Below are 59,484 nucleotides of genomic sequence, written 5' to 3'. Positions count from 1 at the left end.
GAAACTGAGAAAGAGAGACAATTATGGACTTAGGAAGTAAGATAGTTTTCGATTGTTTCCAGATAGAGTTTCAATTGGGCACCAGATCTTCAGAACAAAGTTGAGCCTCCTTCTGCAGGGGGACTGCAGTCTGTAGGTTAAGAGTACCTCAGGTACAGTGCAGATTCAGCAGCTAGTAGTGGAAACTTGAAGTTGCACTCTGGCTCACATTGGACTCCCTGAGTTAGCTTCAGCTGCAGCCATCCTGAGGCAGAATGAGTGATGGCAGAACCTGCCCCCTTTCACATTCCGCCACTCCAATTTAGGTTGGGGGTGGGACTGCTTGTCTGGAGGGAGGAACTAATGTAGTTCTTAGCACCACTTCCTATTTGATCCTATTTGTGACCAATATTTTATTTGAAATTCTTACGGTTTTCTCAAAACAGGTAAACACTGGACTTCTGTGATAATAAATATAATTGTAGGGATGGGATGGATTTTGTCAGGTCTTGCTTGTTTGCCAAGTGACTTTGATTCTAATCCTGTGGGTGAACACTCCAAATTAACTTAAAGTAAAATGTTGTGACACAGCTGATTAATGACATCCAACCAACAAACCCTGGAAAGGAAAGCGTGAACACACACACACAAAGGTCTTCCCCTCTGGAGAAATGTGCCATAATTCACTTGTTTGAAGGTACAGTATGAGGTGCAGGGAAGCCAGTTTCTACTGTAAGAGTGCATTCCCTGCAGCCAAAGTATAATAAAAAACTTTAGAAGTTCATGTTGGCAATCTGACACCACACAGATCAATTTCAACTACTTTGATATTGAAATGTGTTTTTCTTATATCTGCTTTTATAGAAGACAGTAAGTCTGTAGAATGACATGCTTGTTTTGCTTGGGATCAGGGTGACAGGTAACATTATCTTAAGATTAATTTATTTTCGCTCTTTTAACCATTTCTTGCCTTGACTCCTTTCACCAGAGCTCCAGCTTTCGGATAGATGAACCCACAACCCAGATATGCCCATGGTTTATCTAACAGTTCTAAAAGGAAACCCTGCAGCTATGCTCTAAGGGTGACACTGCATGTTTTTATGGCCCACTGTGTTCTGAACCTAGAAGCAGAAAGCAATCAGGGGTGAGCTGCCATTCAAGAATGCCGCCCTGAGAAATGGACCTGTTTAAATCTGGTGCAGCTTCCGCCCTCCTTCACGGTGAACCAAATAAAACAAGGTGAGAATCTGTCTTTTAGGGATTTCTCCTTCAATTTCTGTCTTTTGGTACCAGAAGAATGATCCTGAATGGCCCCACTGCTATTTCTCCCCCATAATGTATATATTCACAATGCACAATCACTGTCCTGGGTGACTGACTCAACAATAATAATCAATAATTCAAACAATGATCTTGACATCCTTGCTCAATATCTAAAAAAAGGACCCCAATGTAGCTTTAACACACCCATGTTCCAACATGTTCTTACCCCAGATTTATTTGAGGAAAACTGACAAATTACACAATATGTCTTTAAAATACAACCCATCCATATCCTGTGTGACACAACCCCATCTCTGAACTTTGTGTCTTCATTAGCTTTGAAGTGCTTGGTGAGACATGCTGGAAAACAGGAGACATATGTTTTCCAAAAAAGAGATCCAGGTAAAATGTCTGTCAAAATGCAGGGGTCACCACCAGAGTGAGTTCCGTGATGAGGTCAAATCACAGACTGCCCTGAAGCAGAAGAAGATGACCAAATGATCAATTAGAAAGGTGTCTGTTCAAACAGATTTAGAGCATGTGCAAAGCAGACGCTCACACAAAACATTGCTGAGTCATTTCCATTGGAATGGTGAACATAAGAAGATATATATTTGTGGCTGTCTGAAAGCAGTGGATGGTTGTGGGATCCAGATTAGAGCACTCTCTACACATCCCATCATCCTGCTTCTGAACAGTGCAATCTTAGATATGTTTCAAACATCTCTATTAATTCAAAATAATTACTCAACTTGCCTGTGTATGACCATGATTGCTGGTGATGTATAGCAAAATATAATAGCAATTGAAATAGCATTGCTACAATCATCGTCTCCTCTAGTCTGAAGGAGCAGGGGCATGGAAATCATAAAAGACTGAAGGTTTCATAAATGTTCTTAAGAATTGAAAAAGCCTTGTAGACAAATCTCAATTAGCTACCCTATTATTTATGCTACAAAATTATCAGTACCATTGTTCTCCCGTCTGCGAGACGGGTGTTGCACAAGGTGCACAAGGTGCAACACTACACTCTAGTGGACAAAAAGTGTCAAGATAGCAAATTCAATAGTTTGAGCACTTCGCATTCAATGTCTCCATGGTGGTGATGACCTGTCTGGTGTGTGTGTGTGGGGTAGAGTGATCTAGCGAGACAGACAGATAGACACAGAGAGAGAGAAGTAATGTAGATGAGCAGTGGCCCCTTTCCTTCACATTCTGGAAGGACTGTGATGGAATATCCTGTACAACCGCTTGTTACTTCAGGCCCTGATGTGTGCCTGTCCTACCTGCATGTTGGGCACAGAGAAAGAGCGAGTGTATGCCATGCACCAAGAAGATCGAAGGTGTCAGCATGGGGGGACAATCAGACCGATCCCTTAAGTCAACACTCTTCGTATTTATGTCCGACATTACAATATGTAGGCCTACACAACTTTCACCATAGAAATAATTCAACTATTTTCTCTTAGTTATGTCAGTTTGACCTTGAGTTTGATGTTAGAGCTATGGGAGTTTCTTATAATTTCTCTGACACATGCTATACAAACGCACTTCACAAAGTAGTGTGTCTGGGTGAACTTTGTTAACTGTTGAACATTAATGTACAAGATGTACAGTCCAGAGGAATGCCAACAGCGCCATTGATAAGTGCGCCTGCTCCGTATAGCCTCTGACGTTTCGCGCACGCTCAGTTCAGTTTCCCGGTCCTTCATTATAAAGCCACAAGTTCTTCTGTCTCTTTCCACCTTCAGCCATTTTGACAATGTTAGGAGCTGTGGGACGTTGCTGCACCGGGGCTCTGCAGGCTCTGAAGCCTGGAGTTCATCCACTGAAGGCCCTCGTTGGATCCCCAGCGGTTCTCTCACGTATGTCCAACATGCATGAATGTTTTTGGTGCGAAAATGCATAAGGAAATAATTATTTGTGCAGAGTTCGAGGACAGGGATTATGCTAACTTCGCTAACTCGCGAGGAACACGCCTGCTGTCAATTGAGAAGGCCCCATATTTTTTAAACGATAACGTCATGAAACGCGTCGTGTTTTGAAACTCTTAACATTTGCCATTGATGCAGTTTATGTAAACTATATTAGTATTGCCATGTTGTAGATGGCTTTAAGTCCTGACTTTCATCCAAACAGGAATGACCTTTGTTGCGACATGTGAATGGTGGCTCGCGCTAGCATAGCTAGCTTATTAGCAACTGCTTGCGAAGTTCTTAGATGGTGCTGCTTGACAGACAATAACCAATAAACGTTGTCAATGTGAAATGGTAAATGTGTAGTATTTTGGTGATAATGATAAATAATAATATACCATGTAATTGGGTAGCAATTTAACTAGGCTATGTAGCTACATGGTGATCTTGACAACGTTCGACCTCCCAAATAAAGCTAGTGCGTTTGGGTTAGCTACAGTAGCTAGTACGTCTTGGTAGCAGAATGTGTGACATTTAGTTAAGTTAAATGTGATTCATGGGCCAAGGGGGTCCAGTGGAAATGCCATTTATAATTTAGATACAAATTATGTAATGTATTCCCTAACGGAGTGGATAAGCTTGCCTGCGTAACATGGCCGAGAATACTTGACATTGAGACGGCCTGCGTAGCGCAACTTTATTTCAATCGTCTGCAGCAATGATGGAGCGTCACGTTGTGCTCTGCAGTTAATTTAATTGACTAATGTCAATATGGCAAAGTCATTGTAATTTGTTTGGTTTCTGATTGTACTTCTTACCTTCCACACTGGTTTAACTTTAACAGGGAGAGACTATGCAGCTCCAGCTGTCGCCGCCGCCGCCGCTAGTGGGCAAATCGTAGCGGTCATCGGTGCCGTTGTCGACGTCCAGTTCGACGACGACCTCCCTCCCATCCTCAATGCTCTCGAGGTCGCTGGCCGCGAGTCCAGACTCGTTCTGGAAGTGGCACAGCATCTTGGTGAGTAACTATCTCCTCAACCATTACTCTACTTCTTGGTTATGATTGCTGTCACTTCCAACCATGCAGCGCATTGTAGCATTATTAACTACTATGTCTATCCACAGGGGAGAACACCGTGCGCACTATTGCTATGGATGGTACCGAAGGTTTAGTCCGTGGGCAGAAGGTTCTGGACACTGGTGCCCCCATCAGAATCCCAGTTGGGCCTGAGACTCTGGGAAGAATCATGAATGTTATTGGAGAGCCCATTGATGAGAGGGGTCCAATTTCCACCAAGCAGTACGTTTTGTTAACAGATATTCAACTCCAGTATTCTTAATTAAGGGTAGAATTCAAAATAAATGACGATGGTGATCTGATGGGATGGACTTGACTTTGTTCCTTCTCAGCACTGCCCCAATCCACGCTGAGGCCCCAGAGTTCACCGACATGAGTGTGGAGCAGGAGATCCTGGTTACTGGCATCAAGGTGGTGGACCTTCTGGCTCCCTATGCCAAGGGAGGCAAGATTGGTACGTTCAACAACAACCTTTCACACACTCCAGTGAAACAAGCAGAAGGCATGTCATGGTAGTAATGAATCTAACTTGTAATAAACTGACTGCTTGCCTTAGGTCTGTTCGGTGGTGCTGGTGTGGGCAAGACTGTGCTGATCATGGAGCTGATTAACAACGTGGCCAAGGCCCATGGTGGTTACTCTGTGTTTGCCGGAGTGGGAGAGCGTACCCGTGAAGGAAATGACTTGTACCATGAAATGATTGAGTCTGGTGTCATCAACCTGAAAGACACCACCTCCAAGGTGAAGACCAGGCCTTGTATTTTTGTTTGACTACTTTTCAACCAGTGTTTTAAGTAATCGTTTTACACTGGAAACTTTTCATTAACTTGAACCCCTTCTCCTCCCTCCAGGTAGCGCTGGTGTACGGACAGATGAACGAGCCCCCAGGTGCCCGCGCCAGAGTGGCCCTGACTGGCCTGACTGTGGCTGAGTACTTCCGTGACCAGGAGGGTCAGGATGTGCTGCTCTTCATTGACAACATCTTCCGCTTCACCCAGGCTGGCTCCGAGGTCAGCTAGGGGTCAAACCTTTGTCTAACTTCAGCACAGGCTGACTAAGCAAGCAATTTGCATTCAAATCATTGATTTCTCCAATCTCAATTGTTGAACTTTTTATTTTATTTTTATGAATGCTTTGTTTAAACAATACAGATGGGCACAAACGATATGTAGACACATGAAATGGCCCTTATATCTTATCATGTCACCTCTAGGTGTCTGCCCTGCTGGGTCGTATCCCCTCTGCTGTGGGTTACCAGCCCACCCTGGCCACTGACATGGGTACCATGCAGGAGAGAATCACCACCACCAAGAAGGGTTCCATCACCTCTGTGCAGGTAAAACAGTATTCCTGCAACGTACCAACTATTCCTTATCAGCACCTATTAGGGATTGTCTGCGTACAACCTGTGTACTTAACCAAGCCTTTCCCCTCCTAAAAGGCCATCTACGTGCCCGCTGATGACTTGACTGACCCCGCCCCAGCCACCACCTTCGCTCACTTGGACGCCACCACTGTGCTGTCCCGTGCCATCGCTGAGCTGGGAATCTACCCCGCCGTGGACCCTCTGGATTCCACCTCCCGTATCATGGACCCCAACATTGTCGGAGCTGAGCACTATGACGTCGCCCGTGGCGTGCAGAAGATCCTCCAGGTTTGTTAGGTTGCTTTCTATCCACCCATGGGCCCGTTTTTTGGTTGGTGCAGGATGATGCCGACCAATGTGCTTACGATTCTCTCCCTTCAGGACTACAAGTCCCTGCAGGATATCATTGCCATCCTGGGTATGGATGAGTTGTCTGAGGAGGACAAGCTGATCGTGTCACGTGCCCGCAAGATCCAGCGTTTCTTGTCCCAGCCCTTCCAGGTGGCTGAGGTGTTCACTGGTCACATGGGCAAACTGGTGCCCCTGAAGGAAACCATTGCTGGTTTCCAGAGCATTCTGAATGGTATGTACCAGTTAGGGGTCCTTCAGTTGTGTAGTTACCTGACTATTTCATGTGCCTATGAGGCCATTCCGATTGTCTGTTTAACTATGGCAACTTTCTCCAGGTGAGTACGATCCCCTCCCAGAGCAGGCCTTCTACATGGTGGGCGCCATCGAGGAGGTGGTCGAGAAGGCTGCGAAACTGGCTGAAGAGCACTCATAAACTCATCAGTCTTTTACTGTTGTGCAGGGGAGGGAGAAATTATGGTCCTGTGGTAGGAGCACTTGCTTTGTAAAACATTCACATACAAAAATTGTACCTGTCTCGTCATTCTGAAAAGTTATATTTAATGTTTCCAATGAAATGAGATGGAATAAAGATCTGTCTGACATATGACAACCTGGGTTTGACTCTCCTGTATATTTAAGTGTTGTAGAAAAAAAGGTTAAATCTAAAGGGTGTTGTCATGTTTTACCCTAAAGGAACACTAGGTTGTGCTCATTGGCCATTGTAAGCTTTCTGTACCATGTTGCTTGATAGTCGAAAGCAAATGGGGAAATAAAATGTGTTCAAGGATGCAGTCATTCCTTTGCCTATTTTTATGAAACCCTTAATTGTGTGTATTGAATCTGTCTTCAAGAGCCAGGTGCAGTGTTTGGCAAGGCCGTTATCATAATGCATATTAGGGGTGACATGTTCCCCCCCCCCCCCCCAATATTCAAATCTGGTTATAATGTCCCCCTCAATATATTGATATAAAAATATAAACTTGCTACGACAGGCAACCATGCACGCTGTCCAAAATTATAACATTTAATTTGTCTCCCCCCCCACCCCCCCCCATGTTGACTCCATGGCTACAGCCTTGGTGTTTGGTACCAATGGTTGATTTGCAATTGCTTGGTTGCCTGACATGGCTTTGATCATTACTGGAACCCTAAAGTGATGACTGAAATATTTTCATAAAAATTGGTGTACCCATTGCAGTTCTGTAAACTTCAGGATGTGGTGTAGAACACCAGGACAATTCCAAAGGCTATTCATTGCTAAATTATTTTATTGTTACATCTAGATCACAACCATCTGAGATTGGCAAAGTTTAACATGTATCAATCTTTATTTCACAGTCCCATCACCTAACGAAGGCTCTTTTTCCTTGGAGTCATAGCGGAGCGAAGGGGCATCTCTCCCTCCACCCAGCTGGTTGGACTGGCTAGCATCTTCTCCCACAGCCCAATCTCTTGGTCCCATGAGTCCATCCAGTCCACCTTTTTGCCATAGCTTTGCCCTGTAGTCACAATGTGTTACTAAAGACTTGGAGGAACCATTCATTAAAACTGCATAATGCCTTGCAAGTCAGAAACTAGCATTGAGCTAGATCAAAAGCTCATGGTACACACTTAGTTATTTATGACTCAGAATTGGAACATCAACTATTAGTGTTGATCAGTTCACTAACTTACCGGTGCCCAAGCTAAGTCTGACCCCTCCCAGGAACTGATTGGACAGTTTGTTTTGATCCCAGACAGTCAGCTCGCAGCACGCCTCTCTGACCTCGTCGTCACGGAAGCCATCGTACACCATGGCGTGGTTATACACTGGCTCCTGACTCTTCTTCATCACGCGGGTCTTCTGGCGGCTCTTCTTGCTTGTGTCTGGCAGCATGTAACTACAGAGATGGTGTATGTGTTGAACGGACCAAGGCAGACTGAGACATCACCAATGAAAGTAGTGGCACAAAGGTTTGAGTTCTTACTATATCGAGGCAATGTTTAGCCCTGAATATGTGTCTCTCCCTCACTCACCACTTGACAAAGGAATCCACGCCCTGAGCCTTGAGCTTCCGCAACTCCCTGGCCTCCTTCAGCCACACGTGGATCTCCCCTGAGTCTGGCCTGGCAATGCCTGAGGGACAGGATAGGACCGGTCAGCATGACTAGGCAGAGATATATATATATATATACCCAGACCAGGTGAAAGTGATAAATGTCCTTTCAACAATTTACTAAATGAATTATTGCACTAGTCCTTATCAGATGACCAGCCCTACCTGCTGATCCAGGGGGAAGATATTTCAGAGCAACCGTCAACACTCCATGGTTCTCAGAGACCTCTTGACCCTCAGAACTCTACAACAAACAACATTGGTGATCCTTTTTTCACAATATTTGAACATTAACCTTGATTTCAATAGGGAAGCCCTTCTATCCTTACATCACTGAGCAGTAATGTTGTCTTATTGATCATCAAGGTCTTTGTATTTCCCCTTTCACTCTTAAGAAATAACAATTGGTGTGTACGGTACCTTTGGTTGCATGTTGTACCAGGTTAGGGCCTCATGGCCCCAGTCCCAGGTCTTAAGGTTGATCTCCACCTGACCCAGAAACACATTTCTACCTCGGGAATCGTTGTGCCAGACAGACAGGTTGAGGGTCCTGCCTTTCAGCTCCTCCATCTTTATTTTATACTGAGGAACACAAAATAAATGTAGAATTGTTTTGATCTGTTCCTATAGGGCAAATGTCGTTCCGTGTTTTTGTATCAGCAATGCGCCTACTTTGAGTGTTTCTCCACCATAGACTGGGTTGGTAGTTCGTTTTTTGATCGAGGTCTTCTTCTTGCTGCTGTGCGATTTGTCAGGATGGAGGTAGGTCTTTACATATCTGAATATTAGACACATAATACACACACACAACATACTTGTTAAGGCCTCAGTGTGTGTGTGCGCACATTTGTGTAGCTAGAGGTTGGGTTTGTTTGTGTATGGGAAAAACAGCTCATATATTTTATTTGCATGTCTGTGTTTGTGTATCAAGCTTACGGGTCTGTCCGTTTTTTGCGGGCATTAGCGAACGCCAGATCCAGACATTGTTCCACAGTGACAATGAACTCTCCTTCCTTGCTGTACCTCAGGGCAAACTCCACAGCCCCCTGGACTGTCACATTCCCAAAATCCCCGGCATCGCTGTACACACTTAGCATACTGCCAGTGCGCTGAAGGGCAGAGAGCACAGTCAAAAAAGCCATCTTGTCAATACAACCTGTCTTTATGAATACAAAACTTCAACACCTGGTAGACAAAAATGAAACTTTTATAAATACAAGATGACCTTACCCCAGAGTGTGATAAGGACAAGGTACTGCCATACCCTTGTCTGTCAGAGAAGTCTGAGCCTTGGCTAGAAACTGAGGTGTGGTCGTCATCTGAGTCCACAGTCTCATTCTGAGGGGAACACAGCAGGAACACGGTGAGCGGTTAATGGGCTACTTTGTTCATTGCCTCAAGTTTCCTGATTGGAAAAGGAGAAATGTGAATGTTTTTCTGCATATGGATGTCTAACCTCCAAGTTTCCCAGTGATGAGCCACTCACTGAAGAAACTTCCAGAACTTTTCTCCGATGTCCTAAACCTGTGTTGAGGGAGAATGTGAATATTTATTTGTCCAAAATTTGATCCAAGTCCTTAATATTGCAAAGCTTGGAGTATTAAATAATAGCTGTGTACTAAGGGTTACCATGGGCTTGCATCTGCTCAAGCATAGGCCAATGAATGAAAGCTGTGACAATCTCACTGACTCGCAACATTTACAAATAACTAGGGGTGACCTTGCCTACCTTTAACTTCCTCTGTTATTGGAGACTGAGATGAATTGAGCAGTATGGTGGGGATGGGATATTTCCCAGCTTCCTGATTGGCTTGTTGTGTGGAAACCTCAGCAGGGACTTTTGATGACTTGGTGACAACAGAATCTGCAATTAAAAACATTTCGGTTTCTGATGTGGCTTCTTCTTTAGGCCTTTCCATCTCTTTTACATTTACTGCAATTGGTGCTTTAACTATTGCTTCACTCTGTGATTCTGTAGACTCTTCTCTTTCCACCTTTACAGGGATCTGAACATGCTCCAACTTTCCCACATCCAAGACTTCTGGAAATACTCTTTGATCCTTTTCTGTGTCATGACTCTTGTCCCCAACCACCTCAGTGTCAGGGTAAAGATCCTTTTTCAAATTGTTGACGGCCTCATCATTTTCCATGTCACTGTCTTCTGCTGGTGTGATGGCTAATTCAACCTCTTCATTTACAGAAGCAACAACAACAGGAGGATTTACAGGTGAGGACAATGTTGTCATCTTATATTTAACTTCCCCTATGGCATGGGAATCATCCTTGAGAAATGGCTGGTCTATTGGTTTTATGCTTTGTGATTTCTCTCCGGCTGACTGTTGGGGGCTTCTTACAGACATAGATTGATCTGTTGTAGAGAATGGGTTATAGCCAGGTGTTGACTGAAGCAGGCTAAAGGGCAGTTCACTGTGGCTCCGAGCCTCTTCTGGTTTGGGTTGCCTGAGAATGTAAGGCTCAGATGGAACCTTTTCGAAGTGGGGTTGACCTGCCTGCTTACCACCCTCTACTGGTGGGGTTCTAGAAGACGACTTACGTTCAACATCCCTTTCAGCATTTAGTTTCTCCACTGACCTGTTCTGTGTGTCACCAACAAATGGAATCTTAGTAGAAACGGTCTCTCCTATTGTGAGATTCTCCTGTTTTGACTCAGGCTCAATTCGGCCGCCTCCCTCCCACAACCCAATAGATGGAGTTGGCACAAACTGGAACTCTGTATTCTTAACAACTAACATATGCTCCTCTGACATACCTTGTGAAATGTCACTGGTTAATTTTACCTCCTTAGGGGTTTTTTCATGAGTCTGGCCTGTAAATCGACTTTGATCCTTTTCTGTGTGATGAGTGTCACCACCAACCACCTTAGTGTCAGGGTAAAGATCCTTGCTTAAATTCCTGATAACATCTTTGTCCATGCTCCTGTTTTCTGCTGGGGTAATGGATAATTCAACCTTGTCATTCATAGAAGGATTTACAAATGAGGACAATATTGTAATCTCAGATTTGGCGTCCCTTATATCAAGGGAATTGTCTGTGTCAACTGATTTGCCCACTGGTTTTATGCTTTGTGATTTATCCTGGGGTGACTGTTGAGTGCTTCCTACTGATATAGGTACCTCTGATGTTGAGAAAGGGTTATATCCAGGGGTTGACTGGAGAGGTCTGAACGGTAGGTCACTGTGACTCTTAATTTCTGTTGGTTTGGGTTCTTGGATTTCTTTACCTTTCCTTGAAGCAGGCTTAGTTTGCTTAAATATGTAAGGCTCAGATGGAACTTCTATGAGGTGAGGAGGACCTGCCTGCTTACCGCCCTCTATAGGTGGGGTTCTAGAAGACGACTTGGTCAGACTATGGTCAGAACATTCATCATCACTTCTTGAATGTAGCCTCTCCTCTGACCTGTTCTCCATGTCACCACCAGGTGGACTCTTAGCAGTAACTGTCTCTCCTATTGCGAAATTCTCCTGTTTTGACTGAGGCTTAATTCGGCTGCTTCGCACCAACGTCCCAACAGATGGAGTCGGGACAAACTGGAGCTCTGAACGCTCCACATCAAATCTATGCTCCTCTGACATACCTTGTGTATTGTTGCTGGGTGATGTTACACCTTTAGGAGTCTTTTCAGGGGACTGCCCCTCGTCTGCCAAGTTGACCTGTATAAAGTCTCCATCCACTTCCGGCTGTTTCCATGTGTTCGGCTCCACAGAAATCTGGGCTTTCTTTTGGGGCGACTGTTGGGGGCCTTCTACAGATACAGGTACCTCTGTTGTACAGAAGGGGTTATATTCAGAGGTTGACTGGAGAGATCTGAACGATGGTTCAGTGTGGCTCTGAGCCTCTTCTGGTTTGGGGTCTTTATTTGGCTTCTTTGAAACATGCTTCATATTGTAAGGCTCAAATGAAACCTCTTCAAGGTGAGGTGGACCAGCTTGCATAGCGCCCTCCACAGACTTGCTGTGGTCAGCACATTCAACACCTCTTCCTGCATTTGGTCTCTCCTCCGACCTGTTCTCTGTGTCACCACCAGATGGACTCTCAGTAGTAACTCTCTCTCCCATTGTAGCACCAAATCTATGCGCTGACCTACCCTGTATGCTGTCGCTGGGTAATGTTACCACTGTAGGAGTCTTTTCAGGGCTCTTGTCTGTTATGTTGACTTCTATGAAGTGGTCCTCGACCGCAGGCTGTGTCCATGTGTTTGGGTCCACAGACACGGTGGGGCTTCTCTGCTCTGGGTCATCCTTTATCTCTGGGGGCAGGACCAATTTTCGGGTGGACTGCAGGTATGTGATGTCATCCTGTGGTTCTGGTCCTGGTTCGGGTGGAGGGCTGGGATCAGACTCTGTGGTAAGGGTGGACTGAGACTTAGGGGCTACTTCCTCGACAGGGAAGGAGGACGTCTTGAGGGTTCTGGGTTTTGGTGATGGATGGTCTGGGTTGGCAGTGCTAAAGTAGTCTATATCCTGGTGCTTTGTTAATAGAAGAGGGTTGGGGCTGATTCCCTTTCTACTGGTTTGCTCACAAGACTTCTGAGAGGGTGGGGTCTTCCATTCAGGAATGTCAACAGTGGTGACGTCTGTATAAAACAAAGGTGTTAACTTGGGTTCTATTTGTGTACACAGAGTACAAAGGTCAGAGAAATAAATGGATCCCTAGTCAGTTTATTAAATGCTTTGCACTCACCTTCATTTGCAGCACTTTCCTCTTCAGAGAGTTCCAACTTAACCTGAGGAATTGATTAGTATGAAACAATAGAATCAATGAATGTACTGTAGATATATTGTGAGGGCTTTCGATAAGGTTTGGAAAAAAAGCAGTAAGACACACCTTTTCTTCACGAAACGCAGGATTTAGAAAACTAGTATTCAGTGTTTTGCTATGTTGTGTGACAAAAGAAAGAAAGCAAGTTCATACATTAAGAGCAGCATGAGAAACAAGTGCTAAAGTTAAACAACTATATGGCCTCTACGGATCTTTTACTGTATCTTACAACTCAGATGTCTTAGTTTGAGAGTCGGTTTTCATGTCTTCTCCTTTGGAGTCGGTTTTTCTGGTGTCACGATAGGGACTACCCCTAGGTACTGCAGAGATCACAATAGTCAAACCATAACGCCCAAGCCTCTATTGATTATATAACTGCAGTACATTCGCTATCGACTATACTTCCTGGGTTAAAAATAGGGGTGACAGAGCCTTGTTATTATCAGTGGGGTTATGGAAGCATACAGTACCTGTTGTCTTCTTTCTCCTCATTGAAGACCGAACCACCTCAGTCACATCAGACTGCCGCCCATAGCGACAAGTCCTGAGTTCTTCAAACCACTCTCCTGTCATGACTTTGAGCTTCTTAGGATCAGGGATGGACAGACGCAGTCGCCTGATAACAATAAACAGTTAAAAACTGACAAGAAAAGGAAATAGTACACTTTGAAACTACTGAATAATGGCGGACATTCATTGCAATATATTTCAAACCCTATAATCCAACAACAAACCACCTTCAACAATTACAACACAACTGCACCTTGACCAAAATGTAATTATTTTACCGTATGCGCCCAGTTTCTCGTCTCTTTAGATTCTCATCTCTCTGAAGCACTTGCCGAATTGCCATCTCCTCATCAGTGGAGAGGAAGCTCAGGTCCAGATCCTCTGATAAATCTCTGTTGGACTTCATCATGATATCAACCTGGAAGCAAAACCTTGAATGTTTTGTGGTTCACAGAAAAAAAGTCACAAATAGAAAGGCAGACCGAAGGACACAGCTTGACAACGTACAACACATGTGTACATCAACAAAGAACATACAAAACTGGTTAAACTAGCTGTAGAAGGAAATGGAAAAGATACCCTGACTGGTGAAAGACAAGCTCTGCGGACACTTAATATTGCATGTGTTAAATGGCTAATATCAGGATATACTTGAATCTCTCACATCTCGTACATATGACTAACTCTTTGGCTGGGGAATGTGTGTCTGGATGGCTGTCAAACTTAGCAAATATACAGTTAATGATTCACAGGAAGTTAAAGCTGAAGTTAACACACCCTTCCACATACTATTTAAGCTTGTATAAAGTGCACGCTTTTAGACTTGCATTTTAAAATAAAAAAGTCTTAAATACAGGACACTGTATTCATCACCTAACTGCTTTTCTAAAATCAAATGATACATGGTAAATGGATGAAAGTTATTTACTTACAACTGATGTCAGCTGTTCCTTTAGTTGACTGAGGAGGGATTCACCACAGTAAACGCCCTCCTGAATCTTTGTCCTTGATAAAAACTCCCTGAAATTCTACCTCAAGGCATAATAGTTATGCACTGACAGACACACCCAAGACCTGTGAAAACATGCAAGGCACAAATCCTGATACACCCTGAGAATGTTTGTAGTGTCATTTTAACCATATTATTTTTCTAAGATTGAATGACTTTAAGGCATAGGATATAACAGTGGAGTCGGTGAATGTATGCTCTCAACATTGAGTGCTGTCATCACCAACAGATAGGCTACTGAATGCATTTTTTGGAAGTAAAGGATACACTTTCCGTTCACAAAAAGTAGCGCAATACCTAAGGCTCGAGTCTGTTTCTAACAACCAATCCAATACCGGATTTTTGAACGGTACCCTGTAACATTATGCTGCATTACAAAAGTTAAATCAAAGTTCAGTTAAAATCCGCAGAGGAATCTGACTTTATTTATCTGGCCCTTCATGAATCTAAACTTCAGGTTTAGCTTTATATTTGCTGTCCACAAGATGTCCCTGTTTCTGTCCCTGATTCTCCTTGTGGCAGATCTTATTGCTAACAGCACCAATAAAAAATACAAAATAATGATATCATGCAAATTATTCCAACAATCATACCTATTCATTCATTCTTATACAACTAGTTTACCTTTACTTAGTAGGCTATAAACAGAATGCTGTCTTGGACTGTAGCAAACCGGGATAACGAACTGCCTGCTCGAGCAAATGCATTGTGGGAGACCAGAAATCTCTCCTCCCCATTTGTTTTGTGTCACAGCGATCTAGCTAGCTAAACAAAGCAAATGCAATGTAGAAACATGACCACGCATGTGACAGTTACATAAAATAAATTACATTGCTAATAGTTATTACACATTTTATAGAACAGAAGGGACCATGGAAGCAGACGGTAAGGCAATAGCTAGAAACATTTCAATTGCAAGCTTCTGAAGCCATGAGCATGCTAAAAACGAGCTTGCTAGCTTAGCTGTCTGCAACGTTTAGAACTGTACAAGTTATTAACAGTATAAGTTACTAACGACTGTAATATTAGATTGTGTATCTTGCTCGTCATGATAAAGGATGTAAGTTTATTGGCTTATTAATGGCATGCCAATGTCTTAAATCCAGGTTTCTCTGACACAAGAAAAAAACAAACCAACGTACCTAACTAGCTGGCTAGTTAGCAACAGTATACTATTCAATTTTCTTCTGTATATACCCAATAATCTTACATTTGTAAGTGTTTATTGCAATTGCATCGAATGAATTATACATTTCATTCATGATGACGTGACTGAGGCCTGTCAGATGTCTTGTCTTTTCGGTATAACACTCTGTATACGTTGTGGGTGACGTTGTGTGTGACGTCACTCCTGTCACTGTCTTGGAGAATGAAGTCAGTCCTGACTCTTCTGTGTTTGGTCTTAGGGGCCAGCAGTGCCACTCCCACAGAGGAGCTCAATGGCGCTGGGAACCTAATGGACTTCCTTGATGAGCCCTTCCCAGATGTCGGCACTTATGAAGACTTTCACACTATTGACTGGCTGAGAGAGAAGTCCAGAGACACAGACCGCCACAGGAAGGTGAATACATCAGATCAAGTCTATCCATGTCTTTGTAACTGGCCCCTGTACTCCTAAAACTTCAATATAATATTTTTCTATCATCATCCCCTTGTGTCAACCCCCTTAAATTTAGATTACCATCAAGAGTAAAGAGTCCATCTGGGAACTAATCAAGAGTCTGCTGGATGCTTGGTCAGGATGGGTGGTAATGCTGCTCATAGGGCTCCTCTCAGGTGTGAAAAACAAACTATTGTCTCACAATGTTATATCTAGGTTTTGGGTCAAATTTAGTTTCAAATCAGTTTCCTCAATTTGTGTTTGCGTGTGTGAACCTCTCCACGCAGGTACTCTGGCGGGAGTCATAGACCTAGCTGTGGACTGGATGACGGACCTCAAGGAGGGTGTGTGTTTGTCAGCCTTCTGGTACAGCCACGAGCAGTGCTGCTGGACCTCCAATGAGACCACCTTTGACGACCGGGACAAGTGTCCACAGTGGCAGAAGTGGGCAGAGCTGATGACGGGTCACTCAGAGGTCAGCTCAGCTGCACATCACTGTGTTCCGTTCTCCATTTGCGGCACTGAGGACAGATTGCTGAAGTAGCTGGACTTGCCCCTGAGCTTATTCCATGCCTCTGTTAACATTCCCCAGGGTGCTGGCGCATATGTGTTAAACTACTTCTTATATGTGCTGTGGGCACTCTTATTCTCCTTCCTGGCTGTGTCCTTGGTGCGAGTCTTTGCCCCTTATGCTTGTGGGTCAGGAATTCCTGAGGTGAGTGTGACTTATTACCATTTACATTTAAAGCTGTATAACCCAAATGTGAATATCCACTGTTGTGAATACAGCATAGGGATGATGTGTCTGTCTCATGCAGATCAAGACCATTCTGAGTGGCTTCATCATCCGGGGCTACCTGGGGAAGTGGACCCTGTTGATCAAGACGGTCACCCTGGTGCTGGCCGTGTCCTCTGGGCTCAGCCTGGGGAAGGAGGGGCCTCTGGTCCACGTGGCCTGCTGCTGCGGGAACCTCTTCTGCAGCCTCTTCTCAAAGTACAGCAAGAACGAGGGCAAGCGCCGCGAGGTACGCCTGGCTCTCACGCAACCACTGGTGCCAACTCTCACAGTGACCTCCAACATGATCTCGACAGTGTTCCTCTAAAGGGCGCTGTGCTAGCGGTAGCTCTGTGGCTGATGTGCGGGCTGGGCTGGGTGTGTTGTGCAGGTGCTGTCTGCTGCTGCAGCCGCTGGCGTCTCAGTGGCTTTCGGAGCTCCGATAGGAGGGGTTCTCTTCAGTCTGGAGGAGGTATGCATACTAGTCCCCCACATAAACAATTATGTAAGGGATAATGCCCGACGCGGTGTACATTATCACCTGATAATGGACACCCCTGCAGCCAATCAGAATTGAGTATTCACCCAGACCATGGTATAAAACATTAAATGACAGGCATCAGTACAGATCTATCTGAACAATAATGTCTGTCCACAGGTGAGCTACTACTTCCCTCTGAAGACACTGTGGAGGTCTTTTTTCGCCGCCCTAGTGGCTGCTTTCACCCTGCGCTCCATCAACCCCTTTGGCAACAGCCGCCTGGTGCTGTTCTACGTGGAGTATCACACGCCCTGGTACATGGCTGAGCTGGTGCCCTTCATCCTGCTGGGAGTCTTCGGGGGCCTGTGGGGGACCCTCTTCATCAGGGGCAACATCGCCTGGTGCCGGCGTAGGAAGACCACCCAGCTGGGGAAATACCCCGTCCTGGAGGTGATCGCCATAACGGGCATCACCGCCATCTTGGCCTTCCCTAACCCGTACACGCGGCGCAGCACCAGCGAGCTCATCTCGGAGCTCTTCAACGACTGCGGGGCGCTGGAGTCCTCCCAGCTGTGCGACTACATCAACAACCCCAACATGAGCCGCCCGGTGGACGACATCCCCGACCGGCCCGCCGGGCCCGGCGTCTACACGGCCCTCTGGCAGCTGGCGCTCGCGCTCGTCTTCAAGATAGTCATCACCATCTTCACCTTCGGCATGAAGGTGAGGATCCTAGCCCTGCCGGACCCATCTCTCCCTCCGTCTAGGCTAGGAGAAGTGAAGGGAAGTCTGATTTGAAGACTTGACTTGTGTGCCTTGACTTGAGTCTTGTTGGTGTGTGTGTTCTCTCCAGATCCCATCGGGGCTCTTCATCCCCAGTATGGCCGTCGGGGCCATCGCTGGGCGCATCGTGGGCATCGCCGTGGAGCAGATGGCCTACCACCATCACGACTGGATCATCTTCAAGAACTGGTGTCGCCCCGGGGCCGACTGTGTGACTCCTGGCCTGTACGCCATGGTGGGGGCTGCTGCCTGTCTAGGTGAGAGACCAGAGTACTGGGAGATGAGCTCACCATACATATAAACCTGGATCAATCACTACGCTGCCAAACCAAGTCCCAGTTAGTGGTTTTCTTCACACATTCAGTGAGAAGAGAGTTGACACTTTTGATTCAATAACACCTTTTGAATAAGCCGTAAGCTTTTTAAAGTTAGGTCGGTCGGCTTCATGTAAACCCATGCTAATCTGGGACATCCCTCCAGGTGGCGTGACCAGGATGACCGTGTCGCTGGTGGTCATCATGTTCGAGCTGACCGGGGGCCTGGAGTACATCGTGCCCCTGATGGCGGCGGCGGTCACCAGCAAGTGGGTGGCGGACGCCTTCGGGAAGGAGGGCATCTACGAGTCTCACATCCAGCTCAACGGCTACCCCTACCTGGACGTGCGCGACGAGTTCACCCACCGGACGCTGGCCACCGACGTGATGCGCCCGCGCCGCAGCGAGCCGCCGCTGGCCGTGCTGACGCAGGACAGCACCACGGTGGAAGACGTGGAGGCGCTCATCAAGGACACCGACTACAACGGCTTCCCCGTGGTTGTGTCCCGGGAGTCGGAGCGCCTCATCGGCTTCGTTCAGCGCCGGGACCTCACCCTGGCCATCAGTAAGACGCCCGCCCTCCACACACACGCCTGCTCTCTCGACGTCGACGCTTTCCTCCTTTCTTGATTTGTTTGTTTCTGTCTGTCATCCGCTGACCCATTACATTACATTTACATTTAGTCATTTAGCAGACGCTCTTATCCAGAGCGACTTACAGTAAGTACAGGGACATTCCCCCCAAGGCAAGTAGGGTGAAGTGCCTTGCCCAAGGACACAACGTCAGTTGGCATGACCGGGAATCGAACTGGCAACCTTCGGATTACTAGCCCGATTCCCTCACCGCTCAGCCACCTGACTCCCCTAAACGAATACTTCGAGCTCCTTCTTCTTTCATCCTTTCACCTCCTCTCTCGTCTCCTCTTAGAGCCTGACCCTTTCCACCACCACTGAGGTCCCTCCACCCAATCTAAAGTCCGGTCACATAGTTGTCTTCTGACCCCCCCCTTTGTCCCAACTTCTGACCCCCCCCTTTGTCCCAACCCCCCAGAGAATGCCCGTCAGAAGCAGGACGGCGTGGTGAGCAGCTCCGTGGTCTACTTCACGGAGGACGCCCCCCAGCTGCCGGCCAGTAACCCTCAGCCCCTCAAGCTGCGCCGCATCCTAAACCTCAGCCCTTTCACCGTGACCGACCACACGCCCATGGAGACGGTGGTGGATATCTTCCGTAAGCTGGGCCTCCGCCAGTGTCTGGTGACCAGGAGCGGGTGAGTCGTCGTTTCCGTCAGCGCATTTACACTCACAGCGGAACAGGTGCCCCGCTGCACTACTCTTGAGGTGGATGAACTTGCCTGCTTTATCTGTCTTTCTGCCTCCATCTTCTTTTCCTCCACCAGACGTCTACTGGGCATCATCACCAAGAAGGACGTGTTGCGGCACATGGCTCAGATGATGAACCAGGATCCAGAGTCCATCATGTTCAACTAGTGTCCAAACAGCCTCCGGACCCCCGAGAATCTCCACCAGTCCTTCCCTCCAACTGTGTAAATAGTGCAATGCTACTGTAAACCTGTGATGAGTCCCTCCGTCCTCAGACACTGACAGACCCTTGATGTTCACTCCCAGTCAAGGGACGGAGATAGGGGGGTTAGGGCCAGGAGAGGTGCACCTTCAATCTCATCCTAGGCTGATACGCTGTTTTGGTTGTATGTGCTGCTGCCATTATTTATGATTTTACTGGATTTAGACTCTCGGTTGAGTAACTGTACCATGTTTAATATGTTTGTTACTTTGACTGTATGTTTGTTACTTTGACTGACACAAAAAAATCAATAGGTGTGACATAATGTAATTCTGTTACAACAAAGGTAGTGTACAAAGGTTATGTAGTTTCTATTGTTAAAAAATCTAATGTACCCCGTGGTGACAGCATATCATGTTACATTTTTTGTTTTCTCTCAAAAGCAGAATGGTGTTATAAAGAAAAGAACAAGCAAGTTAATCATATGGGAGCTACTGTTAAAGTTCTTAATCCATAATGTAGTTTACTGATTAACTGAATAATGGTACTTTGAATGCCAGGAGAATGTATTGTCGGATAATACGCTTATGTACATTGGCCTATACTATATGGTTTTTTTAATGTATTTCTTTCTAAAACACTGTAGCTCATCCAAGTTGCCATTGGAGTCCTAGTTGTTGATATTTATTACTCTTATTCATTTAAAACAGGTAAAAAAAGCTACTATTTGCACTTTTGTTTGTATATCTAAATGAACTCCAAATGATGCACACAATACATACTTTTTGCAATGTACCCAGTTCTCGCATTGAATAAAAGAGACAATTTGTCAAAAGTTGGACCAACACAAAACAAATGTATTAATTTGATTAAAATTAAGTAACAATTAATTGAAACAGCTACTGAAGGCCCCATCATTTCACACAGCTACTCAATTATTCTAGATACATGTGTAAAATTCAAAACAAATCTTAATTTAATCAGTTTAATACAGTATACCAAAATATCTTCTGTCACTCATGGCAATAATTGACTAAAAGACTATCACACCTTCCATGATGTGTCAAAGTCCTCACTCTGGACTTGGGTTCTGATTCTGCTGTTCCTTTGCATTCTCCATCTCCCTGTAATAGTCCAGGGCCTTGCGTACTGGTTCAAGGATGTGTTTCTGAGGACGAACAGAATGAGGTCAAGTGTGTGTATGTGCAACTTTATTTGTCATAGACATTCCTTATTCCAAAGTGCTGCTTAACAAATGCCACTTAGGGTCCCTTACACAACATTTACATTACAGTCCCAGCTGTTGTCAAACCTCCCACATGAACATCATAGGAAGTTGTATCAGTAGTGTTTCGTGTAGAGACAGGAGGCTCACCTCCAGGCAGGGGAAGAGGTTGGTCAGCTCAGTGAAAAGAGGCAGAAGCACAAAGCCAATGAAGCCTGTCTGAGACGACGGCTTGGACACCTTGTCTCTGTCCATGAACGGAGAGACGGGAAGACCTTCCAGCTTCTCCATGTCACTCTGCAATCCGGATATAGATTGTGAGGCCACAAAGTGAGTTATAATAGGGGTAAAACACCAGCCCCTGACTAGGCATGTGACCATGTATTCTGCCTGTGGGGCAACAGTAGGGAAGATTTAAACAAATAATACAAGTCTAGATGCTGTTGTTATACCCAACACACTGCTCAGTAAACAATATAGACATATAATAACACTTTCCATTGGCTGAACATGTGGATGGATTTCACCCTGATCACCTGGTGGAAGAACTCCTGGAGCAAACAGTCAAGCCAAGGCCGTGCCACGTCCAGGGGGCGGGCCTCGTTGGAAATGTCACTCACCTTGATCAGGATCTTCATGAGCTGCAATTACAATAGACAGGGAATATGTCCAATCAGAGGAGCAGGATTCCCAGCAGATCCCATGAAGGTTTTGTGCACTGTAAGTCGAAGCTCCTCTCACCACATCCTTGTGCTCTTTGTTGGTGAAGTCAAACACTGGCACTGCGGATTTAAACTTGTTCAGGATCTCATTGTGTCTGGCCATGTCAGTAGCCAGGATACATCTGAAAACAAAGTTAGGTCCAAGTTAAGTCTGACAGATGTATTTGTCAATAGCACAGGTCATTCTGGGTAATTACATTCTTCAGACAAGGCAAGGCAGCAAAATATATATTAAATATATTCATTTTTACACTGTAGCCATATGTGTGTGTGTGTGTTTGTTTGTGTGTGTGTAAATCCATACTGGATCATGCCCTCCCTAATCCTTCTGTACTGCTCGTTGGTCAGGTTTTTTAGGATGTTGCTCTCTGCCTGCAAGAGAAGGAACAGGGTTTAGACTGAAGGAGGAACAGCGCTAAACGGGGGTCAGATGGCTGAGCGGTTAGGGAATCGCCCTAATAATCACAAAGTTGCCCGTTCGATTCCTGGCCGTGCGAAATGACCCTGTGTCCTTGGGCAAGGCACTTCACCCTACTTGCCTCGGGGGAATGTCCCTGTACTTACTGTATGGATAAGCGCGTCTGCTAAATGACTAAATGTAATGTAAATGTAATAAATCTAAAAGTCAAGTGAAGCTAATCAGACAAAGATACCTTTGCAAGGATTCCGAAAGCAATGGCACAGTGATGGTTTTCGAGAGGTGAGATATCGTTGTACCTCAACGCCAACTCTGTTTGAGCATTGATCTGGAAATGAAGATCATTCAGGTCATGTTACCTTTAAGTCATGTCGGTTGTAATAAACAAACACACAGGGCTAACCTGGTAGACATTATTGTAACCAGCATGGTCCAGGTCATGGCAGAGAGCAGAGGTGAGCATGATGAAGAGATCTGTACTGTCCATGTTATTCCTCAGGTCCGTTAGCCAAATCAGTCCATACATCTAAAACAATAGGAGAACGGGAAATGAAATAGCAGTTTGGCCTCTATCCAAGACAGCTGGGTTAGGCCTGGATAACAGTTCTACCTGTTTGAATGACATTCAAACAAAGTTCCTGAGCACATTCAACATGGATGGGTAAATAGAACATCATCTTACCATCTGGGAGACGCAAAAACAGTGTCTGAAGTTGTGAAAGGGGATGTTGTTGTAATGGCAGTAGACCTCATAGAGGAAGCTCTGGAGCACCTCCAGCTCGATGTTGAATGTTGACATGAAGTCTAGATCAGTGAACATCACCTGCAGCAGCACCAGCATCTCTGGATCTTCCCATTGCCTGGCAAGGAAGGACTTTAGTCATAATTGTCTGTGTGTGTATTTTGATATCAGTTATAGGAGCCCTACAGTAGGACTCACCAGTTGTCGAACATTGGAGTTTTGAGGTACTGCTTCACATCCTCTGTGATCTCGAGGGAGCTGAGGAGACAACATGCAATGGCACAAGACTGTGTTAAAACCCACCTGCACATTACCTTTAAATCTGTTCTGTAGTCATGTCATGAATCTCAACAATAGGAATTATGTCAAAACATATGATGGCTAAACATGTCCTGTGTCTGAATGCCATACGACAGCCACTGTTCTTATGGGATGAGGTCACCTCATCTGTAAGAATTTTTCGCGAACTCGCTCCCGCTCCTCATGAGGGCTGGCCACGTTCCTTCTAGAGGCAGGGTAGGATTTGTCTATCCCCTCAGACATGTTTTTGAAAAGACCCAGCCAACTCAGGTGGTCCACGTTCTATCCACGTTAGCGACAGAGACACCCATTGATCAGAGAGAAGAGCAGATGGAGACTTAAACCCATAATAAGGAAAATGCTTAACGCTTCTATCTAATAATTCTGGCAGTTGGTCAAATCAAACCTCAAGTTTGTTTCTGAAGGACTCCACTTGGTCTTTTAACTCACAAACAGCATCTGGTACTGCTCCAGTTTCTGTGAAGATCTTTCTCTCAAGACTTTGTAACCTGGGATGTAAATGTTGGAGAAATTAAACTGCACAGTGCTGCACTGAGGGGTTAGTCATTGTGTTACCAAGACAAGGCATTCTGTAGCCTTAGTGAAAGATAAGCCATAAAACATCACTTTCACAAGACCTTTTCTCCAGTTTATCCATTTCAAGTGACATAGTCAGATCAGTATCTGCAGAGTAAAAAACACAAAAAACAAATGAAGGTATAATGCATGTATGTTTAATCACTGTGTCCTCGGCCAAAATAGTCCAAATATGAGGTTCTACATCAGACTTGAAATCAATCCTATGCTCTCCCTCCAGGGAAGAGGGAACTTAGATGCTCACTGTGGTAGTCTGAGGCCACCACCTCCAGACTGTAGGCAGACTGGGGATTATTAGCCTTCAGTTGAGGGGAGATGTTGATGAGGTTACCGCTAGAGTTATACAACTTCAGAATGTCATTAGGACCGGCTTCCGCTGCTGCCTGGAACAGATCTGCCAACAGTGGGAGACGTAGAGTCTTCAACTCGTCCACAGTCATGTGACACTTTATTATTTAGTGTCGCAAGTGACAGCACCACACCGACCCTTCAACACTCAGAGCTGTCCAAGCCACCTGCATGGCACTTAAGACTACTGAAAGCTAGACCTAAAGGCATCAAAGATTCTTTATATTTCTACTATGCATCAAATATCCTGTATTGTCACATCCAAATCATTGCCCAGCTCACGGATGAGGCCATGAACGAGTAACACCTCCCTCATTATCAATTCTGCACAGTTCAGATTGCCCTGCATGAAACAACAGCTTGAGCCGTTATCGAATCGGCCACTATCAAAGCACAAGACATAAAACCTACCTTTAACATCTTGAGTGGAACAGTTGACCCGAAACTCTGCTTTCTCTGGTCTCCCGCTCACCATGAAATAAATTATTTGTGTTGCCATTGCTGTGAGAGATGCACACTACCCACAGGACATACATTTATAGAGGACCAATCAACACAACTGCAGATGACAGTTAACCCACCACAATACCTCCTCCTCCTTCATGCAAATAGAAATACTTGAAATGCAATACATGGCCGTATTTTTATTATCAACATATTTAGGCCCATCAAACGAGGACTTTATCACGAGGAGATTATCACAAAAAGGAGAATGAAAATCAATCATCTCAATTATTGACTAGCATGCCCTGCAATACAGTTAGGCTCTGCTTCAGCTGCAACAGCCAGTAGATTTTTGCAGCAGATTTCAGCAATTGTTACTAGATTTTGAGAGAATTGTTTATGTACTGCATTTTAATTTGTCAATATGTTGACAACACTCCCTTTATTTTCTCTTTGATAATCCATAGTACAATCTCAATAGGTAACGCCTTATAATGTAATTTTTCATAAATATTGTAGGCTGTTATCTCATCTAAACTTTATCATAACAGGAGCTAGGGACAAGTTCTGTACCGAACCAACTAGCCCTAACTATTGATTCAAGATTGATACAGACTAGCAGACATTGCCATGTGATACAATAGTTTGTGCTCCCCCGGGTGATGGCCCGTCACATGGCTCAGTCAAGTGCGGAGCGGCTACCATGGTTGTAGGCTGTATGGAAGTTTCGTATGGTTGCTTTAGAGACATACTGCTGTAAAAAAATGCATAACATAACACATACAGATGTCACTACTTTGTGTAATGCAGTACACGACGAACACCCAACCTGGTGATTGTACCCGGTGTATCCCCCGGTGCACGTGCACCGACGGCCTCACAAACTACCTAATCGAATGTGCCTGTGACTTGCTCTTGACTTTTCTTAACGAATCGGAAAAGCAGGCTAGCTTGTGCTAGCTGATCATCGCCTGTGGCTGACACGCGCCTTGTGTTAGGGTGCATAAGGTAATCATCCACCAATTGCAAAACCAGATAAAGATTGGCGAAAAATAATTCCGATGTTCTGCCATTTCAATAGGTGATCGCTGATTTGCTAACCATTCTGCTGCAGCGGAAGTTATGGCAGCTAGCTTCTAGCAAGCTAGTACAGTAGTGCCAGCACTATCAATAACTAGGCGCGCGTATCAAGTAGCACTACTGTACGTAGCTGTGTAATGTTACATAATACTAGGTAATCTAACTTGGTGGCCGTCTAGCCTATAGTGTATATTAATTAATAACCAACCCGATGCTACTGACACGAGATATATAGCTAACTACTAGGCTAGCTAGCGAGCTATGTGTAACTGTTAAGAAAATCCTATTGATACACATAGACACTAGCCTTTTAGCTAGTGCTAACGATGTGGCTATGGTTCCACTACTAGCTAACCTAGTTAGACGGACTGCTATCTATCATTTGAGAGTGGACACAAACCTTTTCTGTTGTCAGTGTCAAGCTAACAATAACGTGGGATTTAAACTGTTAGCTAACTAAGGATACAACAACAGTTGACTAGACTTCAGTTAAAATTTGTCCCTTTTGTGTTCCCTTTAGGTTCACAGGATAGCTGTTCACTACTGGAGAATGAAGTTATTTTCTTTTCTATGGTCCTCATCATCAGTTTCTTTTTTATGGTCCTCATCCTCAGTTTATGTCTGCGGCTGGACTTTGCAGTCTGAAAATCGTGTGGAGTCGCCCTAAAAAACCCTGGGCAGCCCCTGGCTGGGGTCAACAAAGTGGCCTTAACTTTGTGCCTGGAAGTCGAAACAATAAAGGTTTTCTCTGTGTGCTGTCACCGTTGCCTTTGTGTTATCGTTGGTAAGGCGCTATGGAGCTGAACATGGAGTACTGCATGGAGCAGGTGATGCAAAAGGACTTGGGCCGGCGGCTACAGGTAGGCCAGGAGCTCATTGACTACATTCTTGACCCAGAGAAGTCAGAGGACTTGGAACAGGACCAGACCATGCTTGACAAAACGGTGGACGGGGTGGCTACTGGATGGGTCAATTCTAGCAATTTCAAGGTGAGTAAAGGAAAATATTCCAAGGAATAATACTGGACACACCTCTTTTGTGTTTGTGTCTTTTAGCTGATTGTTAGTTAATTATTTTGTTACAGATATGTGAATTATACTTGACAGTTGGCAATCAGTTTTTATGCCCAGTAGTAGCATTGATCTTTGAATTACCACCATGAGGAAATGTACAGAGACTGAGGTGGTTTCTAAACCCTTAAGTTGGACCCCTGTGTGCACTGCTATATTGAGATACTTGACTCTGACTCCCACCAGAGTATGACACGTTATGTAGTCCTTTGCTACACCAGGTTATATATCAAGTCAACTCACTGACTATTCTCCCTTTAAGCCCTTCAGCCCCAGCTCACTAGTCTGTATTGTAACAGTTGAGTTGACTTAAAAACCGTGGGATAAGCTTATAACAGACCTGATGGTACAAACTGTTCTGGACTTTTGTGAAATCTGGTTAATGCATGTGCTACGGTACTACTGTGTAGATCCTTGCACTGACCGATCATGGGTGATATATAGTATGCAAGAAGCTTATTATATTGTTAATAGGGGATTGCCCTAGAGGTAGAAGCAGATGAGTTAAGGAATGAATATGTTCCAGCGGTAGCCTACTTAATCTGCATACAATTATGCATGCAGGTTACTGCAGGGGAAAAACACGCTTGATATACTGCCCCATAAAATCGAATTGATTGAATAAGATGTGATGTGGTGTCTAAATCTTGCATACAGAAAAAGAAATGTATGAGAGGGTGTGAGCTCTGAGGACACTGGTAATGACAGTGTATCATGGTTGTAGAAACCGACCAGTCTTCACTACCCTCCACTTAACACCCAACAGCTCACCTCTCACAGCCAATCCGAGTGCTGCACTACCCGCTGCCCTGGAAACGTAGCCTTCTCCAATCAGAACGATTACTGTAAAATGTAATGGGGACAAAGCTCCCATGACAATTAGTGGTGAGAATTTTTTTTTTTTTTACCAGTGTCAGTACACTAGACAAGCCCCATTTATTCTCATGTAAACCTGCTGTCTTACACACACACGCACACACACACACACACACACACACACACACACACACACACACACACACACACACACACACACACACACACACACACACACACACACACACACACACACACACACACACACAACAAGCAGAAGCCAGGAGCAAATTGCTTATGATTTAAAATACAGTTTGAAGCTTAGACTGGGGTGTTTGTGATGCTACAGACAATGTTAGGTAGGTAGCTGCCATCCCCAGCAGGTCCATTTCAAGTGTCAGTAATGAAGAGGAGGGACTGAGCAGAGTGGAGGAGAAGAGGTGAGGAGGAGAGATCTGTTGTTGAAAGCTGTTGCTGCAGCCAGCCAGCCAATGGCTTGGTGATGAGGCAGGTCCAGTGAAACACTGCAGGCCTGTGAGAGGAAATGGGGAGGGGGGTGGGGGGGGGGGGGCACTGCAGTAGGCTCCCTTACCCCACCCCTCAGAGCTGTTGGCAGCCAACCAGGTCTGGGAGTGTGTGTGTGTAATTTAGGCTACATTTATGTTTTTGTGTGTCTAATAAGAGAGGTGGGACAAACATGCAGGTGGCTTGCCTCAAAGTTGTAGTGAGTGTGAAATAACTGAACGCTGTCAATAACAGTCATTACGTGACTTGGCTCTCATTCATTTCTTTGTGATGAGAGAACCAACTGAACTGTCTGTATCCAGACATTCTGTAGCCATCGGAAGCTCTTACTGCATAATATTTTCCTGCTTAGAATAAGACTGAATAGTTGTATAAAATCTAACCTGTAGGTGGCAGTAATGTCGATTTTCATTTACATGGTTTTACCCAAGTATATAAGGGTTTCCAAAAATTGCACCATAGCCCAAATACGAGATTCAGGTGATGCGTATGTGTTGATATGGTGTTAGCATGGATACTCTCACTATACGTTCATTGAGTGTCCAATACCACCCCATGACAAGGAAAGTTGACTGTTCTCCGGGAGGAAACTTCTTATAAAATGACATAATGTTCCCAGTCATGGTTAGAATTTGTATATAATGTCACTTTCAGAACTTCTTCAGTTTACTTAATCTGGACATGTTATTGATGTTTGAGCTCTTCAGTTTGTAAAAGCAACGTAATACGGAAGAAAAAGACTGCTGTTTTCCCCATTACCCACAATCCTTTGCAAACACAATTCAAAGTACTGCATTGCTACTGAAGAGCTTTTGTAAATTATCCAGTTAAGTATCTATAAATCTGTGTTTAGACTAATTCTGTAATGAAATGACTGACCTATTTTTATGTTCACGGTGTATCTGTACTCTGTTGATCTTGAACTTTTATTTGATTTTTTTAGGTGGCTTTGCTGGGGATGGACTTGCTGGCAGCTTTCGTGACGAGACTACAGGACAGGTTTAGGACACACATTGGAACTGGTAAACTACTGATGTCTCAATGATATCAGCATACAAATCAGTCAAACAGCCATCAGTTTCGAATATTCACTTATTCATGTATCACATATAGCTAGCTGTTATTATTTTACCTATTGTAACTCTTATATATCTGACTTTTTCCCCCCCAAAAAATCAGTTTTGCCAAGCTTGATAGACCGGTTAGGTGATGCAAAGGACCAAGTTCGAGAACAGGACCAAGCTCTTCTCCTCAAGATCATGGATCAAGCTGCTAACCCACAAGTGAGGACACCTCTACACATTCATGGTGCTTGCTAGCACTGGCCGACCGGCCTGATGAGCACCAACATGTAGCATGAACAACAAGCTGACGTGTTTTTACCTTTTTGTCGTTGCAGTATGTGTGGGACAAACTGCTGGTAGGATTCAAACACAAGAACAACAGAACCAGAGAGGGCGTGTGCCTCTGCCTTATCTCCACCTTAAATGTGTACGTCTACAACTCTTAAGACAAGCCCAACAATACTGTTGTGTGTGCTGCTTGTGTTTGCATCATGTAATATTTTGTCATAATATTTTTTTTTTATAACTGTAACTTTTCTGTTTCAGTTATGGAGCTCAAGGCTTAACCCTCAGCAAAATTGTGCCCCACATATGTAATCTCCTGGGAGACCCCACTAGCCAGGTACAGTTCAGAACATAATGCCATATCGAGGTTCCCAAAATACATTTTTTCACCGTTGTTTTCTGCTGCATTATTGGTGACGTAGAGCCCCCTGTTGGTCAGGGAGGAGCACTACAGCTTGTCACCCGAGTTATTTGTGTATTGTAAGTACATCAGCAACAACTGATCATTTTAGTTTGGAATGTTTTCCCTGTGCCTCTTGAACTTGTAATGCTATAAGTTCTGTCATCAGTGGAGCCACACATCCCCTGTTGAACAGGAAATTGTACCCATGCACCCTTCCTGCTCACAGATTACTACCACTATTAAATAGCAGGCTAGCCTAAACTGAAGTCATTTCCAAGGCCACTGGTCTCACCCATATGCTCCTAAAGTAATCCCACCCCTGCTTGTGTTGCCGTTACGGCCGTTGACCAATCGAGTGCCTTCCAGACGGACTCTTGAGAGAAGGTGTGTGTCCTGTTGGGTTTCCTGCAGGTGCGCGACGGGGCCATGACCTGCCTGGTGGAGATCTACAGGCATGTGGGGGAGAGGGTGAGGATGGACCTGGGGAAGAAGGGATTACCACAATCACGGTACGCACACGGAAGGAAACGTAGGCCCTCCACTGAGTTGTAGTGTGCTGAATGCAGCCTGCTACTTCCCTCTGGGTTTTTCTATTAATGCTGGTACATTAAGGCTGTTTGCGGGTGATCACTTATCCCATGACCCATTTATTATGTCTCCTGAGGCAGCCACATAGTCTGAAATGAAGAAGTTGTCTGTGTGAATTCAAGAGTAATAGTGTGTTTAGGTTTTTAGTCAGGCCATGTTCTCTGAAAACCTCTTATTTTTGTACTTTCAGGTTGAATGTCATTTTCAGTAAATTTGACGAAGTCCAAAGATCAGGGAACATGATCCTATCTCCTGTGTCAGGTGAGGACAACTCCTGCATCCTCTATCTAGCGCACATGGACTTGGTCAATGGTCCAAGTCAATGGACAGTATCCCGCTAGCTGGGTGGATTTCTCCTACCTGTGGAACAATGGACATGAACTCTAAGCCGAAACCAGACATTTGGGTTTCACAGACATGCATTTCACAAATGTATTTGGATAATCTGACAACAGAAGCCTTTTCTTGGCTTCACCTCTACCCCTAATCGTTTTTGTTCGATACATACAAATCTGTGTTCTCCTGTGGTCACGGAGGGGTGTGTTAGCGCTCCTTAACAAAGCGAGCGCTACCCGAGCCGTGTGCTTTGTGAAGACCCGCCCGTAGCTTCCATTCTTTTCACAAGACTGAAATCCCTCAGCAGACAGGTAGAGAACCCCCACACATAAACATCCAGCACCGATCAGAGATACTCCACACTGGGCTTGCCCACCAGTATTAACTATGCCCTCACAACTGTTAGTGGCCTCGGGTGCCAGCCTATGGAGGTGTGTGTGTGTGTGTGCAGTGTGTTAGTCAGGGGTCCTAGTTGTCTCAGAGCTGCAGGCTTCTCCTGCACCGGGGCTGACTGAAAGGAGAGCTGGGTCTTGGTGTCTGGGCTGCAGCCGTATGGTTTCCCTTCCCCCGGGCTGCTGGGGCTGCTCCACACAGGGGCCTAGTTGTAGCGATCATGTGGCTTAACTTTCCTCACCAGAGGGAGCCTCTGGGGAAGGAGAAGACCTGTAAACCACTTTCCATTTTGAACATGGCCATGTCTGACCACATTAGACACAATAAGGTGACAGTGTAAGAGTGTATGTTATACATGGTGTGCGAGGGCACAGACCATTGAGTCTTGCTAAAATGGCTTTTCCATCCCAAAAGTTTTCCATTCACCACTCGGCTGTAAGAGCAGCTGTTTCCCCCTCTTTCTGCATCACGAAGGTTAATGAGTCGTACAGGCCAAGTTGCCCCTCCCTCCTCTTGACACACACACACACACGCACACACACACACAATATCACACACAGACACACTCTGTACACTGACAGTCTCATGAGTGTCACCTGTCCGGGCAAGTGGAAAAGGAGCAGAGATCAGTGTGGCTGTGAACTGCATGGGGAGAGAGGGAGAGAGGGAGGGAGAGAGGGAGGGAGAGAGAGAGGGAGGGAGGGAGGGAGGGAGGGAGGGAGGGAGGGAGGGAGGGGGGAGGGAGGGAGGCGGAGAGGCGGAGGAAGACTCTGCAGTCGCTCTCTATTTTGGAGACGGGTGGCATTCTGTCATCCGTGCAGTCACAAGACCCAGAAGGGAGGGGGTGGAGAGGAGTGCAGAACAACAGTGAGACCGCAAATCTGCCGTGTAGCCTCTCTCTCTGTCATTCTTGTCTCTCTGTGCGGGTGGATTCACCAGGCCTGCCATGACGACGGGAGAAGGTACGGCTCTCTCAAGGTTTCACCCTCGCGCGCTGGCTGAATGACTGGAGCAAATGGGCCGCGGGGATAAATAAATAGAGTTGAGACAAGCGTCTACAGGTAAAGGAACGAGAGTGCTATTCTCAGGCAGGAAGAAACTGCATCACTGAATTACCGCAGGTCGTTTGCTGCCTCGTATGTTTGTTTACTTCTGTTGTAGGAGTTTGAACGGACTCTAGAGAAATGTCTGCTGTTTGCTTTATAGGCCTAGCTGTGAGAGAAGACACACAGACGAATAGGCTGCTAATAGCTCAGATACTGCCGGGTATGCCAGAGGATACTGTTGTAGGAAGGAAGGAAGGAAGTTGTAATAGTCAGACTGGAAAGTCTTGTTTTTTACTGTCCTAGATATGTGACCTATTTAAAAATAGGAATGTTATTTTGGATATCAGACAACTAGCACCTGTGTTGATGTTTCAGTTGGCTCGAAATCTTTCGATTTGATCCTGTTGACCGTGCCTGTGAAGAGACCCCCGCTTAGTGACGCACTCCCTCTGAGTGAATGATGACAGGAGAGAGTGCCCTCTGCCAGAAGGGTAGAGTTGCAGACAGGGACAGTGTTGAATAATGGACATCAAGCTCCCTCCGTTGAGACTGGAGGAGGCTGCAGTTAGTGACGATGACCCATAACCGTCTAACTGTCCCTCGCGTCTCTCCCAGGGAATGAGTTGACAGTCCGCTTATTTTCCTGACTTAGCTCCCGTACATACACAGACACAGACACTCTCGGTCCAAGATAGCCAAGATAGCCTTGTTGTTTTTCATTGACGGGAATGACGGGTCGTTTTGGGAGAGCCCCCCGTCACTTTGTGGGTCCAGTCTGGGGGAGGTGATTGTGGGTGGGAAGTGTATCACTTGAAGAAGGACTGTTGAGTTGTGTTGTTGGGACTCCCAGGGCTCTTTGTAAACACAGGCTAGGTACCGTAAGTTTCACGGTAAGCTCTTTTGTGTGGTTCAGATTCAAAAGATGAAATATATTCTAAAACTCACAGCTTTTGGAATTGAGAAGGAAAGCTGTCCAGGCCAGATGTACGTGTTTATCGGGACAAAATCTAATCACACAGCTGAGTGGATCAGCCACATACCAGCAGACTGGCATGTTCCTATTCTGACACTGACTCAGGGAACCCAAACAGGCTTAAGACTGTGGAATGCATCGCTCCAAGCCATTTCCTGAATTTGAGTTTGAGAGATCACCTGTCGAGGCTTAAGGCCCAGGGCCTGTGGGGCCCAGGGCCTGTGGGGCCCAGGGCCTGTGGGGCCCAGGGCCTGTGGGGCCCAGGGCCTGTGGGGCCCAGGGCCTGTGAGGCCCAGGGCCTGTGGGGCCCAGGGCCTGTGGGGCCCAGGGCCTGTGGGGCCCAGGGCCTGTGGGGCCCAGGGCCTGTGGGGCCCAGGGCCTGTGGGGCCCAGGGCCTGTGGGGCCCAGGGCCTGTGGGACCCAGGGCCTGTGGGGCCCAGGGCCTGTGGGGCCCAGGGCCTGTGGGGCCCAGGGCCTGTGAGGCCCAGGGCCTGTGGGGCCCAGGGCCTGTGGGGCCCAGGGCCTGTGGGGCCCAGGGCCTGTGGGGCCCAGGGCCTGTGGGGCCCAGGGCCTGTGGGACCCAGGGCCTGTGGGACCCAGGGCCTGTGGGGCCCAGGGCCTGTGGGGCCCAGGGCCTGTGGGGCCCAGGGCCTGTGGGGCCCAGGGCCTGTGGGGCCCTGCCAGGGACCAGCCCGTGTGTCGGCAGCACCAGGGGAGGCTAGTTTGAAGCAGGCTTAAAGAGAGATATGCTTTGCAGCAATAATCAAGGTGCCAGGAGGAAGTTGTTGGTGTAAGGAATCATAAACTATTGTTTCCTTACACACTGTTAAGAAGGGTACTACTGCCATCTAGTGGATGGAAGTGTTCCACTTGTGATATTAACTATCCTACTGTGGTTAGGAAAACACGAAAAGTTCCTTTTGACTGTGCAAAGCTTATTTACTGACCCGGTGTTTTAAGGCTATCTGCCTTCCTCATATCTAGCTGACGAATAGTCTAGGCTGAACAAGAGAAGGTTTCACATTCACACCAGTTCTATTTGCCTCGTGTCAACAGCTGTGTGTACTATTCAAACCATGCCAGCCTACACCAGGCCAGTATTTACATGCTGGTATCGACCTGGCGAAGGAGCAGGTTCCACTCCAGGCTGTGTCTGACTTCAGACAGAGCTGCACCACTTCCATTTCCTTCCAATCAGGATGTCCGGATCGCTGTCTGCCATGTCAGACTCCACCCACACCCAGGCAAGCAGCGTGGGGGGTCAGAGTATTGGTCCATCCCCTGTCTGGCCCATCCTCCCCCCCCCCCCCCATGTGACGAGGGTAGGTGGAGCCGTCCGCCCCCTCCCCCTTCTGACGGACATAGAGTAGCAGTCATGGACACGATGCTGGTTGTGTGTGTTTGTGTGTGTGATTGCATGAGAGCGAGAGTGAAGGCGATGGAGGACAGATAGACGTGCGTGCGTCTGTGTGTGTGTGGTTTGTAACTTGCTGACCGTTCAGCCGAGAAGGAGCCTGGACACGTGCGCCGTCCTGACAGGAAGGGGCGAGGTGTGTGTGTGTGTGTGTGGCTGCGCGAAGGCACTTGTGGAGAGGATGTGAAGACGGATGCCTCTGGAGGACTGAGTGTGTCGGCATGCTGAGGAAACTTGTCTGCAGGAGGATCTGTGCCTGTAAGCTCTGCTCTTTCTTCACATGCCGTGTTGTGTGTATGTGTGTGTGTGTGTGGCAGTGAGACCTGACGAGAGACGGATGACATAAATGATTGATGAGGTGCAGGGGGGTTGCCGGGTGGTTGCCGGGGTGCAGCCGGCCGGTGTGGGACATCACCCAGCCTTCACTAATGAGGGAGAACTTGAAAGGAGCCAAAGAGAGAACGCGTGTCGACAGTGAAGACTAGAGGCGCTGTGTCTGAAAGGGTTAACCCTGTCACAGAGCCTGACCGTGTCGTAACCGGGTTACAGCGCAGGCTGTGGAAGGTAGCTGCAGCGTGTCACCTTGTGTTGATATTGACAACGTACGGGGTGTCCGCATTGCACAGAGAAGGAAAACGCCCGGGAGATGGATAGCACATGACTGGTGTGTTCCTGGCGTGCTTCCCTGGTGTGTGTGTGGGTGTGTGTGTGTGTGTGTGTGTGGGGGGGGGGGGGGGGGGCTGTATATGTGGTGGTGGTGGTGGTATCTGTTGAATAATTCATGTCAATTGATTGCTGGCATGGCGAATTCCTGTGCTGTGAGGCTTCCTTGCTTCCTGGCTGGAGTCACTTACATGGGGACAGGTCCTCTGTCCCAGGAGAGAGGAGGAGAGGAAAGCTACAGGGACAGAGGAGAGCATAGCCTGCCTGCGCAACTAGCAACGCACACCACGCCATGCCCTTCAGGATGAACTCTGACCAACAAACCTTTAACCCCCTATCCCCACCCAGGAAAAGATCCACTGTGATTGGCTGCCAAACCAAGCCCACCACAGCTACTTTTGCTCGGATTGGCTCGTCGGACGTTCATGCAGCGGAGGGCTCTGTAGTGTAGGAAGAGGTCGGCTCGCGTAGTTGCGTGGAGGGAGAATGCTGGGCTGGTGGAGATAAATCAGCCTCATTGTGTCTCTCCCGGCTTGTTTCTCTCTCCCCAGATAAGAATTTTGAGGATGATGACTCGGTGGACGGTGGGCGCTCCTCGTCTTCTAAGGGTGCCTCCTCGGGAAAGAAGACGGTGAGCATGGGCTCCTTCAAACGCCCAAGCTCCGCCTCCAGCACCAAGTCCACAGGTAGGATTGGCCGGAGCTCCTGTCAGTCAAGTCAGCTGTGCTGTCAAAAAAGCATTCGAGTGTGACTTTGGAGTAGCTCACGAGTTTGATATGTTTCCATCTGGGCTCCGCTCTCCTCCTCTCCTCAGGGAGGGATGGGACGGGTGCCGGGGCCGGGGCTGTGGACGAGGAGGACTTTGTCCGTGCCTTTGAAGATGTGCCCACCATGCAGGTAGGACAGGCACACATCAGGGCCTGACACAACAAGCGGTCATACTGGATTATAGAAGGTGATGGAAAGGGGCTACTGCTCATCTGCATGATCTCTGTCTCTCTTTCTCTCTCTCTCTCTCTCTCTCTCTCTCTCTCTCTCTCTCTCTCTCTCTCCCTCTCCCTCCTTTGTCTCCATGTCTCTCTGTGGCTCTCTCTCTCTCTGTGCTCAGCTCTACTCCAACAGGGAGATGGAGGATGCCATGGCCAAGGTGCGTGAGGTGCTGTCCGACGACAAGCGAGACTGGGAGCACCGTGTCGTGGCGGTAAGGCTGTTTCCTCCATCACACCGGCAACGCCACACACCCGCATCCTCACCGAACGCATCGAACGGTCCCATTCAGCCGACTGACGTCTCTCCCCGGGTGTGTCTCTCTCCCGGTGTGTCTCTCCCCCGGTGTGTCTCTCCTCCGGTGTGTCTCTCCCCCGGTGCGTCTCTCCCCCGGTGCGTCTCTCCCCCCGTGTGTCTCTCCCCCCGTGTGTCTCTCCCCTGGTGTGTCTCTCCCCCGGTGTGTCTCTCTCCCCAGCTGAAGAAGGTGCGCTCGCTCGTCCTGGCCGGGGCGGCCGACTTCGACGGCTTCCCCCAGCAGCTGCGTCTCTCCGAGGCGGCGTTCAAACAGTCGGCCAAAGACCTGCGCTCCCAGGTGGTGAGGGAGGCCTGCATCACCCTCGGGTAAGGACGCGCCCTGCGGCACGCGACCAGCACACGACTAGCGAGGCTCCATGTGTTTGTGATGACCCGTCCCTCACTCCCTCCCCCAGACACCTGTCCACCGTCCTGGGGAACCGCTTCGACCACGGGGCCGAGTCCATCATGCCCGCGCTCCTCAACCTGGTGCCCAACAGTGCCAAAGTCATGGCCACCTCGGGCATGGCCGTGATCCGCATCATCATCAGGGTGAGCGTGCTGTGGAGAATCTTTCACCCTTCTCTGAACTCCAAATTCCTATGTAGGTTAAGGTCGACGTCTTGTCCGACAGTGATGTTTCCAAATCCTTTATTGTTATGATTAGACCTGCGTCGTTAGGCCTTGGTTAGGTCAGAGACATCAGTGAGGAGAGGCCAAGGCATCATGGGATTTGTAGTTTTCCGTGCATCTCTGAGTGTCCCCGAGGTTGAGTGACGGCCCCTCTGTTTCCCCGGCAGCACACACACTACCCCCGCCTCATCCCCATCATGACCAGCAACTGCACGTCTAAGTCTGTGGCTGTGAGAAGGTGAGCACCCCCCACACACACACACACACACACGTGTCATCTGTGTTGTCACTCTGAGGATAGTCTCCTCTCAGTTTCACCAGCACACTAACTGACTGTGCTGGGCGTGCTAACGTGGCTGCTGTGTGTCTGCAGGCGCTGCTATGAGTTTCTGGACCTCCTGCTGCAAGAGTGGCCCATGAACTCTTTGGAGAGGTACATGTATACCCCCCCCCCCCCCCCCCCCCACACACACACACACACACACACACACTAGAGAAGAGCAAGCACACAGGACGTGCGGCTCCTCTCCCGCTCCTGCCAGCCGTCTCTCCGGCCACGCCCGGCGTCCTGTGAGTCCACTCTCGGGTAACGTGGGGCACCTTAGTCAGGGGGGGGGGGCAGTTTCTATGGCGATGACCCGAGGAGATCTCTGCTGGCACATTGTGTTCCCACCTCCCTCCCTCCTCTACCCCTCTCCCCTTCCCCCCTCGACAGAGAGGCTCTTCAGTGAAACCAGATCTGGACTCCCCCCCCCCTCCACCACCCTTTCAGAGACCAAGGGACTTCTCCCTTTCTCATTGATTCCGGGTTTTTCCGCTGTGTCGGGGCAGAGTGTGTGTGTGTGTGTGGGGGATGCTCTGACCGACAGTGTGGAGCTGATGGCTGTGCTCTCGCAGGCATGTGGCCGTCCTCATGGAGACCTTGAAGAAGGGGATCCACGATGCAGACTCCGAGGCCAGATCAGTCGCCAGGAAGTACGTTGGTGCCCCCCCCCCCAAAAAAATGGATCCTTATTACATCATATATTGTGATATCATATTGGAATCTAATATTGTCTGTAACCAAATCTTTTGCCGTGCGCCTCCCCTCCATGACCTTGCATGCCGCTCTTCAGGTGCTACTGGGGTTTCCATGGCCACTTCCACAAGGAGGCGGAGCAGCTGTTCCAGGCCCTGGAGTCGTCCTATCAGAAGGCTCTGCAGTCCCACCTGAAGTGCGCTGACAGCATCATGTCCCTCCCCGCCTCCGACCGCTCCTCCTCCAGCTCCCAGGAGAGCCTCAAGTAAACAAACAACAACCCTTTGAATTCTCTCTCTCGCTCTCTCTCACTCTCTCTCTCGCTCTCTCTCTCTCTCTCTCTCTCTCTCTCTCTCTCTCTCTCTCTCTCTCTCTCTCTCTCGCTCTATCTATCTCTCTCTCTCTCTCTCTCTCTCTCTCGCTCTATCTATCTCTCTCTCTCTCTCTCTCTCTCTCTCTCTCTCTCTCTCTCTCTCTCTCTCTCTCTCTCTCTCGCTCTATCTATCTCTCTCTCTCTCTCTCTCTCTCTCTCTCTCTCTCTCTCTCTCTCGCTCTATCTATCTCTCTCTCTCCCTCTCTCTCTCTCTCTCTCTCTCTCTCTCGCTCTATCTATCTCTCTCTCTCTCTCTCTCTCTCTCTCTCTCTCTCTCTCTCTCTCTGTCTCTGTCTCCATCTAGGCCTAGTCTTCTTTCTCTTCTCCTCCTCCACCTTTAACCCTGTCTGTCTCTGTGTCACTGATCTCAGCAGTAGTATTGGAGCTGTATTGATCCCAGTCTCATTGACCGAGGTGTGGTGTTAGTTTCCAGCCCCGCGGGGCAGCAGGCCAGCAGGGTTGTCCTCAGGCTCTCCCAGTTATTCATGAGGGTCCATTCCAACCCTGCCCACCCTGCTGTGGGCCGTGTACCATGTAACCTGACCCCTAACAGTGCTGTGTCTGTCTGGTAACGGTGCGCTCCTGTCTCCACAGCCGCCCCCAGTCGACCAAGGGCACCGTGGGGAGCAGCATGAGCAGGCGTAAGGACCCTCCACCTCGGCATGTGTTCTAGCTGCGCACTGCCACGGCTTTTTTGTGTGAGTCAAGCCGCAACCATCTCGTCCTTTTACCCTCTCCTCTCCCTCTCTCTCCTCCCCCCCTCTCCCTCTCCCTCTCTCTCCTCCCCCCCCCTCCCTCTCTCTCCTCCCTCCAGCTAAAGCGGCCCCTGGCAGGGTGCCCACCTCCACGCCCGGCTCTCTGCAGCGCTCCCGTAGCGACGTGGATGTCAACGCCGCCGCCAGCGCCAACGCCAAGACCAGGATGTCGGCCGTGCCCCCGGCCGGGCCCTTCAGCTCTGCCTCCGCCCTGCCCCCCGGCTCCTACGCCTCTCTAGGTGAGACTGACACCCCCCCACACACACACACATACACAACTCCCCCCCCCACCCCCCCAGTCAGGGGGAATTGATTTGTGACTGGGCATGATTTGTCTATAAACTGACTTGACACAGGACAATAGCATTAGCATTTCTTTAACTGATCTGATTTCCAGGGAGGATATCCACTGCCTCGCACTTGTGTTGTCAAGCTGTGGTCCAGCCTCCCCCTCTCTTCTCCACTGACACACACACACACACACACACACACACAGACCATCCAAGCTAACCAGTTGTGCTAATATCTCCCTGTTGTGTCTCCTCTGGCCTCCCCTGACCCTTAGACAGCACTCCTGGTTATGTGGAGGGTAAGATGTGTGTTGGATGAGCTCGGGCCTCCATGTCTCTGTGGTGTGTCTGCACACACACGCACACACACACACACACACACACACACGCACAGTGTACTGTTTGGTGGTCATGTGTGGACTTGCATGGAGTGTGTCTGCATGTTGTACTGTGCCCCTGTCCCTGAAGAGACAGGATTTACTCGTAAAAGACGTACGTATAATCAGATCAGATTTGTGTGGCCCTTTTTGCAAAGGGGGGGCACAGAGGGCTTCACATACGCCCATAGAACTGCCCCTCAGCCAACCTCAACCCTCAAGGAAGACAAGGGAAAACATTTACGAAACCTTGGGAGGAGAAATGAATTGAGGGATCTCCTATACCACAGTATATACATTTACCTTACCAAATATGGGAAGTTTGCCTCTGGGCTAGGCTGTCCACCTCAGGGAGGTTTTCAGATAAAGAAGAACTCAGAGTTCCAGTGGTCTGGGTCTCCCTTGCATGAGGACCTGCAGATATTATTGGTGAAACCGGCGGTGGCGTGGAACTGGTTCTGGACTGTCTGGCTTCAGCAGGATCATGACTGAGTCCTGCAGCCAGAGAGCAGAAACATTGATCTGGTCTCCAAATAGACTGACTGACAGGCTAGACAGGACAGGACGGGCAACCCCTGCACCCCCCCCCCCCCCCCACCCCATGTCCCACGTCTCCAGGCCACTGCGGTCACGCTGTCGAAAGGTCGCCCCTCAATCGGTGGAACCACGGTTCATTGAACGTATTTCGACCTGTGGATCTGACCTGACCGGCCAGCCTATATGGGAGTCAGATGGCTGAGCGGTGAGGGAGTCGGGCTAGTAATCCGAAAGTTGCCAGTTCGATTCCCGGTCATGCCAACTGACGTTGTGTCCTTGGGCAAGGCACTTCACCCTACTTGCCTCGGGGGAATGTCCCTGTACTTACTGTAAGTCGCTCTGGATAAGAGCGTCTGCTAAATGACTAAATGTAAATGTAAATGTATACCCTCGTTCGACATTCCGAACGCAGATCGAAAGCTTTGTTCTGAAACGGTTTCTGCTGGATGAGCTGTGTGGTGTGGCGTGTGGGGCGTGAGTCTTCCTGTTGTGGGTCTCGTTCTCTTGCTGTTGTCAAGTTGGACTGGGGCCGGTTTGGGGGCATGAATACTGTTCGCCTGAAAGACCCTGCTGTTTTTGTGGGCCTACATGTAAACACACTGACAGTGTAAGTCTTGCACACAATATTGTGGATGTACACGTGTTAACTGAATGGATGTCTCCCCCTCCCTCCCAGGTCGTGTGCGTACCAGGAGACAGAGCTCGGGGACCAGTCCCTCGGTGACGGACAGCAGGGGGCGGAGCCGTGGCAAAGTGGTGTCCCAGTCTCAACGTGAGTGGCTACCCTTGAGGGTCTCCTATCATCATCATGCCCCGCCCCCCCCTTCCACATACACCCAGCCTTACCTGAGTCTGACATCACTCCTGTGTGTGTGTGTGTGTGTGTCACAGCGGGCAGTCGCTCCGGCTCCCCTGGCAGACTGCTAAGCCACACGTACGGCCGGATCCCTCGCCCCACCGTCACCCCCACGGCCCCGCCACCAGACAGGCGGCCCAAGGTGCCCCGCAGCCAGGGCTGCAGCCGGGAGACCAGCCCCAGCAGATCAGGACCGGGTAGGAAGCACCCCCTCCCCCACGCACCAGACCTCTCTGCTGCCCCTCCTCTCGCTCTCCTCCCAGTCTCCTGTCTGTCAGCGTGGCCCCTTACTAACTCTCTCTATCTCTGTGCTCTGCTACGAGTGTGTATGTGTGCTAGCTAAAAGCTCTTCCTCCGACCTCCACTCTGCGCCCCCCTCCCTCCCTCCCTCCCTTCCTCCTCCTCCTCACCACACGCTAGCGCGGAGCCGCATCCCCCGGCCCAGCATGAGTCAGGGCTGCAGCCGCGACACCAGTCGTGAGAGCAGCAGGGACACCAGCCCCGCGCGGGGCTTCTCTCCCCTGGGTGAGTACCAGGCTCCCCTCCCCTCCCTCCTCCAGGCCCCCAGGGGGGGGCTAGAGCCCCTGGCCTGCCTCTGCCACCTAGACCCTGGGAACACTCCAGCACTTTCTTCTGCATGCCGTCACTTACCAGTTGCATTTGTTCTTTGTTACGTATTCTATTCTATTTGACTCTATTCTATTGTATTCCATTCAAATGTATTTTCACTAATCAAACCCGTGATATGAATGCTATATGTATGTGTGAAAGGTCATAGGACTTACCCACGTTTCTAACCCGGGCATCCCCCACTTCTAGCATCCAGACGCCACTCTCGCTCCACCAGCGCCCTCTCTTCCACAGAGCCTCTGAGCCAGTCAGGTGACCTGCATGTCCCCGGAGCAGGGCAGCTCTGTCACCCCCGGGGGGGGCGACGCGAGAGCCGCAGCTCCCTCCACTCTTCACAAGGGGCGGGGCCGCCTCGCAGCCCTTTCAGGCTGGATAGGAGTGGGCATGTAGAGGAGGGCTGTTAGCTGGGAGGGATGTGGGCTTGTAGAGGAGGGCTGTTAGCTGGGAGGGATATGGGCTTGGAGAGGAGGGCTGTTAGCTGGGAGGGATGTGGGCTTGGAGAGGAGGGCTGTTAGCTGGGAGGGATGTGGGCTTGGAGAGGAGGGCTGTTAGCTGGGAGGGACGTGGGCTTGGAGAGGAGGGCTGTTAGCTGGGAGGGATGTGGGCTTGGAGAGGAGGGCTGTTAGCTGGGAGGGATGTGGGCTTGTAGAGGAGGGCTGTTACCTGGGAGGAATGTGGGCTTGGACAGGAGGGCTGTTAGCTGGGAGGGACGTGGGCTTGCAGAGGAGGGCTGTTAGCTGGGAGGGCGTGGGCTTGGAGAGGAGGGCTGTTAGCTGGGAGGGATGTGGGCTTGGACAAGAGGGCTGTTAGCTGGGAGGGATGTGGGCTTGGACAGGAGGGCTGTTAGCTGGGAGGGATGTGGGCTTGGACAGGAGGGCTGTTAGCTGGGAGGGATGTGGGCTTGTAGAGGAGGGCTGTTAGCTGGGAGGGACGTGGGCTTGGACAGGCCTGTGAGGTCTGCAGAGGTTCAGCACCTTGTGAATTGTGGACGTCTTTCACCCATTCTTCCATCCATAATTGTTTAGATGTTTATTTGCATAGTACAGTGCTATTTTATGGGCATTTTAATAGTTTATTTGTGATGTTGGCGGTGTTTTGCATTTTTAGTTACTGAAAGTGGCTTTTAAAGGTTTAAGTTATTTTCTTTTTGTGTTCAGTCATGCTTGTAGTAACTAGATACAAATAAAAAAATTCTCTTGTGTTGCTGGTGCTGATTCATCCTTATGTTTAGGCAGTTGGTTTTATTTACGTATTTACGTTTCAGTCGGCCTCCCTCTCATGAACCATGAATCCCCCGTGCACGGCTCTATCCTAGCTTGTGTTTCCTGGTGCTTTCAGAGGCTAAACCCCCCTCCCTCCTGTGTCCCTCCCCCAGACCGCCTGTCCCACCAGGCCCGCATCTCGGCCTCCGTCAACGCCATGAGGATCCTCAACACGGGGACTGAGGTGGAGGCAGCGGTAGCTGACGCCCTGGTAAGGACACATCTGAGGAGTGGGGGTTTCGGTGTAACCTGGCAACCCATCCAGCCTTTATCCAACCACCTGTAATGTTTCTGTGGAAACTGGCGGTGAATAGGCTAATTTAAGCTAAATTTGATACAGAAATGTCCAAAACGACTCCAACAGAATCCTGTCCTTATACAGTAAAAGGGCTGCGTTTGCATATTTGACTGCGGCTTGTTTGACATGTCTCTACCCCTTCCCTCCCTGACTGTCGTAAACTTCAGCTGTTAGGAGACTCCAGGAACAAGGTAGATATTTATTGACCTCGCGTGTGAGAACTTGTACTTTCTCTTAACCAAAGATTTGATGTCGCATGTGTAATCCATTCCATTTTCCAATGATCCACGATCAATCCAGCACAGTGTAATGACTTTGGTCGTGGATGGATCACTGCTTATCTAATAACCCTGTTCAACCTTAGAATATCTCACGGTCAAACGCACCCATGCACGATAGTGTGTACCACCTGACAGCTCACAGCAACAATACACCCATCCAGTAGGGGGCAGACCATCCGCACGGCTGTCTCTGTTCCCTCGTGCGTAGCTGCATGGTAGCCTGTAGCGAGGGGCCTCCTGTCCTCAGTGACCCAGCTTGTCCCTCCGTCTCCCCCAGCGCCGTCCCGTCCGCCGGCGCTTCGAGTCCCCGGGCATCTACTCTGACGACGACGCCAACAGCGACGCCAGCAGCGCCTGCTCCGAGCGCTCGTACAGTTCGCGCAACGGCGGCCTGCCCCACTACATGCGGCAGACGGAGGACGTGGCCGAGGTGCTCAACCACTGCGCCAGCTCCAACTGGTCGGAGAGGAAGGAGGGCCTGCTGGGCCTGCAGAACCTGCTGAAGAGCCAGAGGATCCTCAGGTGAGCCCGGGAGAACGCTCCGGGGGAACGCTCCGGGGGAACGCTGGGGGAACGCCCCCCGTCCAGAACCCGGAGCGCTGCGACACTCACACGCTGATGTGTTTCTGTTTCCTGTGTTTCTATGTGCAGCCGTTCCTTTAAAGCTTTTTGCGTTTTTTTAAAAGCTTTTTTTTTTTTTTTTTTTTGAAATGGTGTTTGATTCGTCCTCATTGTGTCCTGCGGCGATCGATAAAGCGTGGTTGTCTTTTGTGTGCTTTCTCCCAGCCGCGTGGAGCTGAAGAGGTTGTGTGAGATCTTCACGAGGATGTTCGCAGACCCACACAGCAAGGTAATACCTCTCCCCCCCCCCCCCCCCTCCCCCCAACCCGACATCACTTCCTGTACCGGCACGCATGCTTGAGACATTGGGAATGCAAAGTGTTTTGTGGAACTAAACTACATTTCCCATACTAACATACTGTTGTTTTGTTTGTTACATTGCATGGCCTTCTTTGCGGTGGACTATAACACCAGAGAGTAAGTGTTCTGTCACCTTCCGAGTAACACATCCACGCGTTCTAGAAGGGGTCACTTAGGGACACTTGATGTCCCCCCCATGTGTGTTGTATCATTAAGCCATGCTGCTGTCTGACCTGTGTGTGTCTGGTGTCAGGTGTTCAGCATGTTCCTGGAGACCCTGGTGGACTTCATCACCTTACACAGAGACGACCTCCAGGACTGGCTGTTTGTCCTGCTCACCCAGCTGCTGAAGAAGATGGGGGCCGACCTGCTGGGCTCTGTCCAGGCCAAGGTCCAGAAAGCCCTGGATGTCACCAGGTCTGAGCTAAAGCTAATGCTTTTAGTCCTAAGTTTTGGTTTCTATGTAGAGCTGGCCTTGGCTACGCTATTTGCGGGTGTAAATGCTTGAGAAACAGTTTAGAGTTGTTTACACCTCTCAAGGCCCATTTTTTAAGGTTTTACAACAGAACTGCCCTTTTAATGTTCCCTTCCCCCTTCTCTCTCTCTGTTTCTCTCTCTGTTTCTCTCTGTTTCTCTCTCTCTCCGTCTCTCTCTCTCTCTTTGTCTCTCTCTCCGTCTCTCTCTCTTTCTCTCTCCGTCTCGCTCTCGCTCTCCTCCATTCAGGGACTCGTTCCCTTTCGACCAGCAGTTCAACATCCTGATGCGCTTCATCGTGGACCAGACCCAGACCCCCAACCTGAAGGTGAAGGTGGCCATCCTGAGGTACATCGAGTCGCTGGCCCGCCAGATGGAGCCCACGGACTTCGTCAACTCCAGCGAGACCCGCCTGGCCGTGTCGCGCGTCATCACCTGGACGACCGAGCCCAAGAGCTCCGACGTCAGGAAGGTGGGTGTGGCCCGGCCAGCATCTTCAGAAGCACACTTAGCTTCGCTCTTTTTTTTGGGTTTGTTTGTTGACATTTTCCGTCATTTATTTAACTGTATGTGTGGTGCATTCAGGCCCTGCATAACTGGGCAGGGGAGGAGTTTTCAGGCAGGCCCAGCACCATAGCCTCTCTGCCTGGGGAGGGCAACCTGGAGGAGAGGTGTAAGCAGGTAGACACCCCCACCTCCTCCTCCAACGACCATGACACCTAACCCTCGCCTCTGGTCCCCGAAGCACGGCCTGTTCGCAACCCCTCCCACATAGATGCTCGCCCGATCTATCTCTCTCTGTCTTTTGAGTCCTTCTGTCTTTCTCTCTGCGTATCGTTATTTAAATCGATATGTTTCTATTTATCAGTCGCTCTCTCGCTCTCGTTCTCTCTCGCTCTCTCGCTCTCTCTCGCTCTCTCTCTCTCTTTCTCTCTCGCTCTCTCTCGCTCTCTCTCGCTCTCTCGCTCTCTCTCGCTCTCTCTCGCTCTCTCTCTGTCCAGCCTGTCCTGCCACATCCAGCCACAGCCAGACTAGGTCCTGCTTTCTCCAGGGGCAGTAACCTTCCCTGGCTGTAACCAGGGAAGGTTAACCAGGGGGAGGGAGTGGGGACTGGTGTGGCTGTGAATATGCAAGTCTAAAAGATGGACCGCTGCACTTTGTTAATGGACTCTGCTCCTGCTTGTCTGTCCTCGTAGATCTTGGCTTTTTTACAGGTTTGACTCAAGGTGCATGAAGTTAGCCTAACGCCAGGAAAGATGCAATACTGGCCTTAGGTTTAGGGTTCGAACTGACTACGTCAAACTAACTGAATGCAAATCTTAACAAAGTATCTCCCCTGTGGGATATCCGCGTTGTACATTGTATTTGTAAATGAGCGTCCGGTGTCTGAGTGTTCACCTTGGGCTCTTTAAGTCTCACTCACAGTGCAGTTGAATGTGTGGCTGCACGTGTGTCTGTGTGTGTGTCTGCGTGTGTGTGTGTGTGTGCGCCTATCTGTGGCTGTGTGTGTGTCTGCGTGTGTGTGTGTGTCTGCGTGTGTGTGCGTGCCGTTGCCAGGCGGCCCAGGTGGTGCTGATCTCCCTGTTTGAGCTGAACACCCCAGAGTTCACCATGCTGCTGGGGGCGCTGCCCAAGACCTTCCAGGACGGAGCCACCAAGCTGCTCCACAGCCACCTGAGGAACTCCAGCGCCACGGTAACCACCCCACCCTACCCCCCCCCCAAAAAAAAACACCCCTATGACTGCTCTGTTTGTGCAAATGATATTTAGATAGTTAAATATCCATCCATCTATCCACAGTCTACTGTACTGTGTCTGCTAGTTGTATCTACTGGATCTGTCTATTGAAGTGTGTTATTTGTGTTCCTGGTGCTGGTGGCAGGGGTCTCCGTGCTCCATGGTGGGGCGCACCCCTCCCCGGCACCCCAGTAGCCGCAGCAGCCCCCTCACCTCGCCCACCAACTGTTCCCACGGAGGGCTGTCCCCCAGGTAGGCCCCGGAAACCCCCGGCCTGGTCCTCTGGTCCTCTGGTCCCCTGGTCCTCTGGTCCCCTGGTCCTCTGGTCCCCTGGTCCTCTGGTCCCCTGGTCCTCTGGTCCCCTGGAGCTGGTGGTGACACGCTGAAGTAGCGCATGGCTGAGAGACACACTACCCCTCTACCAGACAGCAGCTCACTCTCCAAAATAATGTCATTTCTCGCTGCTGTTTTTGTTTTTTTATACCTGACTTACACTTCTGACTAATAACTGACTATCAGTGGCTCTGACATGGAGTCGGCTTTCTTTATTTTCTATACTGCTTTTTTCCCCCTTCTTCTATTCCTCCCTCTCTCACATCTCTCTTTTTCTCCCTTGAAACTTTCTGCTGCCCCCCCCACCCCCTCTCTGCCCCCCCGCTTCAGTCGTCTGTGGGGTTGGAGTGCCGACGGGCTCTCCAAGTACCCCCCTCCCTTCCCCCCTCCTCTCTCCAACCCCGCTGCCCCCTCCCTCAAGACCCTCCGGCGTGCTTACTCACCCAGGTAACGCTCCTCTGCAGCGGGAGGGGAGGGGGGGGATGGTCACAGTATGGGAGGTTGGGGGGGGGGGGTCACTAATAAAGGAAACCAATCTCTTATAAGTAACTCCTTCAAAAGCACCTGGGGAAACAGAATCTTCATATTAGGCTCTTTGCTGATCGAAGAAAAGGAAGAAACTGTGACCGTGTTTCCCTCCTCCTACTCTACGTCTGTGCTATCCTCACCCAGCCGTGAGCATGTCCCTCGCACTCACCTTTCTGTTCGTTTTGTCTACCTGCTCTGGTCAAAGACACAAGTGGATCCTGCAGAGGATCTGTGTTGTGTTGGAACCTCTGACCACTCACACGTCACAACTCACCCATGCCTTCCTCTGTGCGTCTCGTGCCTGAACACCGTTATGCGTCGCGTGCACCAGTCCAGTATCACCTCTGAGATTCACCCCGGGGGGCAAACCAAGCTCCGGGCGTGTTGTGTCGTCCGCGTCCGGCGGTGTCGTGGCGTGACGCGTGTGGCGTGACGTGCGTGTGTGTTAACCCTGTCCTCTCCCGCCCGGGCTGGCCCCCGGGAGCAGCATGCTGGAGTACGACACGGAGAACCTCAACGCAGACGAGATCTACAGCTCGCTGCGCGGCGTCACCGAGGCCATCCAGAGCTTCAGCTTCCGCAGCCAGGAGGACCTCATCGAGCCCATGAGGCGCGACGGCAAGAGGGAGGACGTGGTGGGTGCCCGGTAGTCCTCACCCCAGTACCTTCCCCCCCTCCTCCTCCCAGCTCAATCTCATGACCACCTCAAACGTCCAGTATATTGAAGCTAGCGACCTCTCCTCCTCTCCAGACGGGGTCCGGGGCGGCGTCGGAGGCCGAGCCCCGGGTGGGCGTGGACGTGGTGGAGGGGGGCCGCATGGCGCTGGACAACAAGACGTCCCTGCTGAACACGCCCTCCCCCAGGTCCTTCTGCGGCCCGCGCGGCCGCGACTACAACCCCTACAACTACAGCGACAGCATCAGCGCCTACGACAAGGCCAGCCTGAAGGAGACGGTGTACGAGGATGACGTGGACACGCTGCGAGACGGTGAGACAGCGGGGGTGTGTGTGTTTGTATGTGTGTGTGTGTGGGGGGGGAGGGAGGATTTGGGGCTCAGAGGTCAAAAAGGTCTGGGATTTTTGTTTTCTTTTCTCATGCTCCTCTACTGCCCCCCGCAGGGCGTCACCAGGACTGTGGTGAAAACAAGATCATGCACCCCAAGAGCTTCCCTCCTGGTAAAGGCATGCTCTGCTAAAACTTGTATCGTATATATTATATTGATCCTATTATCAAGTATTTAGGGGAAAAGGCAAGCGCAGGCTATGTAAACATCTCAAATAAACGACCACTCCCAACAAACGCTGCCTTTGCACTTGCCACCATACCGCCACGAGTCACATGTCAGTCCGGCGTACTGACATGTGCCTCCTGCCTCCGCCTGCAGCCGGGTCTGCGGAGCAGCTGGAGCTGGTGGGGGAGCTGCTGAAGGAGCTGTCGGTGGCCAGCGAGCGTCCGGAGGAGCGCCGGGGGGCGCTGGTGGAGCTGCTGAAGGTGGCCAGGGACGACAGCCCCGCCGTGTGGGAGGAACACTTCAAGACCATGCTGCTGCTGCTGCTGGAGACCCTGGGGGACAAGGACGTGAGGCTGACGGCGCGCGCACACACACACACACACTGTGGACGCATTTACACACTAAGTGGTGCTTTTGAGGGGGATTGGGATTAGAGTCAATATTATTCAGTACAGATTGTCATCTTGTGTAAACTGTGTGTGTGTGACAGTCAGTGATGTTTTCCTTCTCTTCGTCCCCCTGCTCTTCCTCTCCTCAGCACACTATCCGGGCGCTGGCCCTGCGCGTCCTGAAGGAGATCCTGAGGAACCAGCCGGCCCGATTCAAGAACTACGCCGAGCTCACCATCATGAAGACCCTGGAGGCCCACAAGGACTCCCACAAGGAGGTGAGCGCAGAGACGGCAGGCCGGCAGCCGGGGCACCGTCCAGGCTGAGGGGATGGCTACACCTGAAACTTGGGATGGAACGGAGACATTCATGTGGATCGAAATCCTCTCTCCTCGCTCCCCTCCTCCTCTCCTCCCTCCCCTCCTCCTCCAGGTGGTGCGCGCGGCGGAGGAGGCCGCCTCCACCCTGGCCGGCTCCATCCACCCAGAGCAGTGCATCAAGGTGCTGTGCCCCATCGTGCAGACGGCCGACTACCCCATCAACCTGGCCGCCATCAAGATGCAGACCAAGGTGATCGAGCGCATCGCCAAGGACTCCCTGCCCACCCTGCTGCCCGACGTCATCCCCGGGCTGCTGCAGGTACCACCCAGACAGGACCTGGCATGGGGGGGGGGGGGGATCCGGAGGGAGCTGATTGTTGGACTACAGTTCCTGTTTGATAGCTGCTCATTTGTTGCCCGTGGGGGTCATAGTTGATCCCTCAATACAGAACAATGCCTGGGAGAGTTTGAAGGCACGTTTTGCTCCCTCTAGCCTTCGGGTTTGTGTCAGATTGTGTTGTACAGTAACTGTGTGTGTGTGTAGGGTTATGACAACACAGAGAGCAGCGTGCGCAAGGCCAGCGTCTTCTGCCTGGTGGCCATCTATTCTGTGATTGGTGAGGAGCTGAAGCCCTTCCTGGCTCAGCTGACGGGGAGCAAGGTACAGCAGCCGGCCAGCCTCAGTGGCCTGGCTCTCTGCTACACTCACTTCAGATTCATACAGGCCATACAGGCCAGACTGTACATAGGGATCTGGAAACGGAGGGTTTATTTACCCCCTGAAGTCTCTGTAGTGTGTGGAGGGTCTGAGTGCCTGTGCTGTAGTAACCAGCCTGTCTGTCCCTTCCTGCCAGATGAAGCTGCTCAACCTGTACATCAAGAGAGCCCAGACCTCCACCAGCAACAGCAGCAGCTCCTCTGACATCTCCTCCCACAGCTAACCCACTCGCCCCGCCGCACCTCTCCCCCCACGGGTCTGGACACACCCGTCCACACACGCAGCCAGGACGGAGACACACACACACACACACGCGCATCTAAATACACACACGCTCTGTTTTGAGGGAAAGACAATGGTGTGTGTGCCTCTCTCTCTCTCCACACCTCCTCAGATAGACTCCCGACTCATGAAGGCCGCATTCCTCTTCGGGGAAACCCTCGCCTCTCGCAATCAGTATTGATTTTATGATTATTATATTTTTTCTTGTTTAGTGTATGTTTATGTATTTTATAGGTGCATATATATATAAATATATATATATACATATATATATATATATATATATGTATACACACATGTACACTTTTTAATTCCACGTTTTAGATTTGAAATTTGACACTTTACACCTTATATAGTATAATGAATGTAAAAAAGAGCTTTGGATGACGGTAAAGTTTTCCCAGGAGATTGGGATGTCAGACTGAGTTTTGCTCTGTACACTACTGCCTCATTGCATCCTGTGGAATGGATAGAGGGTTTTGAACCAAGTTGTGGGCATTGGGAATAGTAATGCATTTTTCACAGTAATATAGTATTGCGCCGCCTTACGCAGTTTTACATGGAGATGTTTCGATACGTTTGTTAAGTGGTCTTTGTGAAGAGGTGGAAATGCTCTGTAAACAATCTTTTAAACATCCCTTTGCATTGGTGGCAAATTATCATTTGGCTGGCCAGTGATTACTTTAACAAGAGTTAAACACTTATAAGACTGTATAGATTAGAGACAGAAATTCCCTTAAACACAATGGTTTGGGCCCAATAATGAATGAAGCCCATGGTATAGCTTCTTCAATGGATCACAATGCCACCTCTAGTTAGTAGTAGAGAAAGGGTTGGTGGAAGTGTCAACTTTTTATGCTTGGACATCCACAAGCTGTAACAAGTGAGTCAAGACTACTGAGGTGTTTAGTACTCTTGTAATCATTTCCTAAATTGAATGTAGTAAATCACTCATTAGAGTTTTTGAACTTTCAAAATGTGAAGTAGTTTGTTGGAATGCAAAGTTTTTTTTTGCAAGAAAACAAACAGGCAATACTTATTTGTCTATTGGGCAATACCTATTATCAGAATTTGACAATAACGGGACAACATTGTCAACATTTGGAGTTCCAGAAAATGGAAAAGGCTAAAATTGAAGACGGGTAGTTTAGTCTTTTGAGCCTTTGAAGAGCAATAAGTACTCACACAAATCCAACTTGGATTGACTGGTCATGTCAAAGCACTGTAAATTCCATCCTCATTGGAGATGCTCTCAGCTGATTGATGTATCGACATTTAAAGTGCACCTATAAAATGTTACTGCTGCTTAAAGAAATAATAATCACGGCGCTAAACATTGGCAATGTAAGTACTGTATCCATTCTGAATGTTCCAGGTACAGTTTTGTGAATGGGCAAGAGCAGCGTGTTACTGAAGACTATCAAGCCTTACTCCGTCTCTGAAAGGAATTGACTGTTACATGTCGTGTTACAGTTAACATTGTCTTGATTTTTGTCCTCCAATGTGAGAACCCAATCTGATCAGCGACAGACAGAATGTCGCGTACACTGGGGTCTTATGACATTGCCCAACAGTATTCCTTTGTTAGACCTTTGCGTGTCGCAAAAAACGAAAATCCGAAGTATTTTGGACAGCATGTAACTTTGAATCATCGCCTCACAACTTTATGAACTGGTCAGCAATCCTTGTTCTTTGCATGGACGGGAACGTGCAAGTCACTACAAGATTGGTTCTTACATTCCCCGTGCTGACCCTAGGTAGAAGATGTTGCTGCCTGTGTGAATCTAGTCTGCTCGTACAATGTATATCCAACACACAGTAGATGAACGTCAACGCAAGCAAGCTAACTCCCCCACCAGACCAAAGTTGAATGCGGTAGCCTTTTTCTGCAGTGTCAGTCACATTGGCTAAGGTTGAAAACCACGTTATCCTCAAGTCATGTGTCTTATCTGCGTGTATCTGTGTGTGCCTTTTTTATTTCTACAACACACCGGCCTACTATAATAGATACTAACAGTTTGTGCTATTTGAATTGGAAGTCTTTTTTTCCCTTATTTCGACATACTACATTTCACAGAAAAAAAGTGCTAGGTTGAAGACTAATGCTTGTGTAAATAAGCTATAACCGATGATGTAATGGCAATATTTTCAATTGGTGTGTTGGCTCTTATATACTGTACTGTACCTTGTAAACCACTTACAATGCATGCCTTTGTTTAGCCTCACCTTTCACCCCATACTATATTTATATTATGTTGTGTTTTCTGTGTATTAAGACAACTGTACATATTTTCATGTTTTGCTCACTTTCTCCTGTGATAGAATTTGCAAAAACTTGAAATAAAACTTGAAATAAAACCTACCTCAGACTTACTCGTACAGTTTAAGCAACCAACCTTTATACAGCTGGGAGTCAGGTGGCTGAGCGGTGAGTGAATCGGGCTAGTAATCCGAAGGTTGCCAGTTCGATTCCCGGCCGTGCCAACTGACGTTGTGTCCTTGGGCAAGGCACTTCACCCTACTTGCCTCGGGGGGATGTCCCTGTACTTCCTGTTAGTCGCTCTGGATAAGAGCGTCTGCTAAATGACTAAATGTAATGTAATGTGTGTTAGATGTGTAGTGCAGGACTTGGTCAGGAGGTGGTGCTCATAGCACTTTCTCTGACTGTACAAGGTGTTGATGTTCAGGTGCATCTGAGGTAAAGTTATGGGTAAACACAATAGCGTTCTAACCAGGATATATTTCCTTCTTTCTCTGGGACATGTCAGACATGTCAGTAAAATACAGCAGTAATTAAACCATGATATAGTTGTCTCAGACATCTTTACAAAAAAAAACGAAGATGAAGATATTCAAATCACTGAGGATAACAAGCCTATCCTTTTGCATGTTTTAAAATGTGTCTTAACCTAAATATAAACTGTAATAACTGTGTGAAAAATATATCACTAAATTGAAGCATAATTCATATCTAAACATATTTGAACTAGACTTGGCATTGTGAGGTAGACTCTCCCTACATTGGTACTCACAGAAGCATATGATTCGATTATCGTTAGGGCACGGAGTCTTGCACTGTGGTTTACAAGCAGGGTTAACCCCAAATGAATCTTTGAACACAGATTTCTTTGGATCAGTGCAAACGCTCCTCTTTCAGATGAGGATCAAAGCTGAGCAGAGCCAGTGTGGTGTTTATACTGAGCAGGTTTGCGCCGGCCAGTCAAGCGTTCCGGCAGGCTTAGAACAGGCTCATTAGAGCTGAGATCTCTCAGCGGTGGCCCCGTCTCATCTCTGACACGCCACCGCGGTCTGCCGGCACATTAGTATTCACACCCTGTTGAAAATTAATTTTATTAGAGCTCCTCAATTCCCCACCAATCCCACCCCCCCACTCTCTGTTTAAAGATCTTTATAGTGTATGATTAGCACATATTTCCCCAACCTGGCAGGGAGTGGCGGCTAGGTCGGGAGGTCGTGCAAATGAAAGAAAACGACTTCATTGTGAGATGACTAGGCCATAAATCATTGCCCATTTTCTATAAATCACGGCAGATGGCAGGGAGCGAGCCGAGGCTCATGGGAGCTTGCGGGCCCCTGTGCATGATGGGAAGGGTGGGCTGCAGCAGACGCCGGCATACTAAGAGGTCACTGCTGTGCAGGAGATGGTGAGGCGGAGCGGGGCGGGCGCCAGGGAGAGCCTCCCGTCCTCCGGCCCGTGTTGTGGGCCTGCTGGCTGGGTAGACCTGATGAGATGCACACCCCGGGGTCTCTGGTACAGCACCTCTCCAGGCTGCCCTGCGTTTAACGTGTCTAATCTGCCTGTTTAATATGGATACATCTCCATCCCCCTCGGTCCCCTAGCTGTGGTGAGCGGTGTCAAAGTGACAGGAGATGAGGGAGGCAGGGAGGTGGACCCTCTGTTTTATTATTCATCAGTGTGATTTCACTGGATAGGGAAGGATTACGAACACTGCAGCATTTGTAACTGCTGGAATATAGAAAATGGAAGAAAGGAGATATGTTTACATAACATTTGAGGTACAAAACCTCCCTAACACAAAGAGGTGGGTACTAAACAGTAGAGTCTGTGTCAACCCACTTGGGGGTCAAAGAGGTCAAGGTCACTGACTCATAGGATCATCATCATACATGTAGGCAGTAGAACTGTTAAGGATGGACATTTACATTTACTTTTTACATTATATTCAACCAAATTGTGATGTATTTCACCCTTATAATTGACATTATGTTGAAATACAATAGAACACCCTTATCACCTTTCCATTGAGTTTGTCTCTGTCAAACTGTGTCCTATTTTTTGTGAAGTTATTCCCTGTGCCGCCACTAGAGAGAGCTTCAGGGCTGCAAAATTTAAATCCATGGCTTTGTGAAACGAACAGTAGTGCATGTTACAGGCTCACTTTCAACCTGTTGAACATGCTTTATAATATCAATGATCTTGCTTTGCTCAGTTGATGTGTAATCTTTCTCTTTTTGTTGTTCTCATAAAATCAAGCACTGTATACATGACGCCTGTTTTCCTCATCGAATGCACAAGACAAACGTATAAGAATTTCCATTTTAGGATGTATGAAATTATATTAAAATCTGCAGTTTGTAAAGCTGTAAAGCTGCCAAGATTAGATTTTTTTTTTCCAGAGCAGCACAAAAGCTCACAGAGCATATTTTCCTCCTCAGCTCCCCGCCTAATTGATCTCTCTACGTAGCGGAGCCTCTCGGCGGGCAGGAGCACAATGCAGGGCTGTGATTATGGTCTTATTTAACAGGAAAATAAAAGATGGCTTCCTTCGAGAGGGGGGATTTATGGGCCTGTCTTGGCAGTTGGCCCGCCGTTCCTCAGATCTGCTTTTACTCTGGTGACCCCACTGACCCCCCGGGGTCATTAGAGACCCCAGCCCAACTCTGATTGGCTGAATGTGGATTCTGGAGCGCTCGCTCTTCTCCGACCACTGTACTTAGAGTATGTGTGGGAGCCCACCAAATCCTGCCGACATCTGGTTGAAATTGCCACTTGTGATAATTGTTGTGTGTAATTTTTGTGGGGTTTTGTTTGCTTTTCGTGAGGCTCCCCTAGTGATTGGCTACAGAATATTAATGAAGAATATCCGAGAAACAGGAGCTTGCCTTTTATTGTTTCATGTAAACTTGACATTCAGTAACCAAACAAAGGGGCAAGCTGCAAAAATCCTTTTCGCTGCTTAACCTTTTGTGACCCTCCCTGTTTAACCAACCAAAAAACCTTCACCACATACAAAAACCGAATGGATGCTGAACATGAGAACAGCAGCCTGTGTTTCTCTCCAACTCTCTTAGTTGAGTGGCTGTGTATTTAAGGATATTGTCTGACTTCTTGCTCAGTCTGTTTAAATAGGTCTCTCAGTTCCCCAGCCAGCAGAAAAGGAAAATACATGGCTCTCCTCTGCGTGAATAGATGCATTTGGGGAATTCTCCACATTCATGTATTCCTCTGGTAGATCACACTTAAAAGGAGCAGAGCCCCATTAGCCCCTGCTCTCTCTGCTCTCTACTTTTTTCCTGCTTCTTCTTCTTCTTCTGCTTCTTTTCAGTCCAGCTGGCTCTCCACCAGTAGTTCCGTTTCCCATGGAGACCCGTTCAAACACTTAGTTCGAAAAGGACAACTGAGGCAAATGTTTCCAAGTCCTTGGCTGTCTAATGAACAGCACTCTGGCTAAGGGCTCAAGGGTTCCCTACAGTTGAGCGCTCAGAGTTGCAGGTCGCTGCCACTGTTGGCGGCAGACTGTTTAGAAATGATCGACAGATGTAAGGACGGCTGTTAGGAACGGCCTGTCTCTGTTGTCTCCAGAACCGGAGGAGACCTGAGTTTGGTCTTGCACAGGCACGCACAGCAAAACCCTTTGAAACGTTTTTTACCTGAATGATTTGTACAACCCCAAAAGGACGGTGACTTTGGAACTGAAAACAGACTATTCATTTAAATGTAAAACCAGTGGACCTGATGCTGACCATATCTGGATTTTGTATGCTACGGCACTCCACGGCAAGTCTGACACATCGAGGCAGAATGCCGGTTATCTTTGCGAGGGGTTAATAACAAGGGTGTATGATGTGCTCTATCTGTCTGGGTGGAGGGGGTGGGGAGTGGGATCTCTGCGGGCCAAGGGCACGGGGAGTGTTTGAAGGTGGGCTCTTTCTAACAAGCCCGAGCGAGGGGTCCTTGTTTTGGCCTCCAAAATCAGACATTAATGCAAATTATGGTCTGATAATTTAATAACTTTGCTGCCTTGATCTGTCCTTTTTATTACAATTATCATCAGCCAGAGGGTTGCGTTCCATCATCAGAAAATAAACATCATCGATCATCCTTGTAATGATTAGCTGGTGACAGGCAGGAGTCTGCTTTGCATAAACGGCTCTTAATGCTGGCCGGATGAGAGGCGGGAGGAGAAAGAGGGAGAGGAGACTATTTTTCACAGACAGAGATTAGATGTTGTCTGCCTGCGAGGCAGCATGTGAGGTTATTACAGCGTTTATAATCAGAGCAAGAAGAAAAGGCTTTTCTTTAGGAAGGGTGACGTGGTCCCCTGCCAAAGAGGAGAGCCGCTCTCTAAAGCATGACATCAGCTCGCCCGGCCCTGCTCGGGGTGTGCTGTCACAGCCAAGGCATGTGCTCGGGCCCTGTTAAGTCCTTCCAGGAAGGCTAAAAGGAGCCATACTCCAATCTGGTGGAGCCAGGGCCCTTGCATCAGCCCCCCCCCCCCCCGCCCCTCCTCCCCCTCTCTTAATTATGGTGGAAAATGATGCTGCATTTCCCGCCTACTGCAACAGCTTGTTAAACGCTGCTGTGATTTATAAACTGAGAATTGCTTGTGGTTAGAATAAAAAGAAAATAATCAAGTTTTGGAGCCTTTTCACTTAGGTCTTTTGGCAGAGAAGTGTTCCATTCTCACTTTGGGAGAAACATTTGCGTGTGTTACTGTGGAATTAAATCATTATTGCATCAGTAAGTTAATGTTTTATGCTTTGTGTGTACTGGGGTGTGTAGGTTTTGTTTTAAAGCTCTCCAAGAAATGATACTAAAAGAATAATAGAATTTTGTTTGTATACTATAGCAAATCCACATATCTGTTTGTAGGCTGCGCACACAACGGCCCTGTTAAACACTAGTCTTTGCCAGTGGGAGAAAAAATCACAAACATCTACTCACCATGTATCCAACAGTGGACCCCTTTGTTCTCCAGGCCTTACATTTTTGTTTTGAAATGCTGGTTTGAGATGAACTCCCCTCCAGGAGAACAACTCTTCTCTTCCTGACCACAACGGAATACAATCTTCAAACCATCTTTTCTTTGTGAAGATGTAAAAATATATTATTTATGTTCAAACCAAACCACCGTTACATTGTTGACCTTTTGCGCCGTGAAGATGAAAGAGATCTGGGCCCTCTGTTTGGGCACTTGCTCTGTTAGACAGTACTTCAGAGTTTTGTGGAGGTTTGTGTTGCAGGCTCATGTCCTGGAAAGATTCTCTTGACAGCTTCATGGTTTGAGCGTTCGCTTCAGCTGCGCTCCCAAGGTTTTTCATTTTCCGATAGCTATAGAAACTAAAGCATGTGTTCAAATATGACACATTTTTTTTATTAGAATGCAGTCTGAGTTTATATCTCAATCAGATAGCGTTTCAAAATAAGTTATTTCAGAATAAAAACATATTCATACTCCCTAACTTCTTGTGTCTCGTGATTACATCAAGGGTGTGGTGTTGTCATTCCATATCTTCTCTGTCTGAGAGGTGAGGGATGGAGAGGGGGGGGGGACTGAGAGGGAGGGAGGAGGGAGCGAGCGGGGGCCAGGCTGGAGTCAGGCGATGAGGTTTTAATGAGGGCCCCTCAAAGCCCCAGAGAAGATAGACCTGAAGGCCCCGTGAACAGCAAGGTGGCATTCCTGACCTCCCTCAGCTGCCTCCGCCAGACACACTTCCTGACTCTCCAAGACCTCTCAGCTGCACAGTGTTAACACCCTCCCACCCTCCCTCCTTCCATCCATCTATCCCTCTCTCCCTTCCTCTCTATCCCTCCCTGCCGTGCTCCATCTCTCCATCTCTCCCTTCCTCTCTCTATCCCTCCCTCCCGCGCTCCATCTCTCCATCTCAGAACTTTCAGTACAGAGATGTCTGTGGTCTGAGTGGCTGAGCCACTCTCCTGATTACTGTCTCTGAGCAGTATGGTCAGGGAACTGGGTTTAGAGTTATGGTACCTCCCTTACGCCCCTCCCCAATTCTCCCCCCCACTCTGCACAACCCTCAAGGGAATACAGGCGATGTTTTCCCACCTCTCCAAATGTTTTGTCACTCTCCAAGTGCTAAAAGCTGAGGTTTTGCTGTTGTTAGGTTCAACATTAAACTAAAAGGGTTTTTATCCGGTGTTAAATCTACCCCCCTGTATGGCCTCTGCAGTCACCCCTCGCAGGCTGTTTCAGGGTTAGTGCCTGTGACAGTGAGTTGGTGAGCAAGGATGAAGGAGGGACACCTGACACTGTCGCTGTCTTTGGAAGAAATGTTTCGAAGTCCAGTTCGCCAGTTTAAACAGCTCAATGTTGAGAGAATGGCTGTAATGGCTTACTGTTTTTGAGGATGATGATTGAGTTTTGCAATTGTTTTTGGACACCTTACCCGGCGGTTTCTTA

At 48.4% G+C, this 59,484-nt stretch overlaps 5 protein-coding genes and 1 non-coding gene across 9 annotated transcripts; 3 read left to right on the top strand and 3 right to left on the bottom strand.

Annotated features, from left to right (window-relative positions):
* The first annotated feature begins 2,964 nt into the window (after positions 1 to 2,964).
* On the top strand, positions 2,965 to 6,740 carry atp5f1b (ATP synthase F1 subunit beta). Its single transcript, XM_067260060.1, has 10 exons — positions 2,965 to 3,107; positions 4,003 to 4,176; positions 4,284 to 4,458; positions 4,569 to 4,690; positions 4,793 to 4,977; positions 5,088 to 5,246; positions 5,450 to 5,572; positions 5,678 to 5,890; positions 5,984 to 6,185; positions 6,289 to 6,740. Exons 1-10 carry the CDS (start codon positions 3,005 to 3,007, stop codon positions 6,384 to 6,386), a joined length of 1,554 nt encoding a protein of 517 aa, XP_067116161.1. The 5' UTR covers positions 2,965 to 3,004; the 3' UTR covers positions 6,387 to 6,740.
* Positions 6,741 to 7,203: 463 nt separating this feature from the next.
* si:ch211-266g18.6 (synaptotagmin-like protein 1) lies at positions 7,204 to 15,042 on the bottom strand. 4 transcript variants are annotated; one of them, XM_067260096.1, is made up of 18 exons: positions 14,972 to 15,042; positions 14,271 to 14,412; positions 13,617 to 13,756; positions 13,299 to 13,444; positions 13,058 to 13,148; positions 12,895 to 12,943; positions 12,751 to 12,793; positions 11,645 to 12,643; positions 9,779 to 9,913; positions 9,506 to 9,573; positions 9,280 to 9,387; positions 8,986 to 9,158; positions 8,722 to 8,827; positions 8,470 to 8,631; positions 8,215 to 8,293; positions 7,970 to 8,069; positions 7,628 to 7,833; positions 7,204 to 7,452 (listed from the first exon to the last, which is right to left on the bottom strand). In XM_067260096.1, exons 3-18 carry the CDS (start codon positions 13,745 to 13,747, stop codon positions 7,301 to 7,303), a joined length of 2,748 nt encoding a protein of 915 aa, XP_067116197.1. In that variant the 5' UTR covers positions 13,748 to 13,756; positions 14,271 to 14,412; positions 14,972 to 15,042; the 3' UTR covers positions 7,204 to 7,300. The 4 variants fall into 4 exon arrangements, with proteins under 4 accessions (XP_067116197.1, XP_067116198.1, XP_067116199.1 ...); XM_067260097.1 differs by having other exon boundaries at positions 12,155 to 12,643; XM_067260098.1 differs by lacking the exons at positions 11,645 to 12,643; positions 12,751 to 12,793; positions 12,895 to 12,943; positions 13,058 to 13,148 and having other exon boundaries at positions 14,972 to 15,033.
* Positions 15,043 to 15,097: 55 nt separating this feature from the next.
* Positions 15,098 to 20,718, top strand: LOC136965831 (H(+)/Cl(-) exchange transporter 4). The gene is made up of 12 exons (XM_067260100.1): positions 15,098 to 15,232; positions 15,754 to 15,908; positions 16,024 to 16,123; positions 16,235 to 16,422; positions 16,540 to 16,662; positions 16,766 to 16,972; positions 17,114 to 17,194; positions 17,381 to 17,926; positions 18,057 to 18,243; positions 18,467 to 18,865; positions 19,352 to 19,568; positions 19,698 to 20,718. Exons 1-12 carry the CDS (start codon positions 15,220 to 15,222, stop codon positions 19,786 to 19,788), a joined length of 2,307 nt encoding a protein of 768 aa, XP_067116201.1. The 5' UTR covers positions 15,098 to 15,219; the 3' UTR covers positions 19,789 to 20,718.
* Positions 20,719 to 20,760: 42 nt separating this feature from the next.
* Positions 20,761 to 24,687, bottom strand: LOC136965832 (high affinity cGMP-specific 3',5'-cyclic phosphodiesterase 9A-like). The gene is made up of 14 exons (XM_067260101.1): positions 24,586 to 24,687; positions 24,071 to 24,220; positions 23,868 to 23,913; positions 23,636 to 23,738; positions 23,372 to 23,511; positions 23,128 to 23,187; positions 22,870 to 23,047; positions 22,591 to 22,713; positions 22,423 to 22,515; positions 22,074 to 22,141; positions 21,789 to 21,891; positions 21,584 to 21,688; positions 21,198 to 21,344; positions 20,761 to 20,990 (listed from the first exon to the last, which is right to left on the bottom strand). Exons 1-14 carry the CDS (start codon positions 24,671 to 24,673, stop codon positions 20,895 to 20,897), a joined length of 1,500 nt encoding a protein of 499 aa, XP_067116202.1. The 5' UTR covers positions 24,674 to 24,687; the 3' UTR covers positions 20,761 to 20,894.
* An 867-nt stretch (positions 24,688 to 25,554) lies between these two features.
* Positions 25,555 to 52,869, top strand: LOC136966196 (CLIP-associating protein 1-B-like). The gene is made up of 40 exons (XM_067260640.1): positions 25,555 to 25,626; positions 26,219 to 26,687; positions 29,053 to 29,131; positions 29,289 to 29,392; positions 29,509 to 29,600; positions 29,720 to 29,795; positions 30,273 to 30,370; positions 30,640 to 30,710; positions 35,826 to 35,960; positions 36,089 to 36,171; positions 36,383 to 36,475; positions 36,737 to 36,882; positions 36,972 to 37,107; positions 37,356 to 37,426; positions 37,562 to 37,621; positions 38,086 to 38,163; positions 38,304 to 38,471; positions 39,174 to 39,220; positions 39,394 to 39,573; positions 41,215 to 41,310; positions 41,430 to 41,591; positions 41,815 to 41,919; positions 42,214 to 42,276; positions 43,400 to 43,497; positions 43,752 to 43,775; positions 44,143 to 44,387; positions 44,652 to 44,715; positions 45,040 to 45,203; positions 45,510 to 45,732; positions 45,846 to 45,941; positions 46,818 to 46,955; positions 47,143 to 47,249; positions 48,346 to 48,493; positions 48,610 to 48,847; positions 48,979 to 49,035; positions 49,245 to 49,438; positions 49,630 to 49,758; positions 49,913 to 50,119; positions 50,345 to 50,461; positions 50,655 to 52,869. The coding sequence occupies exons 2-40, from the start codon at positions 26,493 to 26,495 to the stop codon at positions 50,739 to 50,741; spliced, it is 4,674 nt and encodes a 1,557-aa protein (XP_067116741.1). The 5' UTR covers positions 25,555 to 25,626; positions 26,219 to 26,492; the 3' UTR covers positions 50,742 to 52,869.
* On the bottom strand, positions 28,550 to 28,678 carry LOC136966713 (U4atac minor spliceosomal RNA). The gene has a single exon (XR_010879459.1). It is a non-coding gene; the product is annotated as a U4atac minor spliceosomal RNA (small nuclear RNA).
* Positions 52,870 to 59,484: the final 6,615 nt, after the last annotated feature.

Source organism: Osmerus mordax, chromosome 22, assembly GCF_038355195.1.
Source record: "Osmerus mordax isolate fOsmMor3 chromosome 22, fOsmMor3.pri, whole genome shotgun sequence".
Classification (NCBI taxonomy): Eukaryota; Metazoa; Chordata; class Actinopteri; order Osmeriformes; family Osmeridae; genus Osmerus; species Osmerus mordax.
Note: the sequence above shows the minus strand (reverse complement) of the source record. Positions and strands in the feature narration are given on the sequence as shown.

Excerpts from the sequence above, each read along its gene's own strand:
- atp5f1b (XM_067260060.1), top strand. The coding sequence starts at position 3,005 with ATGTTAGGAGCTGTGGGACGTTGCTGCACCGGGGCTCTGCAGGCTCTG. Across the intron at positions 3,108-4,002 it reads ATCCCCAGCGGTTCTCTCAC|GGAGAGACTATGCAGCTCCA; the intron begins GTATGTCCAACA and ends TAACTTTAACAG. Across the intron at positions 5,573-5,677 it reads GTTCCATCACCTCTGTGCAG|GCCATCTACGTGCCCGCTGA; the intron begins GTAAAACAGTAT and ends CCCTCCTAAAAG.
- si:ch211-266g18.6 (XM_067260095.1), bottom strand. The coding sequence starts at position 11,477 with ATGGAGAACAGGTCAGAGGAGAGGCTACATTCAAGAAGTGATGATGAA. Across the intron at positions 8,828-8,985 it reads CGCAAAAAACGGACAGACCC|ATATGTAAAGACCTACCTCC; the intron begins GTAAGCTTGATA and ends TCTAATATTCAG. Across the intron at positions 8,070-8,214 it reads TCTTCCCCCTGGATCAGCAG|GCATTGCCAGGCCAGACTCA; the intron begins GTAGGGCTGGTC and ends CCTGTCCCTCAG.
- LOC136965831 (XM_067260100.1), top strand. Across the intron at positions 17,195-17,380 it reads TTCTCTTCAGTCTGGAGGAG|GTGAGCTACTACTTCCCTCT; the intron begins GTATGCATACTA and ends GTCTGTCCACAG. Across the intron at positions 17,927-18,056 it reads TCTTCACCTTCGGCATGAAG|ATCCCATCGGGGCTCTTCAT; the intron begins GTGAGGATCCTA and ends TGTTCTCTCCAG.
- LOC136965832 (XM_067260101.1), bottom strand. The coding sequence starts at position 24,673 with ATGGCAACACAAATAATTTATTTCATGGTGAGCGGGAGACCAGAGAAA. Across the intron at positions 21,689-21,788 it reads ACAAAGAGCACAAGGATGTG|CTCATGAAGATCCTGATCAA; the intron begins GTGAGAGGAGCT and ends TTGTAATTGCAG. Across the intron at positions 20,991-21,197 it reads ACCTCTTCCCCTGCCTGGAG|AAACACATCCTTGAACCAGT; the intron begins GTGAGCCTCCTG and ends GTTCGTCCTCAG.
- LOC136966196 (XM_067260640.1), top strand. The coding sequence starts at position 26,493 with ATGGAGCTGAACATGGAGTACTGCATGGAGCAGGTGATGCAAAAGGAC. Across the intron at positions 26,688-29,052 it reads TCAATTCTAGCAATTTCAAG|GTGGCTTTGCTGGGGATGGA; the intron begins GTGAGTAAAGGA and ends TGATTTTTTTAG. Across the intron at positions 41,920-42,213 it reads GCGGGGCTTCTCTCCCCTGG|CATCCAGACGCCACTCTCGC; the intron begins GTGAGTACCAGG and ends CCCCACTTCTAG.